The 70,075-nt window shown below is 40.0% G+C and overlaps 5 protein-coding genes across 9 annotated transcripts; 2 read left to right on the top strand and 3 right to left on the bottom strand.

Moving 5' to 3' along the window:
* Window positions 1–2,600: 2,600 nt before the first annotated feature.
* On the bottom strand, window positions 2,601–7,423 carry LOC114572726 (cytochrome P450 2K1). The gene is made up of 9 exons (XM_028604449.1): window positions 7,071–7,423; window positions 6,782–6,944; window positions 6,529–6,678; window positions 6,060–6,220; window positions 5,556–5,735; window positions 4,059–4,200; window positions 3,772–3,956; window positions 3,349–3,490; window positions 2,601–3,213 (listed from the first exon to the last, which is right to left on the bottom strand). Exons 1-9 carry the CDS (start codon window positions 7,275–7,277, stop codon window positions 3,026–3,028), a joined length of 1,518 nt encoding a protein of 505 aa, XP_028460250.1. The 5' UTR covers window positions 7,278–7,423; the 3' UTR covers window positions 2,601–3,025.
* A 14,005-nt stretch (window positions 7,424–21,428) lies between these two features.
* LOC114572727 (cytochrome P450 2K1) lies at window positions 21,429–28,675 on the bottom strand. 2 transcript variants are annotated; one of them, XM_028604451.1, is made up of 10 exons: window positions 28,619–28,675; window positions 24,448–24,556; window positions 24,157–24,319; window positions 23,904–24,053; window positions 23,652–23,812; window positions 23,356–23,535; window positions 22,362–22,503; window positions 22,061–22,245; window positions 21,800–21,941; window positions 21,429–21,699 (listed from the first exon to the last, which is right to left on the bottom strand). In XM_028604451.1, exons 1-10 carry the CDS (start codon window positions 28,648–28,650, stop codon window positions 21,512–21,514), a joined length of 1,452 nt encoding a protein of 483 aa, XP_028460252.1. In that variant the 5' UTR covers window positions 28,651–28,675; the 3' UTR covers window positions 21,429–21,511. The 2 variants fall into 2 exon arrangements, with proteins under 2 accessions (XP_028460252.1, XP_028460251.1); XM_028604450.1 differs by lacking the exon at window positions 28,619–28,675 and having other exon boundaries at window positions 24,448–24,897.
* A 1,447-nt stretch (window positions 28,676–30,122) lies between these two features.
* On the bottom strand, window positions 30,123–36,356 carry LOC114572872 (cytochrome P450 2K1). Its single transcript, XM_028604652.1, has 9 exons — window positions 36,150–36,356; window positions 35,842–36,004; window positions 35,593–35,742; window positions 35,355–35,515; window positions 34,931–35,110; window positions 34,028–34,169; window positions 31,238–31,422; window positions 30,941–31,082; window positions 30,123–30,334 (listed from the first exon to the last, which is right to left on the bottom strand). Exons 1-9 carry the CDS (start codon window positions 36,354–36,356, stop codon window positions 30,123–30,125), a joined length of 1,542 nt encoding a protein of 513 aa, XP_028460453.1.
* Window positions 36,357–42,146: 5,790 nt separating this feature from the next.
* LOC114573380 (uncharacterized) lies at window positions 42,147–49,572 on the top strand. 2 transcript variants are annotated; one of them, XM_028605554.1, is made up of 10 exons: window positions 42,147–42,246; window positions 42,893–43,216; window positions 43,348–43,635; window positions 43,731–43,796; window positions 43,954–44,040; window positions 44,139–44,167; window positions 47,398–48,255; window positions 48,521–48,841; window positions 49,161–49,448; window positions 49,561–49,572. In XM_028605554.1, exons 1-7 carry the CDS (start codon window positions 42,186–42,188, stop codon window positions 47,473–47,475), a joined length of 933 nt encoding a protein of 310 aa, XP_028461355.1. In that variant the 5' UTR covers window positions 42,147–42,185; the 3' UTR covers window positions 47,476–48,255; window positions 48,521–48,841; window positions 49,161–49,448; window positions 49,561–49,572. The 2 variants fall into 2 exon arrangements, with proteins under 2 accessions (XP_028461355.1, XP_028461356.1); XM_028605555.1 differs by lacking the exons at window positions 43,731–43,796; window positions 48,521–48,841; window positions 49,161–49,448; window positions 49,561–49,572 and having other exon boundaries at window positions 47,398–48,250.
* An 8,789-nt stretch (window positions 49,573–58,361) lies between these two features.
* LOC114573457 (uncharacterized) lies at window positions 58,362–64,663 on the top strand. Of its 3 annotated transcripts, none has more exons than XM_028605674.1 (9): window positions 58,362–59,032; window positions 59,303–59,620; window positions 59,939–60,226; window positions 60,349–60,429; window positions 60,650–60,736; window positions 60,830–60,858; window positions 62,048–62,104; window positions 62,323–62,391; window positions 64,044–64,663. In XM_028605674.1, the coding sequence occupies exons 1-9, from the start codon at window positions 58,975–58,977 to the stop codon at window positions 64,185–64,187; spliced, it is 1,131 nt and encodes a 376-aa protein (XP_028461475.1). In that variant the 5' UTR covers window positions 58,362–58,974; the 3' UTR covers window positions 64,188–64,663. The 3 variants fall into 3 exon arrangements, with proteins under 3 accessions (XP_028461475.1, XP_028461476.1, XP_028461474.1); XM_028605675.1 differs by having other exon boundaries at window positions 59,300–59,620; window positions 59,939–60,214; XM_028605673.1 differs by having other exon boundaries at window positions 59,300–59,620.
* The last annotated feature ends 5,412 nt before the right edge of the window (window positions 64,664–70,075 follow it).

Raw genomic sequence — 70,075 nt, 5'->3', positions numbered from 1 at the left:
CTGCATCCAGATTTTGTTACCATGTTGGCATTGCGACCGTGCAAGATGTAGTCACAAAACTTTACAGGTGAGTAGTTGAGATCAAAATAAAGGCCAAGTTTGAAAATGAGTGTGGTTTGGAGCAAGGGTATTGGAAGTACAGTTGAAACCAGATATTTACATACACTTCAGAAAAAAACACAAAAACATTTATTTCTTTACTGTCATACATTAAATCAGAGTAAACTTTCTCTGTTTTAGATCAATAAATATTAACATATTTTTTGCATTCGTTAAATGTCAGAATCGAGCGAGGGAGAATTTTTATGTATTTTTTTTTATCACTTTCATCAAAGTCAGAAGTATACATACACTTCCTTAGTATTTGGTAGAATTGCCCCGAAACTGTTTCACTTGGGCCAAATGTTTTGGGTATCCTTCCACAAGCTTTCTACAATTGTTTGCTGGAATTTTGGCCCACTCCTTTTGACAGAACTGGTGTAACTGGATCAGGTTTGTCGGCCTTCTTGCTCGCACATGCCTTTTCAGTGCCGCCCACAAATGTTCTATGGGATTGAGATCAGGGCTTTGTGATGGCCACTCCAATACCTTGACTTTGTTGTCCTTAAGCCACTTTGTAACTAATTTGGAGGTATGCTTGGGGTCATACTCCATTTGGAAGACCTATTTGCGCCCAAGCTTTAACTTCCTGGCTGATGTCTTCAGATGTTGCTTCAATATATCCCCAAAATTTTCTTTTCTCATGTTGCCATCTATTTTGTGAAGTGCACCAGTCCCTTATGCAGCACAGCAGCCCCAAAACATTATACTACCGCCCCCATACTTCACAGTTGGGATGGTGTTCTGAGGCTTCAAAGCTTTGCCCTTTTTTCTCCAAATATACCGTTTATCATTATGGCCAAATTTTTGTTTTTCGTCAGACCACAGGACTTGTCTCCAGAAATTAAGATTTTTGTCCCCATGTGCAGTTGCAAACTGTAGTCTGGCTTTTTATGGTGGTTTTGAAGTAATGGCTTTCTTCTCCCAGAGTAACCTTTTAGCTCATGGTGGTACAGGACTCGTTTTACTGTGGATAATCACACTGTCTTACCAGTTTCAGCTAGCATCTTCACAAGGTCTTTGGCTGTTGTCCTGGGATTAATTTGCAAATTTATTTGCACACAAAAAACATTCCTCCCTGGGACTCAGAATCCGTCTCCTTCCTGAGCGGTATGATGGTTGTACATTCCCATGTTTTTTATACTTGCGTATTATTGTCTGAACAGATGAACGTGAGACCTTCAGGCATCTGGAAATTGCACCTAAGGATGAGCCACACTTGTGGAGGTCCACAATTCTTTTCTTGATGTCTTGGTTGATTTTTCTTGATTTTCCCATGATGTCAAAGAAAGAGGCTCTGTGTTTGAGGTGTTCCTTTGTATGCATCCACAGTTCTGTCAAGAGGAGTGGGCCAAAATTCCAGCAAACTATTGTAGAAAGCTTGTGGAAGGGTACCCAAAACGTTTGGCCCAAGTGAAACAGTTTCGGGGCAATTCTACCAAATACTAAGCATGTGTATGTATACTTCTGACTTTGATGAAAGTGATAAAAAAAATACATAAAAATTCTCCCTCGCTCAATTTTGACATTTAACAAAGGCAAAAAATATGTTAATATGTATTGATCTAAAACAGAAAAAGTTTACTCTGGTTTAATGTATAACAGTAAAGAAATAAATGTTTTTGTGTTTTTTTCTGAAGTGTATGTAAATATCTGGTTTCAACTGTAGGGGTGTTGTGAAATGTTTGTTTATAGCACGTGAATAAGCAATTTGTGCTGTTTAAGTTAAAAACAGGAAAATGTTAAATTATAGTGTGGTGAAAAGTCACTATTTACAATATTTACAGTACTTGATGTACAGCTAATATGTGAAAAGGTACACAACCTTATTTGTTTAACAGTAATTCAGTTCTACTACGAACCGTTACAGGAAGTTAAACATTTCAGGCTGTAAGAGTTACTGCCACAAAGGTCAAAAATATTATGATCTTTATTGTGTACATGACGATATTAAATTTGTATTTAGCTAGTTACAAGAAAGCCATTTTTGTTATAAGTTTCAAGATGATTGTGCTCTGCAAAAATACTGCTTAGTATATAGGTAATGAGGAAAGTCCATTGCTGGAAAATGAGCACTTCTAAAGCAGACATTCAACAAACATTCTTTTTATTACATCAGTGGTGATGATCAGTTTTATTACTGTTAATACTTTTTTAAAACTTAAAGCCCTCATGTACGGGGGACAATACACACTTTATGAGGAAGTTGACGGTATTTTTACGATTTAAAAGACAGACTGCCAGGCCTGGTTTGATTGAACAATATTTTGGCTCAAATGTTGAATTCCAGTCTGCTGTCAAGCCAAATTCTTAGGTATTCATGTGGCTCAGCAAGAGTGATATGGATATCTGGTATATCACTCTGGCAGGATAGTCAGAGATGCCGATGGATGTAGAGAATACCATGTACTTGGTCTGATCTGCTTACCTTAAATGCAGCTGGATTGCCATATCAAGAGATCATGAGAATCGCAGGATCACATATCACAAGAATGTTAATCTTTTCAGGCTTCAAATAATGCGTTTGCATCTGAACTACCAGCTAACCTAACCAATCAGCATCCGGTGAGGAGCTACCAGCAGCTACCGGCATGGTTTAGGTGAGTGCAACTGCCATGACAGTTCATTCAATCACCTGCCAGATATTTTTTATAGTGCCTGTCCTATTCCAAACACGTTTGACAGCTTCTTGGATGGTTCTGTGTAACACATCATCTGGTGAATCATCAGGTTACTGATCTGCATTAAGTTACTTATCTGCAAATCTATGATGAAGTGAAAGTTCTGGTAATTGTATCATTGATATTGAACATTTTCAGTGATGTTGCACTACATAGAATATAATGCTGTACAAATTTGAATCTACTCTCTTGAAGTGAATTTAAGTCATAAAAGCAGGCCAAGCCGCATGTTCAAGCACTACTGCTCATATACAGGAAACAGCACACAGTTTATGGGGTGAAGGGTTGAGGGTGAAGCCAACACGTGGAGTCAGATCCAGTTCATCCTCTGAAACTCCAGGAGGAGGAGTGAAACGAAAGTGCTGCAGGAGGGTGGTGAAGAAGATGAAGAGCTCCATCCTGGCCAGACTCTCTCCGAGACAAATCCTGCGACCTGTGAGAGAGAGAGAGAGAGAGAGAGAGAGAGAGAGAGAGAGAGAGAGAGAGAACAAAGGAACATGTTCATCTTATCTGCAATTAAATGAACATCAAGAAGTGGTAAAAAAAGAAAAGTGCTAAATTCACCAACCTGCAGAAAAAGGCATGAAGGCGTCCCGCTTGACAAACTTCCCGTCTTTGTCCAGGAAGTGAGCAGGATAAAAGCTGTGTGGCCTCTCCCACTCACTCTCATCATACAGGACAGATGTCAAGAGAGGATATACCGTGGTCCCCTGTGGACAATACAGAAATTGAAAAGTTTTCTATATCTATACGTGGTGGTGATGGCGCAGTGAATATGATACATAATATCATACCTTTGACACTAACCCCTAGTTGCTCCAGAGGCGTGCCACCTCTGATATACAGCAATTGTAAGTTGCTTTGGATAAAAGCGTCAGCTAAATGACATGTAACAAAATTGACATGTATATGCTGAGCAAAAGAGAATTCATGAAGCAGTGTTTTATGAAGTTAATTTGAGATTAACACTAGGTGTTTTATTCAGTCTGACCTTCTTAATGAAGTGACCCTGGAAGGTGATGTCTTGGCTCGTTTTGTGAGGCACTGCCATTGGGGCGATGTTGGCCAGTCTCTGTGTCTCATGGATGACGGCGTCGGTGAAGGGCAGGTTCTTCCTGTCCTCAACCTGAACTTGACGACTTCCTATCTCCCTGCTCAGCTCCTCCTGGACCTGGTCTTTTCATAAGACGTTTTTTGTGTTGGTAAAGCAGATATACAGTATTGTAACTTGGAGTGTTGGTTGTTGTATGGAAATTATGGATACCCTAAATCCCTTACCTTGTATTTTGGGATTTTTGGCCATATACAGAAGTCCCCACCTCAGTGTAGTTGCTGTTGTGTCAGTGCCAGCAGCAAAGAGATTAAGAACTGTCTGCAGAAGGTTGCGGTCGTGGAAGTGACTGTTGGCAATCCCAGATACCTGCAGGTAAAAAATGATCACTGCTGTTATTCAAACATATCTGATCCAAAACTTTGGTACAGAAAATATGGACTGGGTCCTTGTCACTAATAACTCTACCGTTGGCCTGGGAAGGTTGGAGACAGACAGAGACATGACAGCTTTATCAACTAGTAGCAGTCACTGGATGAACTTACTTCCCACCCGGCCCCCAACGTGATGCAATTTTAGTGTACTGGCCACATTCAGAATAGAAGGTTGTGAGATGATCTTTAATTGTGTAAATTAAAAAAGATGTTGGATTACTTAATATTAAAGGGGAACTTTTATATAACATTTTCAAGAGCACCTGTCTTTTTAAGCCCCTCCTCCTGAAAATCCCAATCTGCTCCGATTGGCCAGCATGTTTCCTTAAATCTCTGCTGCGCTCCAGTTTTGTTTCACTAGTAGCAGCTGGAGCTACAGCAACGGAGAATAAAGCTGGACTTTGTACCGTGAAAAACCACAAGTAAGACTTCTAAACTAAATACTATAAAATTGGTCCTAGCAGTAATGTGACCTAAAATTGGGGAGAAAAGACCAGCGTTGCGTCCAAGATCACAGCTATCTTGCGTTAGCATCCAGCTACTTAATAGTTAGCAGTATGCTAGGGTTAGATTGTAACGCAGCACTTTCTACCATCACAAATTGCAGATAATTGCAGATAAAATACTACCCAATTGGACATGTTTCAGCAGTAATACGACCCGATATTGGAGAGAATTTAACAACATTGGCAGCCAAGATTACATATTTCACTGCCGTTAGCATGTAGCTACTATAGATAGCAGTAGACACTAATTGAGTATATCAGCACTTTTTACAGTCCGAAATCACAGATAAAAAGGCTTTTAAACCAAATACTACATAACCGAAAATGTTTCAGGAGTAATGTGACACGGAAATGGAGACAATTTAACCACATTGGCAGCCAAGATTACAACTTTTAATGCCGTTAGCATGTAGCTATATGCAACAATGTTATCACCGCAGTAGCTTAAAAAAAACAAAAAAAAACACTCCAGTCCTGCCTACCTGGAGCAGATTACCAATCATAGAAGGCCGGCTTGGCACACTTAGCCGAGAGTAGAAAAAACTGTTGAAACCGGAGCGTTCAGAACAGTTGGAAATCTGAACGTATTAGCTCATAGAGATTTTTCTAAAATACATTTACTCATTATTTTTGGTCAAGTTTAACATTACAATACGACATTATAACATTGTAGATATACGGAAAAACATAATATGTCCACTTTAAGCTGTACATCAAATCACATTCAAGAGTGACAAAAAACATAATTTGTAAAATCTTAATTCTTAATAGCAATGAGCCCAACCTCCAGATTTTGCTTTCGGACCAGAAAGGCATCCACAAATCCTCTGCACATCTGTGGATTGAGGGTCTCTTTCAAACGACTGAACAGCCGTAAGTTCTGTTTCTTGTTGGCAGCAAATGTTGCATCGATTTCCTTCTTCACAGTAACCCATTTACCAATCCATGGAAACATGTTACACACCTGTTAACAAGGAAATGTATACCAGTATGTACAAAAAGTCTTCAACAGAAAAGTGAGGAATTACATAATTTCCTCAGTTCAGTTCAGGGCTTTGACTTTTGCCAAAAAATCATATTCAAAGTTTTTTGTCTGAATTGAAAACAGCGTTTACAAGCAAACACAAAAAGAAATGCCCATAACAGGTTTGAATATTAAGGGCTGCCTAATGTCGTTCGAATATCATTATTTTTTTAAAGTCATTTATCATTTAAGTTCGGCGTCAAAGCCCTTGTTCAGTTGTAATATGTTTATTAAAATCCCAAGCTATGGTATATGGAAAGTCACCTGTACTGACGGGGAGCCCAGAAGTTGAATTATTCTGTTGGTTCGGTCTACCAGGGATGTAAACTCTGGATCTTCATATTCAAATCTGCTGCCATAAACAATGGAGCAGATAATATTAGAGACTGCATAGTTTATTGGTTGGGTTGAATCAAATGCTTCACCTGTAACAAGGAAAACAGGAAAAAAATCAAAATCAAGAGTGTTGTGTGTCAATCCACTGACTGTTTTAAAAAAGGCCTTAAGACATTTCTCTTTTGCAAAGCTTTTGGTCCCTTTTAGATGTTTTATTTTTATTTTTTATTCTTGTATTTTAAACTACTTATCTTTTTGTTTTTTTATTATTTTTATTTCTAACCTGTAGCACTTTGAGATCTCTGATGAAAAGCGCATTATAAATTAAATGTATTATTATTATTATTATTATGTTGTGAATATGTTACATGCTGGTTTGTTATTGTAAGACACATACCTTTAAATGTCTTAAACACTTCACTGAGGTGTTCACATTCCTCAATGATTTTGTCCTCACTCGCCTTCTTGCCCATCCCAAAGTCTCTCAGGTTAGTCAAAGCAAAGCGCCTCATCTCTTTCCATGAATCACCATTGGACCATACAACCCCTGAGGTGAAGTAGATCAGCAAAACATGTTAACAAATCAGCTGATTATGAGCAAAGGCTGCGAACATGAGGAGGATAAGTGTTTGCGAAAAGCCTTAACTTACCATGTCCTTTATTAAAGTCCTTCATAATTTGGATTTCACCTCGGTCTCCAAACTCTTCAGCATGATTTACAAGTGCCTCCTTCACCGTCTTGTATCCTGCCAGGACCACCACTTTTTGGGGCCCCAAATAGACAGTGAACACTGATCCGTATTTCTTGGAAAGCTGAGAACAGCAGCATCATGTCATGACATGTTTGGATATAAGACACACAGGAGAAAGAAAACAGGTTGAACTGCACAAAAGCACAAACTACCCGTCAAAAAAGCTACTCTTATAGCACTTTCTCACCTTCAGAAATGTGTTGTGGGGTCTCTTGAGGTCAAGCTGCAGCAGGTTCCCGAGTACTGGAAGCGGTCTTGGTCCTGGAGGTTCATTACCCTCCTTCTGGGAGCTGAAGCTGGAGGAGGAGACAAGGTAGACGAGCAGCAGGACCAGCAGAGCCCCCAACAGGGAGATAGAGCTGGAGGACTGGAGAAAGAGATCTAATATCCCCATGACTTTAAAAACGTGTCCTAAAATTCCTACTTCACAGACAAAATATGTTTCCTTCTGGAGCCTTTACTTCTGGGAGCGTTATCTAAGGAGGGATACCAAAACTAAGCATAAATAAAGCGCAGTAACCTCCCCACTCCCTGCTGTACTGTGATTGGTGCTTCCTTGTGGGAGTGAAAGTGAATAAGTAGAAAGAAATGCTGCTGCTTTTGCCTCTGTGAGTCCTCCTTTTGTAGGTGGAGGTAAGGGAAACAGCCCAGTCCAAAAGAAAGGGAAAAGTTCACAGACAGAAACTAGTAAACCACTGTCTTTATCAGCACCATTTTCAGGGTAGAGTACTTTGTTTGTTGTTTGAGATCAATGAGATAGGTTTGCTCTTTTGTTATCTTTACTGCCATATCTTAACGTTGACATGTGATCAGAAACGGTTGAGTAAGTCAGTCTGTACAGAGGTTGAAGGAACCAGTGAGGTAAAGTTTCACCCAGACAGGTCACTCTGACCCAGTTCAGTTTCTATGCACCACATCTGGAACAAACTCCCAGAAAGCTGCAGGTCTGCTGCCAGGCACGGCGTTATGGGTGGGCCTGACGGGCCTAGGCCCATCCACTTTTCAACAGGCCCACCCAAAACATTTCCTCAAAAAACATTAATTAATTAATATATTATAATTTGGTGAAGAATTATTAAAAATCGGCAAATAATCTCATAATTTGTGCTAAAATTGTCTAAATGTGTAGTTTTCAAAAACAATTTAAAAAAATGTCATGTCTATTTTTATGTTTCTGCGCAAGTTCAGCAGACAGTGAGGTTCGGATCGGATGTAGCTTGTAGGTATGCTAGGCTAGGCTAGGCTAGGCTAGCTCCCAGTGATCTGAGAGTGTGAAAATCATTTCCAGTAAAGGACAAGGTTGTAACAGCCGTTGTTTAGGTACCTTAAACGTGCACGAACGGTCTCAGAGTCATCGCTGCAACCGGGAGATGAAGGAGAGCTGAGATCCACAACGCCGAGCACATCTTTGTCTCGGACACCGCAGGATGCTAACGATGCTAGCGCGGTTAGGGCAGCCAGCGCGACCAGCGCCGGTGCTATAGCCTTTGCCTCTGCCTCGCGAGTGGATGATATAGCCCCTATGGATATAGCCCTGTGGATGTGGATCGGTCTTCCGTGGATGAGCCCGCAACTCAACCAGTGCTATAGTATCCGGTCACTTCTTCTGCTGAGTTTAATTGTGTAGGACCGCCAGAGGATAACAGTAAGGTATGTGAAGGCTACTCTGCCTGTATTGTATTATGTCGTTATATGAGATATATGGATTAAAATAATCAATTCATAACCCGCTACAGAAGCTGCAGGCGCAATTCTATTTATATAACAGCTTACTGTTGTCAAGTTGTTTTTCCCTCATGGTTTTCTCTTGTTATGGCCAATAATGCTTTAGGGCTATTAATAGTTATAGTAATAATTGTTAAACATGTTTTTAACATGAATCATCACACTAAAGTAAGGAAATAACTTGAGTCTTGTTTTACATGACAGATGATGTTGTCAATGAACATGTTCTGTGGCCGAGTATTGATTGAAACTGTCGGGCAGTGTTGTTGATCTGTATATTGTTGAAAACTTAAAACAGTTGAAAAGAATTGTGAAATATTCGGCCTCATGTTATACGAGCAGAACTACACTATGTTTTGGGGAAATATTAGATTCCTGACCACTTTTACAGTCTATAGGCCTTAGGTCAGGAGAGATGCGCTATAGCACAGCCAGGTATGGTGCGTAATGGAGAGTCCAAAGCGCTCTTCTTTTGGGCAGAACCAAGGCGAGCGATCGCGGATAAGTCCGTCCTTTGCACCGAAACGTTTTACAATGCAACAACATATAAATAGCATCAAGCTATTACAATCTTTATTATGTAAGCACATATAATATATATAATATAACAGTATATTAGCCAGTGTTAAGAATTTTCTAAAAGACGTGGTTGTTCTGATTTCTGGAGGAAGGAGGAGAGGCTGGGGTCGAATTGAAAGTTAAGCAAGAGGTTTAATAAAACAACACGGTGAAAACGATTGTCAAAACACTATCAAACCAGACCGGATGGGTGTGCTGCTTGCTCCAGCACCTGTAGGAAAAAGCCATCCTTAGCTTTTTGGTGTGTCAGCAGGGACTCCAGTCTCCCTGCTCTGTCAGGAAACCACCGCAGGAATTCAGCAGCAGTGATGCTCCATGCTTTCCGTCAGCATCTGGTCAGATGAACTGGGTTCCTGTAGGCACTCTGCTGGGCTTGAAGTTGAAGTGTGAACATGGATCCTTGTTAGAGGTCGACCGATATGGGGTTTCCCTGGGCGATGCTGATGCCGATCTGGACCTGGACCCCTTAAACAGATGAAGTCATCAGGCTGAATGACTTCATCAGCAGGAATCTGGAGGCTGCTTTCATCTGTGAATAAAATGGCTGTGACAAGCCGACACACTGCCTTGCGAAAAGTCATATTATTGTTTTCATTGCTGGGCAATATCTAGGTGTGAAAACAAGGAAGAAGAAAAAAATGTGATAGTTTGTCCTTGATTTGTCCATTAATTTCTCATGGAGGAGAAATTTCCTTTGTCATCTGTGTTTTCCAAAGTCCTTAAGACAATGGGCAAAAAGCTTCAGTCCATAACACAATAAATGATCCCAAAAAGTAATGAGTCCATTGTAAACATACAGTACAAATCATCAATTACAAAAACACAAAAAACAAAGAATAAAAACTCCACAATTTTCTTTCTCAATGGGGGAATATGGGCTGCGTGATTCATCTTTTACTATTACTTCAAACATTTTTGACAAACTTGATCAGCAATTTGCTATTTTTTGAGCAAATCAATTTCTATATAAGTCCCGTGTCATTCTTTTGTGCCACATTTAATACCCTGAGAAGAAGATTTGCATAGCACTCTGTGTGGCCAGCACAGGAGTTTCTACAAATCTTCAGATCTCCCCCCATTTTTTTATTTTTTAACAAAATATTTACAAAGTAGGGAATAATAAAAAAAAAAAAAAAAAAAAAAAATCAACAAACCATAAAGAAATATCAATGGAATTACTACTACCTTGACTCTCTCAACCCAATGATTTTTCAGAGACATCATCATAAACATGAAAAAGAATAAAAACCAACAAAACATTAATTTATCTCCATGTGCCTGTTATTTATCATTTTTAGTGAAAAACAAACCAATTTTGAGTCAAGATGCCCAAAATGCCAAATATGCTTTTACTAAATTATCCATTGAAATTTCTCCATACTGCTGAATTTATCGCCACCCCCCATTGGACCCCCCTCACAGGTAAGATGGCGGAGTCGCATCGGTGAGAGTGTAAATTCAAACAAAGGCACCTTTTGTCTTTGTTTCGTGTGACTTAAAAGAATGTGTGAAAAAATTCTAAGAGCTGCTGTTTTGACTTGCAATGGGCTTATCAATCACTCAGATGCAATTCTACTCAATGCAAAAACCAAAAATAATGTATAAAAAAAATTAAAGAAAATAACAAATGAAAAATAAAATGCACTTATCTTCAAAAAATAAATGCACTTATCTCAACTACCTGAAACACTGGAGCAACAAACATTAATTCACAAAAACTCTGAGCAGACATTTTGCTCCCATTTTCAACTGCTGCTCATTCATGCATTCACTGAGAAACTCCACTGAAACTTTAAAACATTTCCACATCTTTCATAGGTTCAGGGTCGGCGCCCCAACTCTTCCAAAGACATTCATACCAATTAATCCATTTCCACTATTTCATCCATTCTCACTGATCCACCCTTTTCCACAAAAATAAAACAGCCATCCAGTTAGCCTTTCAATCATAAAGCATTCACAATACAATTGCTTCAGAAATTTCATCTTCTCTAGTTTACTATATTTTTCTATAGTCCGACCCGTAGCTGGTTTTAGTAGACGCTCTGTTGTAATGATTTACCAACCAGATGGAGTCGCTGTTCGTTATACCACTCAGGAAATGGAATTTCCAATGCAAAACTCAACACAAACGAACATCCACAACCAAACTGCGTCTGTAACCTCAACATGTCCACAACCCCCACCGCTGAGCTGGTGCACGCTCTCAATTTAAACAAAACAATCTTACAATGAAGTTATAACCACACTGCGCTTTCAATTTCAACACATCTTATTTACAGTTTCACAAAACACCACGCAAGTCGCTGCCGCAGACTCAAATTCAAACACAATTCTATTTAAAAAAAATTATGGGACTTTCTAACACTATGGCCACACTTCTTGTGACCTCACAAAGAAAATGATTTTTCCTGTCGCCGGCACTATTCAGACTTTTTAACACTATGGCCACACTTCTTGTGACCTCACAAAGAAAATGATTTTTCCTGTTGCCGGCTCTATTCGGACTTTTTAACACTGGCCATCCTTCTTGTGACCTCACAAAGAAAAGGATTTTTCCTGTTGCCGGCTCTATTCGGTCTTTTTAACACTAAAATTTTACAGGATTCTAAACCTGGCCGCTTAAAAAAGTGGACTTCTAGTGCACTTAACCATGGACCCTCTTTGCAGGCTTTTAAGCTTACACAACCACATACAAACACACACTATCACATACAATAGGCCTACTTTTGTATTTATCATTACTTAAAATCACTTTAGATTTTAACAGACTTGCAGGGTGATGCTGCTGAATTTACACATCTAAAACGTTTCCTATATAAGCTCTGCAGCGTTTTGATAAAAACAGGTTTTCTGCTCACCTCTCAGTTGTCTGGGCCCATGTGAAAATTCAGCAAGTCACCATGATCCGTCCTTCAATTCACGTCGGGGTCACCTATTGTTAAGAATTTTCTAAAAGACGTGGTCGTTCTGATTTCTGGAGGAAGGAGGAGAGGCTGGGGTCAAATTGAAAGTTAAGCAAGAGGTTTAATAAAACAACACGGTGAAAACGACAGTCAAAACACAATCAAACATAAAACATAATACACTGCCAGCAGCAGACTGCAAAACATGCTTCCCCTGTCGGGTCACAGTTAGCAGTCATACGACATGACAAAACAATACACTGTAACCAGCGGACTACAGCAGCTTCCCCTTGCGGGGTCACAGGCTGTAGTGTCGAATCTTTCTCCTGCTCCCACATTTATTCCTGTCTCTCAGGATAAGGACCCACCTCTGAATTTCAAGTCATAGACTAAAGTTGTTTGTCATGGAAGGGTTGATTCTACAGTAATATGCATTTCCTTTGTTCCAATCACGTCTAGCTCAACAGGGGATGGCTCCCTAAAAAGAGACAACAGTCACCTTTCCTGTGGGGACAATGAGTCTCCCACAGTATGCTAAATAACAGCCATGACCTAATTAATTCTTCAGAAGCCGGGCTTTGGGTGAGGCAGCCAAATGCTGATTAGTGTAGTTACTTGATTAAATTTAGCTGCAGGCCCCATTAAACATTATTTTCCAAACATAGCCTGGCTTTAACTTTTTTAAACCTAACACCAGTCATTTGTATTAGGTTAAAAAGGGATTTGATAACGTTTTTAATTTAAGGCCCACCCACAATTGGTCTGGCCCATCCAAAACTGTAATCCTGGTGCCGTGCCTGTCTGCTGCAACACTCTGGTTTATAATAAAAAAAAGCAATAAAAAAAGCATTGGAAAGGATAGGGGGGGGGTGTCTCAGTTACAGACACTCACCCAGTGGGCAACTCTTTCAGACTTTCAAAATACAACAAAAACTGTCCCCACTTGAAGTAGAACCTTTCCACAGAAACTTTTCCTATCAATGTAAATTTTATCCTTACCTTTAGAAAAAAAAACATATCCCCCAGCCAAGCAGAAGGATTTCCAAACTAACAAAATTCTCCTACGGGCCAAAAGTGATTGCATGTGATGCATTTAAACTCAGAATTTCATCAGCCACACCAAATATTGCTATAAGTGGACAGGGTTCCAGCATCACTACAAGAACCTCGCTAAGTGTTTTAAAAACTATTGTCAAGTAGGGCTGTAGCGATACACTAATCTCACGATATGATACGATACACGATATTCAGCTCACGATACGATATATATCACGATATTCAGCCAATGATGCGATTCGATACAATTCGATACGATTCGATACGATTCGATACGATTCGATACGATTCGATATAATTCGCTTACATCATTTTCTGAAAGATTTAAAGGGGACCGAGTGATTTTGGTGACATCTTGTGAGTGTTCCATTTAGTTGGATTTAATTAATTGAACTGAAAACATAAATTACCCAATATATGTCTCTGACTGGACAGAGAGTCTACAGCAGGGATCATCAACTACATTTTTTTCAGAATTTTTCTAAGCACTCTGGCGGCCGGACTTTCAAATAAAGAAAATAAAATCAATTTATACCTAATACGCCTATTCTTTTTCGCTTTCTTACTGAATTAATGCTTTTTTTTTTTTTTACATGTATTAGTGTGAGCAAACTCCTAAAAAACATGAAAACTCCATAATGATAACTGGCTCTTTAACTAGAAAAAGATCTCAGACTAGGAGGCAGTTCACTGAGGAGTGATGGTTAAAGTCTGTGATTATGGAAACATTATTGTAGTATGCAGCATCCTGATTGGTGGAAAATGCTTGCGGAAAGAAAGGCTGTTGTCAGGTAAACATGTCACTGTCAAAGAGGTTGAAGGGAAAAGCTGACGTGGAAAAGCCAAAAGCCCAGCTTTAATGATGAATGTACTGATAAGCAGGCTATGCACTCGTCATGTATGCCTCATTTGCAATGAAACAATGTTGTTGCAAAATAATACAACCATCATCATCATCATCACTCGAACATAACGATCGCGTCATTCACTTGCATATTAAGTAGCTCCAGATTGTCCGCTCTAGCGGAGAGTTTGGTTTGTTCAGCCAGCAGTGAGGTTTACAAGAATTTGTCAAAATGTCCAGATTCCCGGCAACCTGAGATAAACAGTTAGACTACAAACCGACAGCTTTTGTTTTAGCTTGTTTGTAAAAATTCGCTATTTGCAGAGTAGAGCTGTGTTTGCGTAAAACAGCGCGGTGGACTGAGCAGACTGAAGTATTGCTTTCTACATGTTTATGCCGGTCTACACAGGTGAGTGCATTTATAAGTATTGACTTTTTACTCACGAAGGTTTAATGTAGCCTATTTACAAAAAAGAGACCAGCGTGAGTTCATCTGACAAATCTGTAGATACCTAATAAAATAAATAAATAAACTACAAGGAATGTTATATTGTCTACACAGATTATCAAAACTGTCAAATATGTTATCTGTATATAGATCTTAATTGTATATGAGACCATTCAAACTCCATTGTCTAAATGTTGAATCGAGTGTAGAAGGGGGGAAAAGATGGTTCTTATAAATAGGGCCCAGAACCGACGCCGTTATTGTTTTCACCTTGTGAGTCTGTGTGTCTCATCATGGAAAAATCTGGTCCTGGAGTCTTTTACTTTAGTGGGAATAACCACAAAGGCTTTTCTTTGTACTTTGCCAGATGTCTGCATCCAGATTTTGTTACCATGTTGGCATTGCAACCCTGCAAGATGTAGTCACGAAACTTTACAGGTGTGTAGTTGAGATCAAAATAAAGGCCAAGTTCATTTGGAAAATGAGTGTGGTTTGAAGCAAGGGTATTGAAAGTAGGGGTGTTGTGAACATAGCTGCCAACACTCCCATTTTTCCCGTGTTTCTCCTGTTTTTTAGCCCGGACCCCTCCCGGTTTGTTATTTCTCCCGAGAAACTCCCGTAATTTGCATGGCCCAAACTCCTTTTATAAATAATCAGACCAATATGTTTTTCTAATGATGACCAGTTGCCAGATCTTGTATGAAATGCATCCTATTCACACAATCCACACACCATATAAAATTTTCAACCCGTTTGTCACCTCAACCTGGCAACCTATAACCCAGTTGTCCAGCTGATCTCTGTTCAAGCTTCGCGGAAAGTTCAGACCTGAAAGCTAGCAGAAAAAAATGGCAGGTGAAGGTGGTGTTCCCGCAAAGAAATCGAAATATAGCTGTAAATGTCAACAGTGTTGGCCGCAACAATTTACATGCATCATACCTAGTCATATTGACAAACTCCGCGCTTTTTGTAAGGTGTGTCGCATTGATTTTAATGTAAATGTGGGGAAAATGACATTACCCAGCACATTAAAACACAGCAGCACCATCGTGCAGAAGAAGTATCAGAACCATTTCTTGTTGGTAACGGAGTTCATCAGGGTGGTATTTTGTCACCTTTCCTTTTTAATGTGTATATGGATGATTTGTCACAACAATTAAATAAATGCATTTGTCACAACAATTAAATAAATGCAATACATGATAGGCTATACTCTCATTAATCACCTTATGTATGCAGATGATTTGGTAGTCATTTGCCCACATAGTGCTGGGTTCCAACAACTTTTGAAGGTTTGTTCTTAGTACAGTGTGGATTTCGATATCAAATATATTGCAAAAAAGAGCAATATTATGATTGTTAGAAGTAAAGAAGACAGGAAATTAGTATTTCCTGATTTCTTATTATCTGGTACTGCCCTTAAAGTGTGTGATGAGATTTAATATGTTGGCCATCATATTGTTAATGATTTATCAGATGATGAGAACATCAACAGACAGTGTCGCAAGATATATGCTCAGGATAATGTGCTTGCACGTAAATTTGGCATGTGTTCTGCTAATGTTAAGGTAGCTTTATTCAAAGCATTCTGTTCACCACTATATACTGCCCACTTGTGGCGGTCTTACAGAAAAAAGAACATGCAGAGACTGAATGTAGCATATAATGATAGCATGAGACTGCTTCTAAAACAGCCAAGATGGTGTAGTGCTAGTCAAATGTTTGTTAGTGTTGGTGTGCCTACCTGTTCTGCCTTAATAAGAAATCTTACTTATCGATACATGTGTAGAATGTCTGTCTCAGAAAACAGAATTATACAAGCTTTAGCCCACATTGATTTTAGCTCTGTCAGGTATGCATCTAGATTGTGGAGACATTGGTGCTCCTGTTTGTATATTACAGGTGAAGGTTGTTGACCTTTTTATTAATTTATTTGAATTGTACTGTATATTTATTGCTATATGTTTGTAAATATTGTCCTTTTTAATGTACTATGGACCTTCCATTTGTGTCCTGAATAAAGTTCTTATTACTGTATTCTGTTAATTGCATCATTGATGTTGAACATTTTCAGTGCTGTTGCACTACATGGAATATAATGCTGTGCAAATGAGAATCTACTCTCTTGAAGTGAGTTGAAGTCATAATAGCGGGCCAAGCAGTATTTTCAAGCCCTACTGCTCACATACAGGAAACAGCACACAGTTTATGGGGTGAAGGGTTGAGGGTGAAGCCCACACGTGGAGTCAGATCCAGTTCATCCTCTGAAACTCCAGGAGCAGGATTGAACCGAAAGTGCTGCAGTAGGCTGGTGAAGAAGATGAAGAGCTCCATCCTGGCCAGACTCTCTCCGAGACAAATCCTGTGACCTGTGAGAGAGAGAGAACAAAGGAAAATATTTATCTGCAATTAAATGAACATCAATAAATGGTAAAGAAAGAAAAATGCTAAATTCACCAACCTGCAGAAAAAGGCATGAAGGCGTCCCGCTTGACAAACTTCCCGTCTTTGTCCAAAAAGTGAGCAGGATAAAAGCTGTGTGGTCTCTCCCACTCACTCTCATCATACAGGACAGATGTCAAGAGAGGATATACCGTGGTCCCCTGTGGACAATACAGAAATTGAAAAGTTTTCGATATGTATACGTGGTGGTGATGCCGCAGTGAATATAACACATGCCTTTGGTGTGGTAGATCTGGGTTCAATTCCCACTGCGATACATAAAACCAATGTGTCCCTGTGCAAGACACTTAACCCCTAGTTGCTCCATAGGCGTGCCACCTCTGATATATAGCAATTGTAAGTCGCTTTGGATAAAATCATCAGCTAAATGTAACAAAAATGACATGTATATGCTGAGTAAAAGAGAATTCATGAAGCAGTGTTTTAGGAAGTTAATTTGAGATTAACACTAGGTGTTTTATTCAGTCTTGCCTTCTTAATGAAGTGACCCTGGAAGGTGATGTCTTGGCTCGTTTTGTGAGGCAATGCCATTGGGACAATGTTGGCCAGTCTCTGTGTCTCATGGATGACGGCGTCGGTGAAGGGCAGGTTCTTCCTGTCCTCAACCTGCACTTGACGACTTCCTATCTCCCTGCTCAGCTCCTCTTGGACATGGTCTGGGAGAGGAAAGTTTTTTTTTTCATAAGATGTTTTTTGTGTTGGTAAAGCAGATATACAGTATTGTAACTTGGAGTGTTGGTTGTTGAATGAAAATTATGGATACCTTAAGTCCCTTACCTTGTATTTTGGGATTTTTGGCCATATACAGAAGTCCCCACCTCAGTGTAGTTGCTGTTGTGTCAGTGCCAGCAGCAAAAAGATTAAGAACTGTCTGCAGAAGGTTGCGGTCGTGGAAGTGACTGTTGGCAATCCCAGATACCTGCAGGTAAAAAATGATCAGTGCTGTGATTCAAACATATCTGATCCAAAACTTTGATACAGAAAATATGGGCTGGGTCCTAATAACTCTACTGTTGGCCTGGGATGGTTGGAGACAGACAGAGACATGACAGCTTGATCAACTAGTAGGAATCACTGGATGAACTAGCTTCCCACCAGGCCCCCAACACAACCTCTGGGCTGTGATGCAATTTTATTAATTAATTTAATTTTTGATTAAATGTACCCTATGCAGCACCTTAAACTGTATAAGCCCCAGTCTAACACATGAAGATTACGAATTGACTCTTTCCAGTGCCTTTGCCCAATATTCCTCATGCAGGTCTATACCAAGCTCATCCTCCCACTTACTTTTAAATTAGTTTAGGCTTTGATCTCCAAGAGACATCAGCTGAGAATATAGTAGAGAGATTAGTCCTTTATTCACAAAGGTGAGAGTGAGTTTGTCCAACACTGTGACGGCAGGGACATCAGGAAAAGAAACATGTTTACTCTTAAAGGGACGACTCTGTAGAAAAACTACGAGGAAGGTTTTATCATCTACACAGATTATCAAAACTGTCAATTATGTTATCTGTATATACAGTAGATCTGTAATGTAAATGAGACCATTCAAACTCCGCTGTCTAAATGTTGAATCGAATGTAGAAGGGGGGGAAAGATGGTTCTTATAAATAGGGCCCGGAACTGATGCCGTTATTGTTTTCACCTTGTGAGCCTGTGTGTGTCTCATCATGGAAAAATCTGGCCCTGGTCTTAACTTTAGTGGAAACAACCACAAAGGCTTTTTTATTTTTACTTGTCTGCATCCAGATTTTGTTACCATGTTGGCAATGCGACCGTGCAAGATGTAATCACGAAACATTACCGGGGTGTAGTTGAGATCAAAATAAAGGCCAAGTTTCAAAATGAGTGTGGTTTGGAGCAGGGGTATTGGAAGTAGGAGGGTGTGGTACTCTGTTGAATCATTTCAGGTTGTAAGAGTTACTGCCATAAAGGTCAGAAATATTGAGGTCTTTATTGTGTACATGGCAATATTAAATTTGTATTTCGCTAGTTACAAGAAAGCGATTGTCTGACCCGCTGGAGTTCTCTAAGTTATTTTCTTTATTCTTTTGCAAAAGAAGGAGACAGTTTAACAGACTGACAAGCAATCTGAGAAAGTATGTAAGTGAACAAAGAAACTTCAGGGTTTTTATAGCTGAGCATGAGATGGGAGGGACCGTTTTCCTTCTGACAAAGCTGGCAAAATAAACAGCATGGACAAATGAAGCTCAGCGCAAATTCTTTCAGGAAGACGTCATTAACCCAATCACTACTCTTTCTTCTTAAATCAAATCAGCTAGTTTAGAAGCAATGCTTTCAGTTAAACCAATCAGATTTGGCCACGAAATTCAAGGGCCAATCACAGCATTACAACTCTGCTTTAAATCTGTTCTCTCCCTGTGCTGTCAGCTGTCATTTCAGGCAAAGCGCTCAACCCTCCTCCTCCCCTGCCACCTCCGGTCATCGTGTATCTCCCGGCTGACCGATCCGTTGCCTCTTCGGTCTGGTCTCCGGTCTCCTTCTCTGCCGCCACCACTGTCTACACTCTGTCGGGGGTTATGTTCCTGTTCTCTACCCCTTTAAAAATATTATTCATTCGATGGAGTCTAATCACCAAAAGACTTTGTACATTTTATTGTACAGTTGTACAATAAATATTTTTGCATATCTGCAAACAAAGTCTCTCCTGATTGAATTGTAGACCTAGCTAGCATTGTATCTAAAGTCTTGGAGAGAATTCTTCTCAACAGGTTGAAACAGTTTATTCTTACCACTGTCAACCAATTTGATTTTAAATGTCAACACGGTACAGTCTAGACATATGTATATTTGCCTTAAAGTAAATTTTAGATCATTATAATAGCCAGAATTCAAAAAATGTTATGTGTTTCATAGATGCCTCTAAGGCATTTGATCGTGTAAACCATGAAAAATTATTTCTTACATTGGAACATAGAGGAGTCCTAAAAGTAATTATAAGAATTCTAGTTTTCTGGTATTCTCATCAGTCTATGCAGGTGAAATGGGGGGTTCTCTATCAGAACCATTTTTTGTTGATAATAAGAGTAATACTATGATTATTAGAAGTAAGTATCTTTTTATCTGGTTAAAGTGTGTGATGAGATTAAATATCCTGGCCATCATGTTGTTAATGTATTCATAAGAGATCTTTTATTCCCCATGCCATACAGGAACTTAACTTAAAATGTTAAATGTGTTAATTGAAGATCGAAACCTACCTTATCTTAACTGTTTGCACTGTTTTCCATTCCTGTTGTTGCATGTTGATGGTATTAGAGTTGTACTGTTAACTGTGTGTATTTTAATGTAATTCTATATTGATGTCGGAGAAGTCGAAGACAAATTTCCACTAAGGTGGACAATAAAGTCTAATCAATCAATCAATCAAATGATAAGGACATCAACAGACAGTGTCGCAAGATATACAGTATGCTCAGGCTAATGTGCTTGCACGTAAATTTGGCATGCATGTGTTCTGCTAATGTTAAGGTAGCTTTATTCAAAGCATTGTGTTCACCGCTATATACTGCCCACTTGTGGCGTTCTTACAGAAAAAAGAACATGCAGAGACTGAATGTAGCATATAATGATAGCATGAGACTGCTTCTAAAACAGCCAAGATGGTGTAGTGCTAGTCAAATGTTTGTTAGTGTTGGTGTGCCTACCTGTTCTGCCTTAATATTGTAAAATTGTAGGTAAAGAGAAGTACTTCCACTCTTGTTATGGGTTACAAGAGTACCAAATCACATGTTCCTGCAGGGCCCGTGGTGGATTAGATGGTAAAGAAATATGGTCCTATTCTCGTCTTTTATCTAGTGGTATTTTTGAACAGATAACAGAAATAGATTTTATGATAAAATCTAAAGGAAAACAGTTGGAACTCTTTGGGATTTTGCAAAGTTTGCCTTGATTAAACTAAGTCTTATAGCGACGGCTATATTGTAGGTAAAGAGAAGTACTTCCACTCTTGTTATGGGTAACAAGAGTACAAAGTCATGTTCCTGCTGGGCCCGTGGTGGATGAGATGGTAAAGAAATATGGTCCTGCCTGTTTTTGTTTTGTTTTTTTTAATTTATTTTATTGTTTTTAACTGCTCTTTAATGTTTTATGTAAAGCACTTTGAATTGCCCTGTTGCTGAAATGTGCTACACAAATAAAGCTGCCTTGCCTTGCCTTAATAAGAAATCTTATTTATCAATACATGTGTAGAATGTCTGTCTCAGAAAACAGAATTATACAACCTTTAGCCCACATTGATTTTAGCTCTGTCAGGTATGCATCTAGACTGTGGACACATTGGCGCTCCTGTTTGTATATTACAGGTGAAGGTTGTTGACCTTTTATTCATTTCTATGAATTGTACTGTATATTTATTGCTATATGTTTGTAAATATTGTCATTTTTAATGTACTATGGACCTTCCATTTGTGTCCTGAACACATTTATTATTATTGTATTCTGTTAATTGCATCATTGATATTGAACATTTTCAGTGGTGTTGCACTACATGGAAAATAAATGCTCTGCAAATGAGAATCTACTCTCTTGAAGTGAGTTGAAGTCATAAAAGCGAGCCAAGCAGCATTTTCAAGCCCTACTGCTCACATACAGGAAACAGCACACAGTTTATGGGGTGAAGGGTTGAGGGTGAAGCCCAAACGTGGAGTCAGATCCAGTTCATCCTCTGAAACTCCAGGAGGAGGAGTGAAACGAAAGTGCTGCAGCAGGGTGGTGAAGAAGATGAAGAGCTCCATCCTGGCCAGACTCTCTCCGAGACAAATCCTGCGACCTGTGAGAGAGAGAGAACAAAGGATAATGTGTATCTTATCTGCAATTAAATGAACATCAAGAAGTGGTAAAAAAAAAAAAAAAGGGCTAAATTCACCAACCTGCAGAAAAAGGCATGAAGGCGTCCCGCTTGACAAACTTCCCGTCTTTGTCCAAAAAGTGAGCAGGATAAAAGCTGTGTGGCCTCTCCCACTCACTCTCATCATACAGGACAGATGTCAAGAGAGGATATACCGTGGTCCCCTGTGGACAATACAGAAATTGAAAAGTTTTTTTCTATATGCTGAGCAAAAGAGAATTCATGAAGCAGTGTTTTATGAAGCTAATTTGAGATTAACACTAGGTGTTTTATTCAGTCTGACCTTCTTAATGAAGTGACCCTGGAAGGTGATGTCTTGGCTCGTTTTGTGAGGCAATGCCATTGGGACAATGTTGGCCAGTCTCTGTGTCTCATGGATGACGGCGTCGATGAAGGGCAGGTTCTTCCTGTCCTCAACCTGCACTTGACGACTTCCTATCTCCCTGCTCAGCTCCTCTTGGACCTGGTCTGAGGATACATTTTTGTTTTCATAAGACGTTTTTTGTGTTGGTAAAGCAGTTATAGTATTGTAACTTGGAGTGTTGGTTGTTGTATGGAAATTATGGATACCTTAAGTCCCTTACCTTGTATTTTGGGATTTTTGGCCATTAACAGAAGTCCCCACCTCAGTGTAGTTGCTGTTGTGTCAGTGCCAGCAGCAAAAAGATGAAGAACTGTGTGCAAAAGGTTGTGGTCGTGGAATTGACTGTTGGCAATCCCAGATACCTGCAGGTAAAAAATGATCAGTGCTGTGATTCAAACATATCTGATCCAAAACATTGATATAGAATATATGGACTGGGTCCTTGTCACTAATAACTCTACCGTTGGCCTGGGAAGAGACATGACAGCTTGATCGACTAGTAGGAGTCACTGGATGAACTTACTTCCCACCAGGCCCCCACAAGCTCTGGGCTGTGACAAAATTTTAGTGTAGTGGCCACATTCAGAATTGAAGGTTGTGTGATGATCTTTGATTGTGTCAACGGTGTCAGGTTCATACTTGATTTTTTGTTTGTACTAGGACATGTTTACATTCATTAATGCTCATAAACTCTTTATATTTCTCATACTGCCCATGCCTGCTGCACCTGTATTCACCCTCTTTATGAGACGCTCTGCTGAAGCACTTTTTAAGCCCCTCCTCCTGAAAATCCCAGTTTGCTCCGATTGGCCAGCATGTTTCCTTATATCTCCGCTGCGATCCAGTTTTGTTCCACTAGTAGCAGCTGGAGCTACAGAAACGGAGAATAAAGCTGGACTTTGTACTGTGAATAAATAAATTAAATAAATATTTCTCCCCAAAATTGGGGAGAAATGACCAGCTTTGCAGCCAAGATTACAGCTACCTGGCGTTAGCAAACAGCTACTTAAAAATTAGCAGTATGCTAGGGTTAGATTGTAACTCAGCACTGTCTTCCATCAAATTGCAGATAAAGATTCCTGAACCAAATACTACCCAATCGGACATGTTTCAGGGGTAATGTACATCTGATTACATTCAAGAGTGGGATTTAAAAGTGGAATTTGTCTGTTATTTTAAACATAATCTTAATTCTTAATAGCAATGAGCCCTACCTCCACATTTTGCTTTCGGACCAGAAAGGCATCCACAAAGCCTCTGCACATCTGTGGATTGAGGGTCTCTTTCAAACGACTGAACAGCTGTAAGTTCTGTTTCTTGTTGGCAGCACCTATTGCCTCGACTTCCTTCTTCACGGCAACCCATTTACCAATCCATGGAAACATGTTATACAACTGTTAACAAAAAAAAAAAACATTCTTCAACAGACAAGTGAGGAATTACATAATTTCTTCAATTCAGTTGTAATATGTATAGTATAATCCCAATGCTATAGTATATGGATTGTCACCTGTACTGATGGGGAGCCCACAAGTTGAATGTTTTTGTTGGTTCGATCTACAAGGGATGTAAACTCTGGATCATCATATTCAAATCTGCTGCCATAAACAATGGAGCAGATAATATTAGAGACTGCATAGTTTATTGGTTGGGTCGTATCAAAAGCTTTCCCTGCAACAAGGAAAACAGGAAAAACTATTAAATATCACGAGGATTGATAAAACTTTGCTCAACATGCAGTAGGTTATTATTAGACACTTACCTTTAAATTTCTTAAACACTTCAATGAGGTATTCACATTCCTCAATGATTTTGTCCTCACTCGCCTTCTTGCCCATCCCAAAGTCTCTCAGGTTAGTCAAAGCAAAGCGCCTCATCTCTTTCCATGAATCGCCATTGGACCATAAAACCCCTGAGGTGAAGTAGATCAGCAAAACATGTCAACAAATCAGCTGATTATGAGCAAAGGCTGCGAACATGAGGAGGATAAGTGTTTGCGAAAAGCCTTAACTTACCATGTCCTTTATTAAAGTCCTTCACAATTTGGAGTTCACCTCGGTCTCCAAACTCTTCAGCATGATTTACAAGTGCCTCCTTCACCGTCTTGTATCCTGCCAGGACCACCACTTTTTGGGGTCCCAAATAGACAGTGAACACTGATCCATATTTCTTGGAAAGCTGAAAACAGCAGCATCATGTCATGACATGTTTGGATATAAGACACACACAGGAGAAAGAAAACAGGTTGAACTGCACAAAAGCACAAACTACCCGTCAAAAAAGCTACTCTTACAGCACTTTCTCACCTTCAGTAATGTGAGGTAGGGTCTCTTGAGGTCAAGCTGCAGCAGGTTCCCGAGTACTGGAAGCGGTCTTGGTCCTGGAGGTTCATTACCCTCCTTCTGGGAGCTGAAGCTGGAGGAGAAGACGAGGTAGACGAGCAGCAGGACCAGCAGAGCCCCCAACAGGGAGATAGAGCTGGAAGACTGGAGAAAGAGATCCAATATCCCCATGACTATAAAAACGTTCCTAAAATTCCTACTTCACAGACAAAATACGTTTCCTTCTGGAGCCTTTACTTCTGGGAGCGTTCTGTAAAGAGCGATACCAAAACTAAGCCTAAGTAAACCGCAGTAATCTCCCCACTCCCTGCTGTACTGTGATTGGTGCTTCCTTGTGGGAGTGAAAGTGAAGAAGTAGAAAGAAAGCTGCTGCTTTTGCCTCTGAGTGTTTGAGTGTGAGTCCTCCTTTTGTAGGTGCAGGTAAGGGAAACAGCCCCGCCCAAAAGAAAGGGAAAAGTTCACCGACAGAAACTAGTAAACCACTGTTTTTATCAGCACCATTTTCAGGGTAGAGTGCTTTGTTTGTTGTTTGAGATTAATGAGATAGGCTTGCACTTTTGTTATCTTTACTGCCATATCTTAACGTAGGCATGTGATCAGAAAGGGTTGAGTAAGTCAGTCTGTACAGAGGTTGAAGGAACAAGTGAGGTAAAGTTTCACCCAGACAGGTCACTCTGACCCAGTTCAGTTTCTATGCACCACATCTGGAACAAACTCCCAGAAAGCTGCAGGTCTGCTGCAACTCTGTTCTTTTAAGTCAACGCTAGAGACTTTTATTTTTTAAATCAAAGTAATTACCAATTCTTCTTGCACTGTTACTTTTATTCTTATTTTATACCCGTTTTATTCTATATTAGCTAAATATTTTTCAGTGTTTTAACTGCTGTTGATTGTTTAACATAAAGCACCTCAGTGTTTCCCACATGTTGAGAATTTACTTGTGGTGGTGGGTGGCGAAGGATGTGAAGGCGCGGCACGTGATTACAGGTTTCAGTAATAAACTAGTCAAATGACGGTTTATGAACTATTTTTTTGAACAATGACTACATTACATTAACTGATAATTTGGAAAGAATAACTTTTTACATATTAAACAAATTAGACTTAATGATAATACAGAAAATTATTGGGACACTATTCTGCATCAGACACAATTTCGGGGTAGTTATCAGTGCTGCACGATATGAGGAAAATATGCGATATGCATATTACGTTGTTGGATTTCACGATATTACTTACAATAACAGATATTAAAATGTACTCAGTTCTGCCTTTCTGCTGCTTTCAGGATTCTGCTAAAAGACAATAAATTGCTTGTTGAATTTAAAACAAATGAAAGGAAAGTGTAGCAGATAAAATACCATTTTACCTGGAGCCCAAATGTTATATGTTTACTAGGGCTATCTAAAATAAATTCTTGTTCATTTTGTTTGTTAGGCCATCGTTCATTTTAATCTGTGTTTTGGGGATCCTAAACATGCTGTTCTGTACTATACATGTCCTGTTGCACTCATTAAGATATCATCTGAGCAGATTTCTGTAATTCTAACAAGTCTAAGTTGTAGTTTAAAACTTTTACAGCCAATTTAATAAAATTAAGGGTTTTATTTGGGCTTGAGTCCATAAATTCGGTTAATGGATATAGGCACGGAGAAATGAAGGCTCGGTTTGCAACGATTAGCTCCGTTAGCGGTTAACTCTGGTCAGCTCCGGTTAGCTCCATTATAAGATACGCTCGCGGACGATACTGCAGCGGAGAGGGGTAACGTTTACAACCAGACTCTGATAAATGACGTCCGAGGAGCTTTCACAGTGGTGTCGCTGCGGTGTTTCTACAGTTTTACTAGTACTCCAGCAGCATGCTACTACTAACGATAGGCTCTGCCTGAAGTGCAGCATTGACGCTGTCATGAGGGGGAGGGGCCGGAGGCCGCTGGTCTGTGTCTGCTGTAAAATATACACTGTTTAATTGGAATTGGATTTTATCTACCTGGGCGGGCCCCCAAGTAGAACCTATGTATGGGAAACACTGCATGTTGAATTGCTTTACTGCTTTTATAAATAAAGCTACCTTGTCTTGTCAGTCTGTTGGTTTTGGGTTTTTCAACATTTTCTGACAACTGTAGACTAGACTGCTGTGGAGGGTGGCTTGAAAAGAAAAGTCAAGTAAGAATTTAGAAAATAGATCTTTGCTGTTCCAGAACATTAACTGGTATTTTGAAGTCCCGCGTTTTCCATTGTAACTTGATGCAACTGAGTTCAGCCAGACACATCTGACATAAGCTAGTTTAGCAACCCATTGACTCTGTGTTGTGTTGGGTGGAAGGATGATGGAAAGCCAGCATCTATTTCTGCGCTGCCATTTATTGTCTGGACAGGAACTAAATATATGTAATACATATACCTTAGTGTGACGTTACAATCCAACATTTACAGTCCTCTTCGTTTATATTGCCCTTTGACTGGAGGGGGTGGTGCCCAAGTTGGGTCAAAATGCATGAGGCAAAAAAATGGAAAAAGTGGTTCCGAGTTGAGGTGTCATGTCGGCGGCCATCGGACTCTCAACGTTTAACGAATTCCCTTTTCTTCCACGTGTGTTAAGTTTTGTCGTTGTCTGTTTGAATGTAAAACTAAATGAACCCTTGCCAAGTGACAAGAAACTGAAGAGTGGGCTGTTCCAGAAAAGAGTGGCGAGCTGAGTTGGCAAATAGCAGAAGCCTTGTGAGCTGGCAGGCCATTTCATTCTCTCGTCAGTGGTCAATCATTTAGTTATACGTCAAAAGTGTATGATATAACCAGTCTTTGGTGGTAAAATCCTTGACAACGAGAATTAACAGAGTCACAGGGTTGGTTTTTAACGTCACATTAGACTCTAAGGCTTAGAGTAAGAAGGAGGTATTATGGTTATATTTGCTACTATGAGCGATAACATGATCAATGCTCTTGATCAAACAAAGGCATTTCAGCAGAACTAATGGACAGATAATAAAGACATGATGACTTTCAGAATCTGATATTGATTGAAACTTGAAATTGTGATTTGCAGCTGATACCAGATCTGGTAACACTCCATGCAACACTGCAATGCTGTGGAGTGAAGGTTAAACCTGAATGGCTTGATTTACATTGATGAGAAAACAGTGGCATGGTTCATTGGGTAATCTGCTCACCCTTGACCACTTTCAAGAAAGACTGAACATGAAATACTTCAAGAAGGCAGGACGTGTTGAAGAGCTGTTGTATAAGTTTTAGCTAGATGTACCTAATAAATTAGTCTATCAGATCAGCTGGTTGTCCCTGACCTTCAGCTTTCTTTGTCTTGGCATTCTAAACTCTAGTCGATTTATGAGGACTATGGTTAACTGCTTCTCAGATGTCTGCAGGGTAAATTCAGACAGCTAGCAAAATGCTACCTCAGTCCCCAGGAGGAAGATTGTGTCTTTCACACTTGAACTACTGTCTGTTGGAAATTAATGAAATGAAACACATCCATATGCATTACGTTTTTTTCGCTGTACCGAACTTACAGCGAGCAGTGACTCCTAAACCGGGGTATGAAGCGAACTGTGACTTTTGTGTATCATTACACAAATTTCCTTTTCATTTCTTACCTAAATTGAATAATTTCTTAAATGGAACTATATCTTAATGTTCAATCTGGGAACCTTATCACTCATTGCCACAATAGAAAGCTTTTAGCAACAGTTACCATCCTGCTTAATGCTAGTAAATACATAACCGAAACTAAGACAGTGACTTATGAAACAGTATCCACATATTGTATATGGGTTAAAAATATATGCACACACAGAAGCTCAGATGTATCTTTTACCTAGATATTGTAAAACCTGGTAAATTATCAACTTCACTGGATCAAATTTATAGCTTACCTTGAATTACATAACATAAATTGGTGGCAAAGATCATCATAATAAAACATTTCTACAAGGTTTTTACTTTGTTCTGTCACCTTTCATCCAGTCACATTATCTCAGAGTTTCCTTTCTACACAAAATAAGTTAATGCATTTCATGCATTTTGTCCAGACTATCAAAAACATTTTTGTATACAACTTTTAAAAAGTTTGTCATGTCTTTTGCTGCCAGTTGGTGAGCTTAGGCATCACTTCTTGTACCTTTTGCTTGCAGATGACCTGAAGCTTTTCATTTGTTCTTTCTCACAGGTCACAGGATTTGTCTCTAAGAAAGTTCGGCCAGGATATAGCTCTCCATTTTCTTTTACCACCCTCCTGCAGGCACGGTTTGTTTCAGATGGTTAACTGAGGCTAAAAACACAACAATTATTGAACTATGGCTGTAAATGTAATGAATACTGGAAAAACCAGGACTAAAACAGTTAATAGTAGACTTTGTATATGTGTTAATCACAACAAAGCTTTGGAAATGTAAGCACAATGTCGGTGTGTTCGGACTCAAGGTTGTTTATTGTCACAGATTAGTGAGTGATTTAAATTTGGTGCAGCCAAGTGTCAAGTTTGTTAACCTCAAGGTGTCTTCATTACCACATCACTAATCACTAATAGGCTGAAAGAGTCAGACTTGATCCTCATCATGTCCATCCATCATGATTCTGTTAAACATTCTGATCCTAAAGGTCATTACTCTCATACTGTATTGCCGCATGGTTAGTGGGGCAGCTGGGCGGCAATATTCAACACAATTGTGCATTTTGTAATAAAAGCAAAACATTTGGCACTGATATAGGTTTATGTTATGAAACGAAATTGACATTGGGGCGCTACAAATGTGGCCCCCTGCGTGCACATGATCCGCAGTAAAAATGTCTCTACACCGACTCTGCCATTGACGAAGCACCAGTCTACCCTTGACGTGGCGCACCGCTTAAAATTGCAGTTGCACTAAAAGTTCAAAATATTTCAACTTTGACCTTGTTGCGGCTGACCTTTCAAGGCTTTTTTAAAATATTTTATTTTAACTCGGTGAACTTTACAATGATGTAAATAAACAGTAATACTTGTTTTTTAACCAGATACAGAAAATATACCATACAATATAGCAAGGCGGAACCAAACCCAGAAGCAATGATGACGTATACCTGTGCTTTGCCTCTGGGGCTGCAAAACGCTCAGCGCTCTGCCTTGTGGTTTTGCCTCTGATCATAGGCAGCTTGAGGGCCATGGCAGCCTTTGGAAGAAGATAAAGGGCTCCATACTGGCCAGACTTTCTCTGAGACAATATGTTGAAAAGTATATTTTGGGTGAATATTTAACCAAAACCACATTTAGTATACATTTAATTTCTAGTAGATTTGCAACAAAACAATTTGCAACTTTGAGTTTGAAGCAGTTGGGAAGGGTGAACACCTCCAAGATTAATGCTGAGGTACTCTGTTAAACTTTAGGCTGACAGAGAATTACTGCCACAAAATTCATTCATTCATTCATTGTTTATTGTGTACATCAAAATGTTAAGTCGAGTTACAAGACAGCCTTTTTTGTAATAGTTGTTAGATGCTTGTGTTCTGCTGGCATACATAGTAAGCAGCTAATGAAGAAAATCCAATGCTGGGACATGAGCACTTCTGAAGCAAACATTCAACAAACATTTTCTTAATTATATCACTGGTGTTGAACATTTTCAGTACTTTTAAACTACTTTTTAAATGATCAAGCCCTCCTCTTCCTCATGTACAGGGGCAGCACACAATTTGTGAGGTAAGGGGTCGAGGGTGAAGCCCACATGTGGAGTCAGATCCAGTTCATCCTCTGAAACTCCAGGAGGAGGAGTGAAGTGAAAGTGCTGAAGGAGTGTGGTGAAGAAGATGAAGAGCTCCATCCTGGCCAGACTCTCTCCAGGACAAGCTCTATGACCTGCAAGAGAGCGTGATGGAAAAGCTTCCTGTCATCTGCCAGTAAAAAAAGGTCTTTTGTGTAGACTCCACGAAATATTGTCGGCCAAAGCGGTATTACAGACTGATCTCATGAAGTGGCGTATGTATGACACATCATTTCGTATGCCGTTTTTGCGTGTTATCAAGACGCATAATCGCTTTTTAGCGTGTTTATCAACGCCATTTGGCCTCCATTGACTTACATTACCTTGCAGTCGTTTGTGAATTTATGCCGTAGCGAGTAGTATGAAAGGGCGCAAATCCGCGTAGGGAGGTTGGTCGGGGGATGGATCAAACACAGGACTTTCACCCAGGATACCAGGGATCATGTCCCGCATGTCACGTTACCTAAACTCAACCGTCGCTGTCTTTTTTTACTAAATCAAACCCCGTTGTTCTTTTCCTAAACCCAACCCGTCCGCTGTATACGGCGCTCAAAATGAGTGCAGATAACAAGTCTTTTAGGAAAGCCGAGATGGAGGAGGCTTTTCTTGTTGCTGTGCCTAACCAGCAGGTATCGCATCGACTCGCGATGGTCCCTCGCCTGCATTCACGTATGTGTGACCGTGGTTTAAAGCTCACCAACCTGCAGAAAAAGGCATGAAGGCTTCTCGCTTGACAAACTTCCCGTCTTTGTCCAGGAAGTGAGCAGGATAAAAGCTGTGTGGCCTCTCCCACTCACTCTCATCATACAGGACAGATGTCAGAAGAGGAGTTACTGCGGTCCCCTGTGGACAATACCAGAATTTTAATGATTTTTTAATGATAGGTGATTTCAAAAGTCCTTAAAGTGTCTCACACCCAGAAAATACTTTGTACATTTAACAAATGTCACATTGAAAATGACTATGGAGGGCATATTAGGAGTTTTCTTCAGTCTGACCTTCTTAATGACGTAACCCTGAAAGGTGACATCTTGGGTAGTTTTGTGAGGAAGTGACATTGGGACAATGTTGGCCAGTCTCTGTGTCTCATGGATGACAGCGTTGGTGAAGTGCAGGTTCTTCCTGTCCTCGACATGCACTTGACGACTTCCTATCTCCCTGCTCACCTCTTCCTGGACCTGGTCTGGAAGATGAAAAGCTTCTGTTTTAATGAAAACAATTTACTCACATAGCTTGAGTTGGACTGAATTCTTTTCTGTGAAAGCTTTTATCTTGTATTTTTAGATACTTGGCAGTAAGCAGAAGTTAGCATTATCTTGTAAGAATTTAGGTGAAATCACTGATGTGCCGAAGTAAAGTCTCAGTGAACAACTAATGTAATTGTAGAGTTCTCAGTCGTTTTCATATGTGAACTCTGGACAGTGTCTCATGCAGAAGACAGGACAGGCAAGCCCGTAGGCAAAGGTCCATAATAGAATTACATTTTTTTGTGGGCAGTACGTTGACAGTATGAAGATTGCGGTGTTCAGAATTTTTCCTTACCTTCGGATGTTGTCTTTCAGTTTTGCTAGAGTCGACAGAAACGTCATCAAACACGCCCACCCACTTGCTGTGAGTCCTCACACCTTGAGCTCAATTGGCCATTACCCAGATGTTGTACTAGGGAGCTGGCTGGGTACAGACCGTTTGGTGTCCAGTCCAACATCACGTACAGCTCCGCTGGGTAACGTCTAGGTAATTTCAGGTTTGCATGTGTGAAAGGGGCTTCATAGTGTAACAATTGTGTATTTTGCGACAAAAGCAAAAATCTCAGCCAGGAAAAACCCTGGTCTTGTTGTTATGATGCCGATTTGTGTTGATGATGTGATGGTTGGGGTCAGCTGGGGTCCGTTTCAGGAAGGAGGTTTAACAAACTCTGAGTGTCTGAGTTGATTTACCCTGAGATGGTAAACTCTGAGTTTTCGGTTCCAGAACAACTGATTTGTGTTGGTTCAATCAACTTGGAATATGTTCACTCAGGGTTACGCGCGTGCACCAGCACTATAAAAAGGCAGCATGAATGGAGCCATGATTCTACGATTCACCATGGTAACAACCACAAACAAATGGGTCGGCAGAAATACTCATGCGCACAAACAGCGAGTTTGAACATGCAAAGCAAGACAGCTGCTGCAACAGAGAGAGAATTGGTGAGGGAGAAAATTGCTGCTCGAGTCAATGCGTACGCATTAACAGTGTATTAATTTCATATTTAATCACAGGTAACTTATAATATTACTGGTGAAAACTGGAATTGTATTACACCTATAATTTCATTTAGGTGCAATCCTGCGGGCAAAAAAGTAAGCTATAGCCTACTAATCCCATTCTGAGGCTGCAGCACCATGATCATTAACAGAACTATAATGTATAATCATTTATTTCTTTTTAATGGCTCTCACTGGTGTGTGTCCAGGGAACACTACAAAAACGTTTACAAAACGTTTCAGAGCGAGTCACACTTTTCTGACGGCTCTGCATACAGTGGCTTTACTATTACAGTATGATCCACTATCACTGTTATGAAGAAAACTGTAACGTAATGCGACACAAGAATCTGCTGGGATGTTAAAGTATGTCCACGATGGTGGATGTTAGTGATATGAGGACGGATAAGGTATCTAATGGACTGTGATAAAAAATACCTCAAATCGGTTATGTGGAAATGAAAATACATCTATAGTCGGGACATCATCTCCCAACGTAAACTCTCTGTGAAGTAATACAGCTTTTTCATCAACGGGATCGTCGACAAAAGGACATGACATGTTTGAGAATGCAGATAACAAACTGCATTAAAATGCGCCTGATACAGACTGAATGAATGAATGGAGGAAATGAGTGAGGAGAAACCTTGAGTTTCTTGAAGAAAACCTGCTCCCGACCAGGGGCCTCATTTATAAAACCTGTTACGCAAGAAAAAGTTGCGCGAAGCAGGGTGAAATTTGTCGTCGCAACATTCCTCGCAATAGTCATGATTCATAGAGAATTTCCATGCTTAAAAATTTTCCCAGTTTTAAGCAACCTTTTGACCACCCGTGTGATCGTGCATAATGCTCCCAAGCTTTTGTAGACTGCGTTTTAGTGAACTCCGATGGTATGCCCGTTTTCCGAACCTAACCCAGTTTTTGTTTTCCTGAAGCCAACAATCCCGTTCTTGCTAAACCAGCAACGGGGAGAGGCCGGGGATCCTCTCACGCCGTTTGCGCGTTTCCTCCGCTGCTCTCCCATGCCTCTCCCCGTGAAATGCGTTTGTTTGATGTGTGTGTGTGTGGACCGAAAACTCTGAGTTTCCCATCTCAGGGTAAATCAACTCAGACATCAGGGTTAGACTCAGAGTTTGTTTAACCTTCTACCTGGAACGGACCCCTGCTTTCTGAAACGGGCCCCTGGCTGTGAGTTTTTGTTTATTTTCTGTAGTTTTTTTCTGTTGGCCCTGTCTCTCTCCCTGTGTCTCTTTTGCTTTCCCTCCTCCCCTCCTGTCCACTGCCTGCCAGCTGACAACACACACCTGCTGTCAATCCACCATCACCGCTCTCCCGCCACGCACACCTACGCACACCAGCCATCTACAATCAAGCCCAGTACTCATTCGTTGTCTCAGCTTCACCGGTGACACTCGCTGCTAACTACCTGAAAAATCCTTTGCGGCTAGCTGTCCCTGTGTTTGAGTCCGCTCTGTCCATCGTACAATAGCTTGGCCTGAAGGTTTAATGTAAGCAGTGCACTTCTCCAGTATAACACCTTACCCTGTATTTTTGGATACTTGGCCATGAACAGAAGTCCCCATCTCAGTGTGGTTGCAGATGTGTCAGTGCCAGCAGAAAACAGATTCTGAACTGTTATCATAAGGTTTTCATCGTGGAAATGACTGTTGGTAATCCCAGATATCTGCAGGTAAAGATTTATCAGCACATTTATTCAAACAAATCTTGAACCTTAATACTTTTTTTGTTTTTGAAAAAGCCTCTTGGAAAAACATCCCAAACCCAACATGGCCATTTGTAATAAATTGTACATTTTCATCATTTCAAGATGTCGTACTTTACAAACTCCTCTTAGAAATGTAATCTGATCTAAACAGCTTAATGATTAAAAGTTATTAAAAGGTGAGTTTTCATCAAACAATGCGAGTTTGAAGAAGCTGCTGATGAAGGGAATCGTACTACTGCAAAGGATGTGGTTTGCATGGTTAAAAAAATAATGAATTGATATCTGGCTGAATGTAAGACTTCTGCCAACTTGGAACAAGCAGAACAATATGGTAATATGTAGAGTTTGTAAGAAAGCCATTGCTATGGGAGAAAAGTTGTGGGGTGCCTTACCATTTTTGGGGAATATTACACAAGTATTTAAACAATTAAAAAAAAAAGATATATATTTTTTTCTTTCTTTCTTTGAAGCAAGAAATGTACTTGTAAATGTATACAAATGCCTGTATTTATTGACCTGCATCTTTTCCTTAGTGACAACCAAGACATTTAGCCTATATTTATGCTTATTGCATTTGTACTCTTACTTAGAAATGTGGCTGCTAAAGAACACAATGCAACTGGATGCTGTTTACATTCAGCACAACATTTAGACAGATTCCCACTACCCCTCAGCTTCATAAACCAAAATATCAATATTGATAAATATGTTTTTCTAACCTCCAACTTTTGCTTTTGGACCAGAAAGGCATCCACAAAGCCTCTGCACATCTGTGGATTGAGGGTCTCTTTCAAACGTTTTAACAGCTGTAAGTTCTGTCTTATACTGTCAGCACCCAATCGGAGGAAGGACCTCCGGTTAGCAGTCCATTTGCAGAACCGTGGGAACATGTTGTACACCTGTCAAAATATAAATATAGCCTATATGTATCATTTTTCATAATCAAATTTAACATACAGTACGTTATAGAGACATTCCGCAATAACGACCCACATTTGATTTATAGGTGACTATGTCGTCGTATGGATTGGAGGACTTGTTGACATTTTATTAGGCAACATAAAAATGCAACAATTTCTTCAGGTGCAATAGTTATTTATGTTACTATACTGAAATTAGAAGTTTCACAAAAATATAAAATACCTGTATTGAAGGGGAACCCAAAAGATATACACGTGCGCTCATGCAATCTACGAGCGATGTAAACTCTGGATCATCATATTCAAATCTGCTGCCATAAACAATGGAGCAGATAATATTACAGACAGCATATTGTATTGGTAGGGTTGTATCAAAAGCTTCTCCTGTGACAAGGGAAACGGGAAAAAATTAAAATCCCTGCTCACGTAATTGGTTATAATACTAAAGTATTTAGACCGACCTTTGAATTTCTTGAACACTTCAATGAGGTATTCACATTCCTCAATGATTTTGTCCTCACTCGCCTTCTTGCCCATCCCAAAGTCTCTCAGGTTAGTCAGAGCAAAGCGCCTCATCTCTTTCCACGAATCACCATTGGACCATACAATGCCTGTATGGTTCAACAAAATGTTAAATACACAACTGAGGACTGAAGGCTAAACAAAATAAGACTGTTTATGGAAAATATATTTTCCTTTTCTTTCCTTACCATGTCCTTTATTATATTCATGCATAATTTGCATTGGATCTCTTTCTCCAAACTCTTCAGCATGATTGACAAGTGCCTCCTTCACCGTCTTGTACCCAGCCAGGACCACCACTTTCTTTGGTCCTAAATAAACGGTGAACACTGATCCATATTTTTTGGAAAGCTGAGAACAGCATCATAATGTCACGACACGTTCGGATATAAGACACACACAGGAGAAAGAAAACAAGATGAGAAAACTACCGGAGGAGCAGAAACAACAACTTACCTAACAAGAAAGCTAAGCTACTCTTACAGCACTTTCTCACCTTCAGTAATGTGAGGTAGGGTCTCTTGAGGTCAAGCTGCAGCAGGTTCCCGAGTACTGGAAGCGGTCTTGGTCCTGGAGGTTCCTTTCCCTCCTTCTGGGAGCTGAAGCTGGAGGAGGAGACAAGGTAGACGAGCAGCAGGACCAGCAGAGTCCCCAACAGGGAGATAGAGCTGGAGGACTGGAGAAAGAGATCTAATATCCCCATGACTTTAAAAACGTGTTCTAAAATTCCTACTTCACAGACAAAATACGTTTCCTTCTGGAGCCTTTACTTCTGAGAGCGTTCTGTAAAGAGGGATGACAAAACTAAGCCTAAGTAAACCGCAGTAATCTCCCCACTCCCTGCTGTACTGTGATTGGTGCTTCCTTGTGGGAGTGAAAGTAAATAATTAGAAAGAAAGCTGCTGCTTTTGCCTCTGAGTGTTTGAGTGTGAGTCCTCCTTTTGTAGGTGGAGGTAAGGGAAACAGCCCCGCCCAAAAGAAAGGGAAAAGTTCACCGACAGAAACTAGTAAACCACTGTCTTTATCAGCACCATTTTCAGGGTAGAGTGCTTTGTTTGTTGTTTGAGATCAATGAGATAGGTTTGCACTTTTGTTATCTTTACTGCCAACGTTGACTTGTGATCAGAAAGGGTTGAGTAAGTCAGTCTGTACAGAGGTTGAAGGAACAAGTGAGGTAAAGTTTCACCCAGACAGGTCACTCTGACCCAGTTCAGTTTCTATGCACCACATCTGGAACAAACTCCCAGAAAGCTGCAGGTCTGCTGCAACTCTGTTCTTTTAAGTCAACGCTAGAGACTTTTCTTTTTTAAATCAAGTAATTGCCAATTCCTCTTGCACTGTAACTTTTATTCTTATTTCATACCCGTCTTATACTATATTAGCTAAATGTTTTCAGTGTTTTAACTGCTGTTTATTGTTTAATAATAAAAAGCTTTTTTGTGGTTTGGGTCCTGGAGGTTCCTTCCTGTCCTCCTTGGAGCTGAAGTTGGAGTAGATGAGGTAGAAGAGTAATATCCCCATGACTTCCAAAAGGTGTCCTGAATTTGATACTGCACTAACAAAATAGTTGTTCTTCTAGAGCTTTTAACTGTGGAAGTATTAGAGTAAAGAGGGACCTCTCTGTGTGTGTGTGTGTGTGTGTGTGTGTGTGTGTGTGTGTGTGTGTGTGTGTGTGTGTGTGTGTGTGTGTGTGTGTGTGTGTGTGTGTGTGGGTGGGTGTGTGGGTGGGTGGGTTTAATGTTTTACCAGAAAGAAGGATTTTATATTGTGCTTGCTGTTCTTTCAATTGCACAATTGTTTCAGTGTTATTAGAAGTTACAAGAAGTTATTAAGAACTTAAAGTATTACCAAACCCCCTCTACTTTTCTCCCCTGCCTATCTCCATAGGACCGTTCACTCACAACTTTAAGGTTTATTCTAATTCGGGATGTAACGGTATGAACATTTTACATCACGGTTATAGTGACCAAAATTATCGCGGCATTTTTAAAAGTGTGTTCAATATCTTCAGAAAGCACTGATAGGCCTACACAAGTTGAAATACTTTCAAAAAGTAACAGTGTTTATTATATTACAAATTATAGGCAAAAGTGCAACTTTTAACTCCAAAGAAACAAGGGTTCAGCATGTAAACAGCTTATTTTTCAGGAACATTTCCAGTAGTGCAGGTTTAAATTATACAAATCCAAACATTCAAGCTAAGACATGAAGAACAATATGTAAACAAATCAAAGAAACACCACTAATTATATACTTGTTTTCTTCATCAAACTGTGCACATAAACACTTTAAAGTAAACCTTAAATAAATAAGACAAATGTGCATTATGCATTTAAAATAGATAGCCACTATAAACAAATTACAAAAATAACTACAACCATATGTAATCAAATCCAAATGTTCAAGTGTTGATGACATTAAAATAAAAAAATTAAATATATAAACAAATCAGTGGAACAGAACTGATTGTATAATTCTTTCCATCAGCAACAAATAAGATGCTGCTGATCTAGCATCATTTATGTATGCATCTCTATTCACATTCATGTAAAAATGTCAACATATTTACTTTGTTTGGTTTAAGTAGTGATCTAAGAGGGGAAATCAGGCACCCGCTGGCATTGAATAGTCTCTCAGATAGAACACTGGTTGCTGGGATACACAAAATCTTTCTTGCAATCCTGGCAAGATGAGGCAGCTCTGATGCACGGCCCCTCCACCACACCAGTGGATCATCCTCGGCTGGAATGGATGGCAGAAACATGTAGACCTTGATTTCCTCCTTCACTGTATTTTCTGGGGTGGCTGGAACTGAACCATCTTCAGATCTCTGCTGCCTTGTTGAAGTAACTTTTTTTTTTTTTAGCAACCCAGCCAAGCCTTTCCCTTCTGATGCTCCTGTGCAGGTACTGCTGGTGCTTTGTGGTTCCTGCCTGACTTGTGCAGGTGTCAGCTTCAAGGCCTCCTGGACACCGCTGTCAACTACAGCATTTGGAGGTTCATCTAAAAAGTTGGGGTCAATGAAACAAGCCATCTGCATGACATCCTTTGCCTTCTCTGTCTACCTCTTGATTATGTCTCCTCTCTTTACCTGTTTCATCTGCTTGGTCAGGGCTGGATCCTCATCATTTTCCTCCAGGACATCACCAGTGATGTGGTCAAGGACTGGCTTAATGGCCGATGAAGTTGCTCGTGTCTCTGAGCCAAGCGCATCCATAAACTTGCTCTGAGGTTCAAGGAGCTGGGGTCCGTTTCAGAAAGCAGGTTGAGTGAAAACTGATTTTGTTAACCCTGAGATGAGGGACACTCTGGGTTTTCTGTTTCAGAAAGAGAGGTTAATCAAACCTGAGAGAGAGAGGGGTAACTCCAGCCTGTTTCAGAAAGAGAGGGAACTTAACCTCAGAGTCAGTTACTATGGTAACTGAGCCTGGGAACCTAACCTGGTCGGGAGCAGGTTTTCTTCAAGAAACTTTGAGTTTCTCTCAGTCTCCTCTCTCTGACACAGCGCTCTTTCATTTCCTCAGTCATTCATTCAGTCTGTATCAGGCGCATTTTAGCGCAGTTTGTTATCTTCTTCAATAAAAAGTGATTATAAAACATTTTTTGTTCCGAACATGGCATTTCTTTGTGTCGACGATCCCGTTGATGAAGAATCTGTAGGCTATTACTTCGTTAGTTAAACATATGTCGGGAGATGATATTGAGGTCTCGACTATAGATGTATTTTCATTTCCAGATAACTACATATTTGAGCGGTATAGTTTTTCTTCCCAATCTATCAGTTATGTAGCCTACAGAACCTTATCCATCCTCATATCACTAACGCCACCCATCGTGGACATGCTCTACATCCCAGCACATTCTTTTTGTCGCATTATGTTTTTTTTTGCCAACGGCAGTTTTTCTTTACAACATAGGCTACAGTAAAGCCGCTCACACAGAGCCGTCAGAAGAGTGTGACTCGCTCTAAACGTGTTTTAAACGTTTTTGTAGCGTTCCCCGGACACAAACCAGTAAGAGCTAAAAAGAAATAAATGATTGTAAATCATATTTCTGTTAATGATGGGATTAGTAGTAGTTTACTTTTTCGCCCGCAGGATTGCACCTAAATTAAATTATAGGTGTAGCCTACTACCATTTTTCACCAGCAATATTATAGGTTAGTGTGATTAAATCTGAAATGAATACACTATATTAGAGCTTACGCATGGACTCGAGCAGCAATTTTCTCCCACACCAATTCTCGCTATTTTATTGCAGCCGCTGTGATGCTTTTTTTAAAATCTAAATACATGTTCAAACCATAGACTGTATATTATTAATACAGTCTATGGTTCAAACTCGCTGTATGTGGCCTTGAGTATTTCTGCCGACCAGTTTGTTTGTGGTTGTTGCCATGGTGAATCATAGTATTCATGCTGCCTTTTTATAGTGGTGGTGAACCTACTCCAAGTTGACTGAACCAACTCAAATCAGCTGTTCTGGAACCGAAAACTCTGAGTTTCCCATCTCAGGGTAAATCAACTCAGAGATCAGGGTTAGACTCAGAGTTTGTTAAACCTCCTTCCTGAAACGGACCCCTGGTAGAGTTGCTCCATAACAACTACGTCAGCATCCTTGGGCATCAAATGCCAAACTCCCCTTTCTGCAACTAGTGTCGCACAGACTGCCTGCTGCTGGCTGAGGAAACACTCAAGCATCTTGTATGTAGCTCCCCATTGCGTCACTACATCATGGATGAGAGCCTTCTGTGGCAAGTTGAGGGCAGCTTGCTTTTCTGTCAGTCCTCTCTTTCTCTTCCAGCTCCGTGAGAAGCCTTGGACCAGATCACGACAGGCCCTGACTGCTGTTTCAACTCTCTGAATTTTCAGAGCCTTTGAGGTGGCCAGGTTCAAATTGTGACCGAATCATCCAAGCCACAGATCTGGGAACTGTTCAAAGGCCTTGATCATGTTGGTTGCATTATCTGTGGTTATGGAGACCAGATCTGTCTTGTTTATCACCCACTCATCCAACATATTTTCAAAAAACTCTAATATTTTGAGCGGAGTGAAGCAGTATGATTCCAATTGCCAGTCTTGGGTGAGATAATGAATTGTAAAGATGATGTATTGTAGACCAGCCCCACTTTTACTGGTCCAGAGGTCAGTAGTTGCAGCAAAGAATTCACCCTGAGCCAAACCTCCTACCTTCCTAACATCAGCTTTGACTGCGTTGTACATATTTGGTATTTCAGTCTTTGAAAATAAAATGCGTTAAGGCACTTTGTAATGAGGCACGGCAACCTTCATCACCCTCAGGAAGCGAGGCCTTGCTACCATTTGGAAAGGCATCATGTCTTTTATGCAATAGGAGATTGCTGCATTTAGGTCTTGAGCAATTTTGGATGCAGGCGCATAAGCAGACTGTCTTTTGAATGCTTGCTCAAGTGTCTGTTACTGATGAACCAGTAGCAGTACTTGGTTGCCCCACTGCATGTCCTCTCCGTAAAAAAAAGAATAGCCTTATCATTATTGTTAGTCATTTTTATTATCATTAGGCTACCATTCATATCAATATTCATACGATTTTGCCTACAGCTGTTTTTGTTGCTAAATCAAAAGAAAACGATTGGCTAGAAATTAATTATCTTACGGGACAAATAATGTGTTGTGTTTTCTAACACGTGGCTCAAACTGTCACTGTGTGACTAAGTCATTTAAAGTTTTCCAACTCCACTAGAATTAAACAATTTACTGAACTTCGGACAAATATAAATTATGCATTCTTATAGAAATCAAGAAATGCATTCAATGAAATACTGTAGTCTACTACTGTTTAATAAACGCAACTCAAATGGGCATCCGTCTAGCTCTGAGGCTAAGGTTAAGAAAAAGTGTCCCGATTAGTTCCACATTTCACCACTGAACGAAAATGTGCATTTTAGGTAGATACTGCTTTTGGTAAGGCTTCTGTTTACATTATTTACAAGTTATTAATAAGTAAGACAGAGGGATCATTGCATTCTCCCTCAACCCGAAGTCCCCACACCATGCATTTGAGCTAAAACATTAACATTATCTTACTTTGCATTGGCTATAAAGTTATGGGTGATGCACACGGATATGAGTCAGGAGATTTGACATATTGCCGCCTTTTGCAGCAACTTTTTTCCTGCACATTCTGCAGATAGCATCACTATCTTTAATCAACTGTTTCTTCGGTATTCTTATAATAACCAAAATATGGCCGTGCTTCCGACGTAGTCCTCTTAGAGGGCTGATAAATGTCCTGAGTACTGTCATCTCCTCCTTCCGCCATGATTCCAACTTTACAAAATGCACGTTTTAGGCTACGCAGTGTGCCTGCATGGCAACTTCAGGAGACTCGGATGAAGCAACATAAACTTACCAACTTATGAAATTGTGAGTCACAAAGAGGAAGTGACACATTGCTCATCTCAGGAAGAAGATTCTTCTTTTCTCTTTAACACACATCAGTTCAGAGACTCTGACAGGGAAAAGCTGAGAAAGGACAGAGAAAAAGCCTCAAGATGGTTGAATTCAGATGGATTAAATTGTTTTTATTTCTAATAAAGATGCTTCAGTTTAAAGGTAAGAGTACATATAAAATATAGAAATACCAGAAACAAAAACTAACTTTACAAATGCTACAATTTTGCATACAGTGACTTTCTTCAAAATAAGGAGGAAATACATCCCACTGGAGCTTTTTTTGTCGTTGTATCAAAACATTATGGTTGCAATTTTAAAATACATCACTACTATTGTGAAACTGTCATAGTTTGGTTAGGTTTAGGCACAAAAACTACTTAGTTAAGTTAGTAAAAAGAGTGTGGTTTTGGTTCAAATCCGTACATTTGTTATGTTACTTCACTTACGGTTACGCGCCTGATGCAGAATGTGACGTAGTTTAGTTTTTCCTGTAAAGTAAAAATAAATCACCGTTTACGTTTCTTTTCAAACTGGACACCAATCCCGGTATCCTACCTCCTTACACGTAGTTTGGAGCTCTTCTTCATCAACTTACTTTCTTATTTGCTCCCGTCATCATGACTACAACCACTAGAGGGCGGTGTCAACAATACAACGTAAATATATGTTGTAAATGCTGCTTGAACAAACGACTTTCTGTGATGTTTTTCAGAGGACAGTCTCATCTACAACTATCCTCACACCAACTCTCAATGTAAAAGCATATTCGTATTTCAGTTTTTGATTTTCTATTTCATTTCAACAGCAGTGAATGGACAATCTTCCCCCAGCTTTGTTGTCAGAGTTGGAGATGAAGTCACTTTGCCTTGTGAAAATAGGAGACATGTTCAGGACAAATGTAACGGTACTTATTGGATCTTCAGTGATTCTGGAAGCACGTTATCGTTATTGCTGGTGGACCTTGGGAAGATTGTTGAAAACGCCAAAGCTAAATCAGACAGACTGAGTGTTACGGAGAACTGTTCTCTGGTTATAAAGAAGGTCACAGAGGAGGATGTCGGCCGTTACACCTGCAGACAGTTGGAATCAGAACGTGAAGATGCTCACGTTTTCCTGTCTGTTATCCACAGTGGGTATTTATATCATGATTTAACTGCTCAAACTGTCTGTTTAGAACAATATACTGAAACAATACGATAATTAGGAATGCAATGGTGAAGTTAATTTAACTTTCTCTCACAATATCTCCGTCTTCACCAGTGACTGAACAGAAGGACGCTGATGAGGTGACGTTACACTGCTCTGTGTCGACAGATGATCATTGTAGACACACGGTGGAGTGGCTGTATGAGGGGAAAGATGAAGACATAAGACACACAGATATGCAGAAATCCCACTCTGAGTGCTCAGTTAATTTGACATTTCTGACTACTCCTCTCAAACTGAAGCCAAAGTATCATGAGTTGTTCAAGTGTGAAGTGACAGATGCTGAGACTCAAAAAGTGCAGCGGTTTCCCTTCAGCCCTCAGTCCTTGGGTGCGAAACCAGGTGAGATTATAATCACTTTAATCTGACATAACTCACAATCTACAATCATATCTTCAAAGGTTAACCATGATCTCCTTTCCATTTACTTACTGCAGATGATGAACCTGAAATATTTTTTCTCACCACACAATTTGTTTGCTGTTGTCATTTCATTTGTCCAGGTGAGTGATACTTCAACAACAACACAAGGTAGCGACTCAAAATATTCTCCTTGTCTCGGGAAGTATGAATGTCAAACCAACACATGGCTTTAAATGGAGATGCTTGTGTAAGGAAAAGAACAGAAAGTATGAAATATATCTTTATTTTAATGTCCAGGTTGGTTGAGGTTCATCATTGTGTCTGTGGGTTTAACAGTACTCATAATAACTGTTGTGGCGGTCTATATATGGACAAGAGCCAAAGGTAAGAAGATTCACAGATTTCATTTTTATAAACAAGAACATTTTAAAACGTGGATTACAGTATGGAAACTAAAGTAGGCTCTTTTTTTGTCTTTTCAGGCAACAAAAGTCAGATGGATGGCAATGATGTGAGTTTTGAAACTGAATAATCAAACACTTGTGTTCAGGCTGTTCTCACGAACCATTCGTTCCTATAGATACAAAAAATAATGCACTGTAATTCGTATGTATGCCGCGTATCTTTTGCTTTAAGCTCCACATTGACTTCAGCTGTATAAGACTGTGCCGGTCCACGTGGGGAGGAGAGGGAGGAGATCAGGGTGGATGGCTGGGTCCGAAAACACAAGGAGTGTGTCTCAAATCGCGCGCTTCCCGTAGTGCACTAAGGGAAGTGCACTTCGTACACTATGTACTTACTTGCATAGTGCGTAAAATTTGACGGGGGAGTATTGTCTCAAATCGCGCACTGCCTTATGTACTTACCGGAAGTGACGATCAAAACATCTCAGTCCTCCTCCTTCTTCTTCTGTGAAATTGTGAATTATACCCAGGGCAGAGCATTCTCACCATACATTTCTGCCTTGTTCATCAAAATTAATGGGATTGTTTTTATTGTTGCCCTCTGTTTTATGCAACCGTAAACATCTAGGTATGATGATATTCATGCTTTTGCTCTTAATTCGTTGTAAAAAAAATAAATAATCAAAAATGGCCATTTTGAGTTATTTAGCAAAATTGGAGCAATTAAAATTGTGTCCAACTGACATATAACGTTAACATAGAAAATAGTCATATTATATGTTTACATAAAGGGTGTTTATTGCAATAGCTATTAATTACAGTGAAAATACAAGAGTGAAAGCAGAGGCAACACAATAGACATTTAAATAGATCCTATTGTTCTATTCATTGCTGGCCCTGTATTTTGATGGTGATTTGAGGGGGGACTTCAGACTCTACAGCAGGATCCTTTAACGGTACATCCTCGGTATGGCGTGGGACCCGTCATCGAGGCCCTTGTCTTCCTCTTTTGGCTCGCCAGCGGTACATCTGATCGTGGTTTAGCCAGAGCCTTTGCACCGTGCTGTCCACAAGACCAGCAGGGAAATCCTCTCTCTCCTCCCCCAGGTCGTTCTCCTTCCAGCAGGGGAGGACTTCCCTCAAGTTGGAGGCATTGTCCGTGTCCCTAACGATTATATAAGTCAGATCAGGACAGAAACTGCACTGTTAACATGATATAACATAGCATACATTAACGTACTGTAACATTAGTACTAACGTTGGCAGCTTAATGTGTATTTACCAGATCACACATCTAACGCTAAAATTGTCTGCAGTGATAGTTTAAAAACAACAACCGTATACCACAACACATGTAACGTTAGCTAGGTTATAACTGATTTGCCAGTGGTTAAACCAAAGAGCATAGCTAGAAGTATCGGTAACTTCGCCGCTGTTAGCTAGCTAAGGTTAGCTAAAGCTAGCTTAATAGCACGTCAAATTACGATGCAAATAAACGTTATAATTCGCGGTAAAAAAATCATCACTGACTGCAAAATTAACCACACATACATAAACAGGTTGCGTATATGTTAAAAAAGTATAGCAAAAAGACTAATGTTGAACTTACATTTGGGTGTCGCTGTCGCGTATTCGGCCGCCATTATCGAAAGTTTTTCACTTTTTGGTAGCTCCGCCCCTTCCGCTGCGTAGCCAAGATGGCGACAGTTGAGTGTGGAAAGTGTCCATCAATCCACACTCAACTTTTTCACCGTTATGAGTGCACCATCCGGGTACTTGTAGTGCACTGCATTTACCACACTTCGACGAGTAAAATTTTGAGTGCACTCAAATAGTTAGTATAAGTACAGAAGTGCGCGATTTGGGACACACCAAAGGCTTTCAAGTGGGGGAGTGGAGTTAAAGGGAAGCACAAGACTTTCACCCAGGAAATGGTTGTTCTTGTCTGAGAGTACTACTTAAGGGGGCCGGTGTTTTAATCCAAACCACAATCTTTTTTTCTAATCTTCACTAGTCATTTTGGTGCTTAACAGGCCGTCTACATTGCAAGTGTAACATATGCGGAGCGGATGTTAAAATCTATGCTTCCGCTAAATGAAACTGGCTACACTGGACATGAGAGCAGCATGTAAGTGATGTGTATGCTCTGCGGAGATCAGCCTTACAAGTGTAAAAACAGGAAAGTCTTCTATTTATATTTTTACGCAAGGTGTGTGCAGCCTTTTTACACAGAAATGGATCATAAAGTGTCCATATTTCTTTTAAATTAAACTACTCATGTACAGGAAACGACTTAATGACTGTCAATGAGCCTTTTTGTTTTGAGAGTCTCTGTTTTTATTTCTCGTTTCCTGTCACATGCGTCCTTTCAATAACAGCTGACAGTAGATTGAGGTTTCCCACCGCTGTGCTGGCTCCAAAAAACTGAAGAAACAACAACAATCCCAGAGGGAAAGCTCGCTGTGTCTCTTGTGAATCACACAATCCTACGGCGTGTGTGTGCTGCAGGTGTAGCCAGTTATAAAATACACTCTGCGGCAATCCCAATCCGCGAACTGTCCACAAACATTAAATGTAAACTACACTGTCTATCTCCGTGACGTTCCACTTCCAGGATTGTTCAGGAGCCGCCGGAAATTCCACCGGATGTCCGTTACCTTCCTCTTCCTTTGTGTTGGCGTTCTAACCTCCGGTGGATTTATGAGGACTATGGTTAACTGCTCCTCAGATCTCTGCAGGGTAAATCCAGACAGCTAGCTAGACTATCGGTTTTCTTTTGCACGACTAAAACAATTTTTGAACTTACACATGTTCCACCAAAACAAGTTCCTTCCAGAGGCCATTTTGCAAAGCCACCATTGCTTCCTCTGGTGTTTAGCGCCACCCAAGATGATTGTGATTTGTTTAAAGAAATGCCAATAATCCAGAGCATGTTTTCTCCCATTCCGGAATGCTGTGTGAACTCGCCAGACCTTCCTTTGCAGTGCTGTGGAGGAAGGTCTGGCAAAGCGAGACTATGGCCCACATGACGATCACATTTTTTGCCGGCTAAACTCAACCGCTACGGCCTCTGAAAAGACCAGTAGTCATGTGACCGGCTGGCGGTCACCGTACTTTCCTTGGATATCACACAAATTGTTGTGCATACCTTTTCGTGCAATATCAAACAAACCTGTTCATGAGAACCCGTTGTTGTATTTATGGTATTTCACTGTTTATTATAAGAATAATTAGTACTGACTGTATTGTTTTAAGTCTAAGTGGCTGCAGCAACAAAGGAGATTTATTTGTTCCATTTGATCTCAGAATCTCCAGTATGTTGTGTTGTTTTTCACAGGAGCATCATGATGAAGATGAAGGTACAGTGACCTATGAAAACGTTGGAGAACCTTCGGTTTCTATCAGACTCCACTGATCAACAACTTCAACATCAACTCACCAGAAAAATGAGTCCACTGCACTGAAACACCATCTCAAGATCATGTTGGGTTTTATATGGCTGAATGTTTTTTAAAACTGTAGATGTGAAAAGCATCTGTCAGAATGTTATTTGACATGTTTCTTATCATATTATCATTCATGTCGTAGCTTTTCCTAGTTTGCCTTAGTTGTATCAATGTTTGTACAGAAGAACTAATCTTTAAGTAACTTTTCATTTAGGGTTGATTTAAACATGTTTGGTGAAAGTCGAATATGTTTTTCTAGATTTTGTAGACTAAAGTTGAATAAGCTGAGAGTTTTAGTCAAGTCAGTAACTGTCTTCTCTTTATTGTCACTGATAATACAATGCAGTCCGTTAATAAATATGTTTTTGGTACCGCAAACAAGTTTCTACATAGACCTTCTGGCACAGACATAGTATAAATGTGAAGTTTTTTTTGTTAAACAGATTATGTTCTGTAAGATAGAAACTAACTGGGCCTCTCCTTAAGGTTCAGAAATTCAAGGAAATCAAAAGCTGAAAGAGAGATGGTGATATGCTCCTCCTACAAACATTCAGCAACTGTTAAAAGAGAGACTTTGAGGAAGTAACACGTCACTCATCACAGGAAGTAGATTCTTTATTTTTAACATGCATCAGTTCAGTGTCTCTGACAGTTGACAGCTGAGAAAGGGACAGAAAGAGAGAGAAGCACGATGGCTGAATTCAAATGGATTAAAATGTCTTTATTTGGGATGCTGCTTCAGTTTACAGGTAAGAATACATAATATACACAAATACCAGAAACATTACAAAATTCAACTATAAATATTAGAAATGGTAAGTTAGTATATGAAGTACATTTTATTTAACTAAGAAAGACAAGTCTACAGTTTGTTTTAAACATGAAATTTGGATACCGAATTAAACACATTTACAAACTTCCGATGTATCTAAAACTGTCCTCACACTAACCGTCAGCATGAGAGCATATTCATATTTCAGTTTACTTTTCATGTCTCTCTCATCTCTTTCACAGCAGTTACTGGACAACACCTCTCCACTGTCAGAGATGGCGATGATGTCACTTTGACTTGTGAAAATGTGGTAGATGGTCAAGTTAACTGTGACTGGACTACCTGGGTCTTCAGAGGTTCAAGAAGTGAGGACGTAGATCTGGTTACTGGTGGGAAGATTGTTGAAAGAGACAAAGCTAAATCAGCCAGACTGAGTGTTAGAGAGACATGCTCTTTGGTTATAAAGAAGGTCACAGTTCAGGATGTTGGTCTTTACCACTGTCGACAGCTCAAACCAGGACAAGAAGTTGCAGACACTCAGATTGAACTATCTGTTATTAACAGTGAGTATTTACATCATTATAATTTCAGATCAAACTGTCTTGCCTGGTTTGACTTCCAATCTCACAGTCAAATCATCACAGTGTCTGAAATGTGGAAATGAAACAAAGAATCATTCTAGTTGTTTTTTTTCCCCGATACATCATTACATATAGCCTATTTTCATACAAACAAATAATATTCAAATAGAAGTAAGTGTACTCATGGGGACAACAACCAGAAGTGCCGGTACTGGCCCATTTCAGACACTGCTTGTTAGAACAATGAACTGAAACATTATAATAATCGATGAAGTAATTTTGTCTTTATGTTCTTTATCAGTGGAGGAATATGAAGAAGTTGGGCGGGTGGAGCTGTCCTGCTCTGTGTCGACACGTGAAGTGTGTAGACACACAGTGAAGTGGCTGTATGAGGGGAAAGATGCAGATGGAGATATAAGATACACGGATATGCAGACTCCACAGTCTAAGTGCTCAGTTACTGTGACTTTTTTTATTTCTAATCTCAAGCAGAAGTATCAAGAGTTATTCAAGTGTGAACTGACAGATGGTTACACTGGAAAAGTGCAGCTGTTTCCCTTCATCCTTCAGTCTTCAGGTAAGAAACCAGGTGAGAATTGAATTTGAGAATTTGAATTGATGTGTGGCATTTTTGCAGATGTTAAATCATGAGGTATTTTATTGACATATAGTTTGTTTGTTGTGTTATTTCTTTTGTCCAGGGGAGGACTCAACAACATCAACCACGATGAGAACAATTGAAAGCGGCAGAAAATCCAGAATCACCTCAACAACACCTGCTGTCAGTGTTACTTCATCATCACCACAAGGTACTGACTCCAAAGTTTAGTTTATTATTCAGTCTTTCTCTCCGCTTTGGAAGCTAAAAGTATAAATGCTATTTAATTTGTCTGGGTGAGCACATAGCATCAACAACAACTTTATTGACAAGTGAAAGTAAGACCAACAAGACAGTACCTGTTATCGGTGATACTTTAAAGTGATGGTTCGGAGTAATTTAACCCTAGGGTCCTTTGCACCATGACCTCGAGCAAAACAACCCCCAGAAGCTTTTTTCACCTGGGTCGAACATTGGGAGAGTTAGTGTTATCAGCTGAATAGCTTAGCATAGGGGCTAATGGATCCAGGTTTGTATCTCGTAAGTTACCCCACTAATAATGCCAGAAATGATACCAAACTTCTACACTAGTACAAATAGGTTATGTACTCATGAAAAGATGGATTGGAAAGTTTGTAAGTACATCAGAAGTTTAAATAACACTTGCCTGCTGGCTTCTGCTCGTTGCTGCTGCTACTCTACGCTAACTCTCCCAATGTTCGACCCAGGTGAAAAAAAAGCTTCAGGGGTTTGTTTGGCTCGAGGTCATGGTGTAAAGGACCCTAGCGTGAAATTACTCCACACCAACACTTTAACAACACCAGGTAAGGTAGCACTCAAAATACTCGTGAAGTCTGAATGTCAGACCGACACATGGCTGCAAATGGAGATAATCACGTTGGAAAAAGCACGTTTATTCACTTTAACTACAGGATTTTTGAATCGAACAGAAAGCTGCAGCCAAAACATATTTCATGTTTTCATTCTAATCTTCAGGCTGGTGGAGGGTCATCGTGGTGTCTGTGGGTTTAGCAGCACTCGTAATAACTGTTGTGGCGGTCAACATATGGATGAGAACTAAAGGTGAGAACATTCACAGATTTAATTTTTATGAACAAGAACATTTTAAAACGTTGATTACGCTGTGGAAACTAAAGTCGGCTGTTTTTGTTTTCCAGGGACAAAAGCCAGATGGATGGCAATGCTGTGAGTTTTCAAACTGAATAATCAAATGCTTGTGTTCAGGCTGTTCTCACGAACCATTCGTGCATATAGCTACAAAAAGTAATGCACATATTTCTAGCTGTAAGCCCCACATTGACTTCAGTTGTATAAGACTGCTCCGGTGCATATAGCTACAAAAAGTAATGTACTGTAATTCGTATGTATTCCACATATTTCTAGCTGGAAGCTCCACATTGACTTCAGCTGTATAAGACTGCTCCGGTCTGCGTGGGGAAGAGGGAGGAGATCAGGGTGGAGGGCTGGGTCCTAAAACACAAAGTGGGGGAGTGGAGTTTAAGTTAAAGCAAAGCACAAGACTTTCACCCAGGAAACAGTTGTTTGTGTCCGAGAGTACTACTTAAGGGGCCAGCATTTTAATCCAAACCACAATCTTGTTTTTGTAATCTTAAAGTGATGGTTCAGTAATTTACCCTAGGGTCCATTGCACCATGACCTCGAGCCAAACACCCCCCCCCCGAAGCTTTTCACCTGGGTCTAACATTGGGCGAGGTTAGCGTGAGTAGCGTTAGCAGCTGAATAGCTTAAGCGCGGGGGCTGATGGACCCACGTTTGTATCTCTTAAATGATCCCACTAATAATGCCCGAAATGATACCAAACGTCTACAGTAGTACATATAGGTATATGTATTCATAAAACGATGGATTGGAAAGTTTGTAAGTACACCAGAAGTTTATGTAAATAACACTTGCCTGCTGGCTTCTGCTCTCTGCTGTTGTTGTTGCTGCTGTGAGACGAGTGCTTAGGGCCGTCTACAAATTACAACACCGAAAAGAGATGCAACAAAAATATTTTTTAATTTAACTTATTTTTTAAAGTAAGTGCTGTAATATAACTAGCAGGAGACAAGTAATAATTGAGGTAAGTTTGGAGACATTACCTTATTTAATCATTAAATTAATAAATATTTTTGTTGTATCTCTTTTCGGTGTAGTAATTTGTAGACAGCCCTAAGCACTCGTCTAACTGCAGGTAGCAGCAGCAGCAGCAACAGAGAGCAGAAGAGAGCAGACAAGTGTTCATAAACTTCTGGTGTACTTACAAACTTTCCAATCCATCGTTTTATGAGTGCATGTACTAGTGTAGACCTTTGGTATCATTTCGGGCATTATTAGTGGGGTAACTTACGAGATACAAATGTGGGTCCATTAGCCCCTGCGCTAAGCTATTCAGCGGCTAACGCTACTCTACGCTAACTCGCCCAATGTTAGACCCAGGTTAAAAAACTTCTGGGGGGGTGTTTGGCTCGAGGTCATGGTGCAGAGGACCCTAGGGTAAATTACTCTGAACCATCACTTTAACTTGTCGTTTTGGTGCATAACGGGCCTACATTTCAAGTGTAACGTATGCAGAGCAGATGTTCCAATCTACGCCTCCACTATAATCAATGAAATGGATCATAAAGTGTCCATATTTCTTTTAAATTAAACTACTGATGTACAGGAAACAACTTAATGACTGTCAATTAGCGTTTTCGTTTGAGAGTCTCTGTTTTTTATTTCAAGCTTTCCCTGTCCCCTGCATCCTTTAAATAACAGCTGACAGTAGATGGACATTTCTCCGCTGTGCGGCTCAAAAAACTGAAGAAACATCAAGAATCCCAGAGGAAAGCTCGCCGTGTCTCCTGTCAATCACGCAATCCTACGCCGTGTGTGCACTGCAGCTGTAGCTAGTTACAAAATACACTCTGCGGCAATTCCAATTTGCGATCTGTCCACAACATAACACGTTCAGTGTAGCCAAAATGTAAACTAAACTGTCTATCTCCACGACGTTTCGCTTCGGGATTGTTCCGGAGCCACCGAAAATCCACTGGATGTCCGTTACCTTCCTCTTTCTCTGTGTTGGCGTTCTAAACTCGGTGGATTTCTGAGGACTACGGCAACAAAGGAGATTTATTTGTTCCATTTGATCTCAGAATCTCCAGTGTGTTGTTGTTTTTTTCACAGGAGCATCATGATGAAGATGAAGGTACAGTGACCTATGAAAACGTTGGAGAACCTTCTGTTTCTATCAGACTCCACTGATCAACAACTTCAACATCAACTCACCAGAAAAAAATGTACATAATATCTGCTAGCTGCCTGTCCCCTGAACACACTGTAAAAAAAATCTCTGTAGACAGCTCAGGCTCCACAAACAGCAACAAAAACAAACTTTTAACAAACAGTGTTCCAGACAATAATGACAAGAAGGATTTGGGGGTGGGGGTTATTGCATGGAAGGGAGGGGAGGGGACGGGATGAGGAGGAGGGAGGGGCGAGCTAGCCTCATTTTGTTTGACAATACTTGAAATTCAACAAGAAGTTTGTCACCCAACATCGCTTAAACACCTTTATGTAACGTTTCATTTAGGGTTGATTTAAACATGTTTGCCAAAAGTCAAATATATTTTTCTAGATTTTGTAAACTAAAGTTGAATAAGCAGAGAGTTTTAATCGAAGTCAGTAACTGTCTTCTCTTTACTGTTACTGATGATACAATGCAGTATTTTAATAAATATGTTTTAAAACTGCATTCATTTTATGTTTTTGGTACTGAAAATAAGTTTCTACATAGACTTTCTGGCACAGACATAGTATAAATGTGAACCCTTTTTTGTAAAATAGATAATGTTCTGTCAGATAGAAACTAATAAGTGTTGGTTCTTGGGCCTCTTCTAAAGGTTCAGAAAGTCAAGGAAATCAAAAGCTGAAAGAGAGATGGTGATATGCTCCTCTTACAAACATTCAGCAACTTGCAAAAGAGAGACTTTGAGGAAGTAACACGTCTCTCATTACAGGAAGTAGATTCTTTATTTTTAACATGCATCAGTTCAGTGTCTCTGACAGTTGACAGCTGAGAAAGGGACAGAAAGAGAGAGAAGCACGATGGCTGAATTCAAATGGATTAAAATGTCTTTATTTGGGATGCTGCTTCAGTTTACAGGTAAGAATACATAATATACACAAATACCAGAAACATTACAAAATGCAACTATAAATATTAGAAATGGTAAGTTATTATATGAAGTACATTTTATTTAACTAAGAAAGACAAGTCTACAGTTTGTTTTAAACATGAAATTTGGATACCGAATTAAACACATTTACAAACTTCCGATGTATCTAAAACTGTCCTCACACTAACCGTCAGCATGAGAGCATATTCATATTTCAGTTTACTTTTCATGTCTCTCTCATCTCTTTCACAGCAGTTACTGGACAACACCTCTCCACTGTCAGAGATGGCGATGATGTCACTTTGACTTGTGAAAATGTGGTAGATGGTCAGGTTAACTGTGACTGGACTACCTGGGTCTTCAGAGGTTCAAGAAGTGAGGACGTAGATCTGGTTACTCGTGGGAAGATTGTTGAAAGAGACAAAGCTAAATCAGCCAGACTGAGTGTTAGAGAGACATGCTCTTTGGTTATAAAGAAGGTCACAGTTCAGGATGTTGGTCTTTACCACTGTCGACAGCTCAAACCAGGACAAGAAGTTGCAGACACTCAGATTGAACTATCTGTTATTAACAGTGAGTATTTACATCATTATAATTTCAGATCAAACTGTCTTGCCTGGTTTGACTTCCAATCTCACAGTCAAATCATCACAGTGTCTGAAATGTGGAAATGAAACAAAGAATCATTCTAGTTGTTTTTTTTCCCCGATACATCATTACATATAGCCTATTTTCATACAAACAAATAATATTCAAATAGAAGTAAGTGTACTCATGGGGACAACAACCAGAAGTGCCGGTACTGGCCCATTTCAGACACTGCTTGTTAGAACAATGAACTGAAACATTATAATAATCGATGAAGTAATTTTGTCTTTATGTTCTTTATCAGTGGAGGAATATGAAGAAGTTGGGCGGGTGGAGCTGTCCTGCTCTGTGTCGACACGTGAAGTGTGTAGACACACAGTGAAGTGGCTGTATGAGGGGAAAGATGCAGATGGAGATATAAGATACACGGATATGCAGACTCCACAGTCTAAGTGCTCAGTTACTGTGACTTTTTTATTTCTAATCTCAAGCAGAAGTATCAAGAGTTATTCAAGTGTGAACTGACAGATGGTTACACTGGAAAAGTGCAGCTGTTTCCCTTCATCCTTCAGTCTTCAGGTAAGAAACCAGGTGAGAATTGAATTTGAGAATTTGAATTGATGTGTGGCATTTTTGCAGATGTTAAATCATGAGGTATTTTATTGACATATAGTTTGTTTGTTGTGTTATTTCTTTTGTCCAGGGGAGGACTCAACAACATCAACCACGATGAGAACAATTGAAAGCGGCAGAAAATCCAGAATCACCTCAACAACACCTGCTGTCAGTGTTACTTCATCATCACCACAAGGTACTGACTCCAAAGTTTAGTTTATTATTCAGTCTTTCTCTCCGCTTTGGAAGCTAAAAGTATAAATGCTATTTAATTTGTCTGGGTGAGCACATAGCATCAACAACAACTTTATTGACAAGTGAAAGTAAGACCAACAAGACAGTACCTGTTATCGGTGATACTTTAAAGTGATGGTTCGGAGTAATTTAACCCTAGGGTCCTTTGCACCATGACCTCGAGCAAAACAACCCCCAGAAGCTTTTTTCACCTGGGTCGAACATTGGGAGAGTTAGTGTTATCAGCTGAATAGCTTAGCATAGGGGCTAATGGATCCAGGTTTGTATCTCGTAAGTTACCCCACTAATAATGCCAGAAATGATACCAAACTTCTACACTAGTACAAATAGGTTATGTACTCATGAAAAGATGGATTGGAAAGTTTGTAAGTACATCAGAAGTTTAAATAACACTTGCCTGCTGGCTTCTGCTCGTTGCTGCTGCTACTCTACGCTAACTCTCCCAATGTTCGACCCAGGTGAAAAAAGCTTCAGGGGGTTTGTTTGGCTCGAGGTCATGGTGTAAAGGACCCTAGCGTGAAATTACTCCACACCAACACTTTAACAACACCAGGTAAGGTAGCACTCAAAATACTCGTGAAGTCTGAATGTCAGACCGACACATGGCTGCAAATGGAGATAATCACGTTGGAAAAAGCACGTTTATTCACTTTAACTACAGGATTTTTGAATCGAACAGAAAGCTGCAGCCAAAACATATTTCATGTTTTCATTCTAATCTTCAGGCTGGTGGAGGGTCATCGTGGTGTCTGTGGGTTTAGCAGCACTCGTAATAACTGTTGTGGCGGTCAACATATGGATGAGAACTAAAGGTGAGAACATTCACAGATTTAATTTTTATGAACAAGAACATTTTAAAACGTTGATTACGCTGTGGAAACTAAAGTCGGCTGTTTTTTGTTTTCCAGGGAACAAAAGCCAGATGGATGGCAATGCTGTGAGTTTTCAAACTGAATAATCAAATGCTTGTGTTCAGGCTGTTCTCACGAACCATTCGTGCATATAGCTACAAAAAGTAATGCACATATTTCTAGCTGTAAGCCCCACATTGACTTCAGTTGTATAAGACTGCTCCGGTGCATATAGCTACAAAAAGTAATGTACTGTAATTCGTATGTATTCCACATATTTCTAGCTGGAAGCTCCACATTGACTTCAGCTGTATAAGACTGCTCCGGTCTGCGTGGGGAAGAGAGGGAGGAGATCAGGGTGGAGGGCTAGGTCCTAAAACACAAAGTGGGGGAGTGGAGTTTAAGTTAAAGCAAAGCACAAGACTTTCACCCAGGAAACAGTTGTTTGTGTCCGAGAGTACTACTTAAGGGGGCCAGCATTTTAATCCAAACCACAATCTTGTTTTTGTAATCTTAAAGTGATGGTTCGTAATTTACCCTAGGGTCCATTGCACCATGACCTCGAGCCAAACACCCCCCCAGAAGCTTTTTTCACCTGGGTCTAACATTGGGCGAGTTAGCGTAGAGTAGCGTTAGCCGCTGAATAGCTTAGCGCAGGGGCTGATGGACCCACGTTTGTATCTCTTAAATGATCCCACTAATAATGCCCGAAATGATACCAAACGTCTACAGTAGTACATATAGGTATATGTATTCATAAAACGATGGATTGGAAAGTTTGTAAGTACACCAGAAGTTTATGTAAATAACACTTGCCTGCTGGCTTCTGCTCTCTGCTGTTGTTGTTGCTGCTGTGAGACGAGTGCTTAGGGCCGTCTACAAATTACAACACCGAAAAGAGATGCAACAAAAATATTTTTTAATTTAACTTATTTTTTAAAGTAAGTGCTGTAATATAACTAGCAGGAGACAAGTAATAATTGAGGTAAGTTTGGAGACATTACCTTATTTAATCATTAAATTAATAAATATTTTTGTTGTATCTCTTTTCGTGTAGTAATTTGTAGACAGCCCTAAGCACTCGCCTAACTGCAGGTAGCAGCAGCAGCAGCAACAGAGAGCAGAAGAGAGCAGACAAGTGTTCATAAACTTCTGGTGTACTTACAAACTTTCCAATCCATCGTTTTATGAGTGCATGTACTAGTGTAGACCTTTGGTATCATTTCGGGCATTATTAGTGGGGTAACTTACGAGATACAAATGTGGGTCCATTAGCCCCTGCGCTAAGCTATTCAGCGGCTAACGCTACTCTACGCTAACTCGCCCAATGTTAGACCCAGGTTAAAAAACTTCTGGGGGGGTGTTTGGCTCGAGGTCATGGTGCAGAGGACCCTAGGGTAAATTACTCTGAACCATCACTTTAACTTGTCGTTTTGGTGCATAACGGGCCTACATTTCAAGTGTAACGTATGCAGAGCAGATGTTCCAATCTACGCCTCCACTATAATCAATGAAATGGATCATAAAGTGTCCATATTTCTTTTAAATTAAACTACTGATGTACAGGAAACAACTTAATGACTGTCAATTAGCGTTTTCGTTTTGAGAGTCTCTGTTTTTATTTCGCGTTTCCTGTCCCCTGCATCCTTTAAATAACAGCTGACAGTAGATGGACATTTCTCCGCGCTGTGCCGGCTCCAAAAAACTGAAGAAACATCAAGAATCCCAGAGGGAAAGCTCGCCGTGTCTCCTGTCAATCACGCAATCCTACGCCGTGTGTGCACTGCAGCTGTAGCTAGTTACAAAATACACTCTGCGGCAATTCCAATTTGCGATCTGTCCACAACATAACACGTTCAGTGTAGCCAAAATGTAAACTAAACTGTCTATCTCCACGACGTTTCGCTTCCGGGATTGTTCCGGAGCCACCGGAAATTCCACTGGATGTCCGTTACCTTCCTCTTTCTCTGTGTTGGCGTTCTAAACTCGGTGGATTTCTGAGGACTACGGCAACAAAGGAGATTTATTTGTTCCATTTGATCTCAGAATCTCCAGTGTGTTGTTGTTTTTTTCACAGGAGCATCATGATGAAGATGAAGGTACAGTGACCTATGAAAACGTTGGAGAACCTTCTGTTTCTATCAGACTCCACTGATCAACAACTTCAACATCAACTCACCAGAAAAAATGTACATAATATCTGCTAGCTGCCTGTCCCCTGAACACACTGTAAAAAAACGCAGTCTCTGTAGACAGCTCAGGCTCCACAAACAGCAACAAAAACAAACTGTGCCAACCTGCACCACCAAACATAACAAACAGTGTTCCAGACAATAATGACAAGAAGGATTTGGGGGTGGGGGTTAGTGCATGGAAGGGAGGGGGAGGGGACGGGATGAGGAGGAGGGAGGGGCGAGCTAGCCTCATTTTGTTTGACAATACTTCGAAATTCAACAAGAAGTGCTGTCACCCAACATCGCTTAGAACACCTTTATGTAACGTTTCATTTAGGGTTGATTTATACATGTTTGCCAAAAGTCAAATATATTTTTCTAGATTTTGTAAACTAAAGTTGAATAAGCAGAGAGTTTTAATCGAGTCAGTAACTGTCTTCTCTTTACTGTTACTGATGATACAATGCAGTATTTTAATAAATATGTTTTAAAACTGCATTCATTTTATGTTTTTGGTACTGAAAATAAGTTTCTACATAGACTTTCTGGCACAGACATAGTATAAATGTGAACCCTTTTTGTAAAATAGATAATGTTCTGTCAGATAGAAACTAATAAGTGTTGGTTCTTGGGCCTCTTCTAAAGGTTCAGAAAGTCAAGGAAATCAAAAGCTGAAAGAGAGATGGTGATATGCTCCTCTTACAAACATTCAGCAACTTGCAAAAGAGAGACTTTGAGGAAGTAACACGTCTCTCATTACAGGAAGTAGATTCTTTATTTTTAACATGCATCAGTTCAGTGTCTCTGACAGTTGACAGCTGAGAAAGGGACAGAAAGAGAGAGAAGCACGATGGCTGAATTCAAATGGATTAAAATGTCTTTATTTGGGATGCTGCTTCAGTTTACAGGTAAGAATACATAATATACACAAATACCAGAAACATTACAAAATGCAACTATAAATATTAGAAATGGTAAGTTATTATATGAAGTACATTTTATTTAACTAAGAAAGACAAGTCTACAGTTTGTTTTAAACATGAAATTTGGATACCGAATTAAACACACATTTACAAACTTCCGATGTATCTAAAACTGTCCTCACACTAACCGTCAGCATGAGAGCATATTCATATTTCAGTTTACTTTTCATGTCTCTCTCATCTCTTTCACAGCAGTTACTGGACAACACCTCTCCACTGTCAGAGATGGCGATGATGTCACTTTGACTTGTGAAAATGTGGTAGATGGTCAGGTTAACTGTGACTGGACTACCTGGGTCTTCAGAGGTTCAAGAAGTGAGGACGTAGATCTGGTTACTCGTGGGAAGATTGTTGAAAGAGACAAAGCTAAATCAGCCAGACTGAGTGTTAGAGAGACATGCTCTTTGGTTATAAAGAAGGTCACAGTTCAGGATGTTGGTCTTTACTACTGTCGACAGCTCAAACCAGGACAAGAAGTTGCAGACACTCAGATTGAACTATCTGTTATTAACAGTGAGTATTTACATCATTATAATTTCAGATCAAACTGTCTTGCCTGGTTTGACTTCCAATCTCACAGTCAAATCATCACAGTGTCTGAAATGTAGATATGAAACAAATAATCATTCTAGTTGTTTTTTTCCCTGATACATCATTACATATAGCCTATTTTCATACAAACAAATAATATACAAATAGAAGTAAGTGTACTCATGGGGACAACAACCAGAAGTGCCGGTACTGGCCCATTTCAGACACTGCTTGTTAGAACAATGAACTGAAACATTATAATAATCGATGAAGTAATTTTGTCTTTATGTTCTTTATCAGTGGAGGAATATGAAGAAGGTGGGCGGGTGGAGCTGTCCTGCTCTGTGTCGACACGTGAAGTGTGTAGACACACAGTGAAGTGGCTGTATGAGGGGAAAGATGCAGATGGAGATATAAGATACACGGATATGCAGACTCCACAGTCTAAGTGCTCAGTTACTGGGACTTTTTTTATTTCTAATCTCAAGCAGAAGTATCAAGAGTTATTCAAGTGTGAACTGACAGATGGTTACACTGGAAAAGTGCAGCTGTTTCCCTTCATCCCTCAGTCCTCAGGTAAGAAACCAGGTGAGAATATGATGAGCTGTTTAAAATCTTTTTGAATTGATGTGTGTCATTGATGCAGATGGTAAATCATGAGGTATTTTATTAACATACCGTTTGTTTGTTGTGTTATTTATTTTGTCCAGGGGAGGATGCAACAACACCAACCACGATCAGAATCCCCTCAACAACACCTGCTGTCAGTGTTACTTCATCACCACCACAAGGTACTGACTCCAAAGTTTAGGGTATTATTCAGTCTTTCTCTCCGCTTTGGAAGCTAAAAGTATAAATGTTGACCCACTCTTGCCTTTGGATGGAGATATTCTCATCTGTATTCTCTAAAAGTTATTTCTCCTCTCTTTTAGCTACGTGAGCTATGTTTTCAAAACTAACCGAAAACTGTAGCCAAAATTTTTTACATGTTTTCATTTGCTGTTGTTCCAGATTGGTGGCCGTACCTCATTGCGGTCATAGGTTTACTGGCTTTCGTAATCATCGCTGTGGCTGTCATCAGATGGAAGATGACTAAAGGTGACAACATTCACAGATTAAACTTTTAATAACAAGAAGTTTTGATGAAGCTGGGTGTTCAATGTGGAAGGTAAACCTGACTCTTGTTTTCAGGGGAGAAACGACAGACGGATGACAATGCGGTGAGTTTTAAAACTGAGGAATAAAATGTTTACACACATTTTTACTAGTCGCTCAGTACAACTTACTGTGGTTCTGTAGTTAACAGAGGACACTACGTTCTGATCGTGATGTGCTGAGGGTTTAGTTTTTGAGTGGATGTGGAAGGATCTGTTTAACCCTTGTGTTGTCTTCCAGTAGACCGTGAAGTTTAGTTTTTCTGGGTCAAACTTGAAACTTTTTTTCAACGTCTTGGACATCTTTTTCGACACTTGTGTTGCTTTTCCACCGATGTTTTTGTCACTTTTTCCCTGTCTTTGAAGCTTTTCCCGACATTTTTGTCACTTTTTTCACCATTCTTTTATAAAAAAAAAAATGCTATGAAATTGAATACAACTTGTGAAAAGCGTTGTAGGGAACCATTCACTATTTCAATTTCTTTCTAATATTAACCCTCTGAGGTCTAAGGGCAGTTTTACATTTCTTTTTAAATTCACCTTTTTTATTGTGTTTGTGTATTACTGATTTCATATCAAAATGTTCCAAACAAACTCAGCTTTTTTTAGGCCCAAATGTGTTCCAGAGCAATGTTTAGAGAGATAATTTGTCCCTGAAGCTGAAAAGTTGATTTTTGAAATTTCTCAAATCTCTTGAGAAAACATACCCACACTCAATTGTTTTAGTGCTTGAAATGAGTTTACAAAAGTCGTGGGTTCACTAAATGAGCTTAATATATTAACTAAATAGTAATTACATGTCTACAATGAAATTTTGTAATATTGCTTTTTGAATAGGAGTGTTATCAAACATCGCTTGGACTCGCCAGTGCATCTTTTGTCCTCAGAGGGTTAAAAACAACAAATCACAACCTGCGATCATGATACAGGAGCTAATAAGCTTAGCTTAGCATAAAGACTGGAAGCAAGGAGAAACAGCTAGCCTGGTTCGGTCCAATAGTTAACAAAAGCTCACTAATTAACATGTGGTATCTTGTTTGTTTAATCCATTTACAACAACTTCTTGATGAACACCAGTCTATTCATCTGCCCAGCATGTGAGCCTGGTGCAGTGATGACACGACTCCAGGAAGTTACTGCACCCGGCTGTTGTGGACCAAGAAATAGTTACAACATGTACTTCACTCTATAAAAGTACAACATTGTAGTTTTTATTTACAGAAATGTGAACTGTAACCAGACTGTGTTTGTCCAGGGACAGAGCTTAAACTTGGCGGTGACTCAGCCCGGTCCAGAAACCAGTCAGGACACGGTGAGATCACACGCACGACACACCCAGTACAAAGTTACACTCACTGCTGTGTGTCTTTGTTCTTTAAATACTGTGAGAGAGAAGAAAAGGGAAGGAAGAGGACGCAGCTTCATTTTACCAGAATAGAATAGAAAAAAAGAAGTGTGAAGCAAGAAGTAATGAGAAGTGTGGGGTGACATGAGGAGAAAAACTCACGCTGTCTTGTCTTCTCTGTCCAGGCTGATCCTGAAGATGGTGTTTCCTACGCCTCCATCAGCTACACCAAGAAGACCAAGAGCAAAGCCCAGGTCAGCTGTCTTTGGGTATACTCAGTAGGGCTGGGATGATTAGTCGACGTAGTAGACGTAATCGATTACGTAAATGCGTCAACACAAATAATTTGCGTCGATGCGTCACCCGTAGAAATCTAAAAATAACATGGCTGCCTCCAGCAACAGGGCAAGTATGGATTCCTCGCAAGTTCAACAACACGTTGAGAAAAAGGCTCGCACACGGTCTTCTAAAGTGTGGGAGTATTTTACTCTTAATGCCAACAACAACGTGGTAGTCTGTAGACTTTGTAAAACGCATCCCTGAGTCATGATAACAGCAGCAAAAACACCATAAGTTCTGCTCACCTTTTTGTCCCTTTCCCTCCCAAGTAGAGTTTAGATTCTCTGCCCGAGCCCGAACGTGAACCACGGGCCAGGTCGGGCCGATATGTCCCGCCACTATCCTCGGGCCGAGACGGGCCGGACCCTTGATCAAGCATTTGTGTTTTTTTAATCATTACTTTATTAGTCTAATGGGTTGGGGAGAAAGCTATGCCTCTCCAGCTTCTCCCATAGCTCTGGGTAGATGTCCTGCACTGACTTGAGTGGGAGGTAAACTGGGCTAAAATCGTGTCTCCCCCATCTGTAGCACTGTCTTCCATAATTACACAACCTGGCCAGATTGTTTCAGATATCTCACGAGTCCTTTATAAAATCAGTTATAACGGCCCACGTATTCAAAAATTGTCGGGTTTAAATCGGGCTCGGGCTCATGATTCCAGTTAATATGCCAGGCCGGGCTTGACCACAATGTGAACGGACGCGGGTAGGGTCAGGCTTGATTTTTTGGGGCTGATCTAAGCTTTACTCCCAAGCATGTACAATTATCACCATAGTGACACGGAATGTGTTCCCAGTAGTAGTCCCAATGGTATGTTAGTCTGTTGATTCGTTTTAATGCCCTGCTATGACTTAACATTAAGCATCATCAAACGCTGTCAGTCTGCAGTGTGATTTTTTTGGTTTACCATCATCATGAGTGACATCAATCGATTACAGACTCTTATATTAGACACTCTGCGACTTGCCTTATTTTGGATTTATTTGATACATCTGATTTCATATGTTGCTAAAATTGCACTTTGTTTACTGTAAGATTAAAGGGAGAAGAGCTTGGATGTTAAACAAGAGCTTATTTGTTAAAAAAAAGCAAAGACAGGCTACTCTTTTTGCACTTGCTCTGTTTACTTTAAGTTTTTATTTTTGTATTCCTCTGAAAGTGACTTTATTTTGTGGTTGGATTGATAGCCTACATCTGGCTTCAACAGATGGCAACGCAGACCACAAGGACTGTGATTGGTCAACTGGTCCTGTGTGTTGATAGTCAGTGTTTTAAGCAGCCTACTGTGGGGAGTAGCAACATGCTAGTTCACTGATATAAGCTTTGCAAATAAACTCAGACATATTTTGGTTACAATGACGGGGTTATCCGTTTGTAAACTGCTTGCTAACAACATAAACTGGCTGGCAGACACCTCGCAAAAGCCACACCCCCCCTAGAGTTATGGTGGTTAAATTCACCGCGATGCAAAGCAACCCCGACTGTGAAAGGGTCACGACGCCGTAGGAGCGACAGTGTAGCTACGTCGTGGAGTTGACGCAGAAGCATTTTCCTTCTTACTTCTCAGGTACGGGTTAGAAATGATGATGATGATGAGGATGATGAAGGTGATTCAGTGACCTACAGCTCTGTGAAAGCTTCCTCCTCTCCTGCCGGAGCCTCTGCTGATCCCAGCGACCTCTACACCGCCGTTAACAGAGCAAACACATAAGAGACCACAGCACCCGAGAGACATTTTATAGCTTTGGATATTCACTGGTGTGTTGGAGTAAATATTGGAATCTTCACCTGTCAGCTTAACTCATAATGAACAGATCTCTAAAACCTTCACCAACCAGGGAAATCCTCAAAGATCAGCAATCTCCAAAGTTCATTTTCATAAACCGATTTCTTTTCAGTAACAATCCTTTAAGCTGGAAGCTCTGACTGTTGACCACGATTAGAACTAAACTGTGATAGTTCTAACTGCTGAACATGATTCTGTTGTCCTCTGTTCTCTGTTGTGTTGTTGTTTTTAAATCATGCTTTGTATTTTCTGTGAAAATATTTTGTTAACAGAAGGTAATGCTTACACCAGAGGCCTGTACTACGAAGCAGGATTTAGCGTTACTTTATTTAGCGAGCTAACTTCAGGTTCAACCGAGGGTTTTCTGTATCACGAAGGTGGATCAGTTGTTATCGGGTTCAATCGCCGTGGTAACTCATGCTGAACACCTAACCTGGTCTGGAGCAGGTTAAATTGGAGATCAGAGATCAACCGGTGTAAAAGCACCGCCTACTGACCAATCAATAGGTCAGGCGGCGGTGCGCAAGAGAGAGAGAGAGAGAGAGAGAGAGAGAGAGAGATGCGCTCATAAAAATTAAAACATTTAGAGAGCAACAACCACGTTAACATTCCCTGATGAATATTTTTATGAAATATATATATATTTAAATGGGAGGGAATTACATATCGGCTTCTTGAGCCGTGTGTCGCCAATGCGCACATCGGTTTGAATTATGTTTTTATATTTTTTTTTTGCTCTCACGATCGCTTACCACTGCCCGGGTTGCAACTGAAATAATAGGCTAAAGCAACGACAGTTTATGGAAAGCCCAAGTGTAATTATGGTCAGATCTTGGTCCTGACTGATGGGGAAGTGATATTGGAGTTGTGATTTAAACATCTACAGCGTCGGCTATTTTTTTTTGTTGCCAGCTTTACTTCCTGTTTTAGGAAGCAGCGACTGTATTGCGTTTTCCATGTAAAACCTAGTCTGTGTTCTTCATATTTATGTAGAATTATAATTTGCTCTTTTTATATATAACATAAGTGGCTCGGGTAGATGTTTGCAATTGGTCGTGGTGCACAAACACCGCTGGATTGGGAAACCCTGAGTTGACTGGACTAGTTGATAACCAGCGTCGTAGTACAGGTTACGCGGGACTGCGGTTGGTAGGTTAGGTGAAGCTGGGTAACTAAAAGAGATCCAGGGCATGTTGATCTTGCTTGGTAATACAGGCCTCTGCTCACATTAGCAAATACACATTGAGCCAAACTGCCAAATCTCTCACTACAATTACGCAGATGCCCCAAATTCCATCCAGTTAAACACAACTAAAAGAGGGAATAATTGATTTGAAGTAAATTGTCACAGTTCGGCCAGAATCCCCTCTTCTGAGCCTGTGACCTGTCATGCCTCTGCTGTTCTTGGACTCCGATCCGGGTTTTCCCTCTATCCTCCCGGTTGACTACAAGGGAGTTGCCAATCATCAGCACGTGCACCACCACGCCACACCTGTTACAACTCTCCCACACCTGTTGCCACTGTCCCACACTTGTTGCCACTCTCCCACACTTGTTGCAACTCTCCTCGTCAGCCATAGTTGTTTTAAGCAGTGCCAGGAGGAACACTTTTTGCCAGATTGTCACGTCTTTCAGTGTGGATTCTAACGTTTGTTCTTGTTCTACTGGATTTACCAATTTTCCCTGCCTAGCTGTGTACTGAACTGTGCCTGTTTTTGCCACCTTTGTCATCTGACTTAACCCTGCCTAGTAGTACTGCCTGAGTTTTTCCTGACAACTGTACCTGTTTTTGCCAATGTGGATATTGGACTGAGCCCTGCCTGATATCTCTGCCATGATTTTTGACCTTTTGTGAGTATATGCTGCTTACCAAGTTGCTCTGCCTGGCTGCCTATTCCTGTGTTTTCTTAATTAAAACCTACATAATCTTGTCTCTGCCTCCCGAGTCTGCTTTTTGGTTCCACAATCTTGTACCTGGCATCAATGAAAAGTAGACAGCCAGTGCTCACATTTATTCTTTCTCTTAAAGGTAAAAAAACTTTGGTCAGTTCTTGAACTGTGGCCTAAATTCAAATTACAAAATAAGCCTACTGCCACCTTTTAAAATATAGTGACAGTTAAAACATTTCTCTCTGCCACCAATACAAATGGGTCCATACCTTCATGTTTAGGGAGGAGTACTGTAAAAGAGACAGATGCTTATCATCAGAGTAAAACCTGCCGAGCTCTGCTGCTGCTGTTACCTCACCAAACACTTCCCCCTTCAGTTCTCAGGAAACAACACTAAGCTGCATTATGAACCAACAAACCACTAACGTTACATAATTTTCCTTTGTATGGACATATTGCACCAGGTGTAAATGTCTGGTGTGCGAGCAGATTGACTAATTTCAGCATTTTAATTGATTCTATGAACATTCCTTCTGTGTGAGAAGTTTACGTTCTGACCTGAAGCTTCTCTTGTTGAACTTTGAATGAAAAGGGGTTTGGTCAAAAGACAGAGCCACAGGTTCTCTCCTCATCATCTGTGGGGCTGAGAACTCATCTGAAAACTCATCAGTGGCTCATGCACTTTATCTTCACACTGAACCACATCTGGCTTTTTGGCTGTTTAGATATCGTCAAGAAATTAAAAAGATGAAAAGTTGATCTGTGAATTCAGCAGCTGTAAGGAAGATAAAAAAAGATCCAGTCACTGTAAGGAAGTCACACTTTACTCAGTACAGGAAGTAAGCGCTGTATCTCTCCTCAAGAAGTCAGAAATGTTGACAGTCGAGGGCGAGAGAACAAGAGAGAGAGAGCGGAGAGGCACGATGGCTGAATTCAGACGGATTCAAATAACTTTATTTGTGATTCTGCTGCTTCTGTTTACAGGTAAGAACCCAAAACACATACATGACTAAAAGAAAAGTTAATGATAGTATTTAAGTGACTAACATTGATATAAATGAAACAGCCAAGTTTGCTGTTTGTTTTGAAAATGATGTGTCAAGTGGATTTTGATTAAGGCAAGTTTGCTGATCTCTTTGGTAATTAATGATCATCCTCTCACATAACCTAACTATACACATAAATGCCAAATTCTTATCTCCGTCATGTTTGTCTCATCTTCAACAGCAGTAGCTGGACAAAACCTCCTCTACATCACTGTCAGAGCTGGAGATGAAGTCACTCTGCCTTGTGAAAATGTGATAATTCAGGACAACTGTGACCAAACTGATTGGCTTTCTGGTCGTAATAGGAAAGCAGCAGTAGAGCTGGTTAGTCTTGGACGAATTAAAGATGGGATTCCCAAAGCTAAATCAGACAGACTGAGTGTTAAAGAGAAATGTTCTCTGGTTATAAAGAATGTCACACGTGATGATGTTAGTCGTTACACCTGCAGACAATTCAAGACATCAGGAGGACCACAACAAGGTCCAGATGCTGAGGTTTATCTGTCTGTTGTCAAGAGTGAGTATTTACATCATAATGTTATCAAACTATCTTGTTAGAATAATATACTGAAACATTACAGTAATTATGATTACAGCAATTAAGTTAATTTTAATCTTGTTGTCTTTCTTTCACAATATCTCCATCTTCACCAGTGGTAGAACAGAAGCTCACTGATACAGTAATCTTGTTCTGCTCTGTGTCTGGATATGATAAGTGTGAACACTCAGTGAAGTGGCTGTATGAGGGGAATGAGAATGTCGTGGAGATAACACCTTTTTCCTGTTCAGCCATTGTGACATTTCCTCCTCATCTTAATCAGAAGTTACTGAAGTGTAACGTGACAGATAAGAGGAATGGAAACACACTGCTCTGTAATGTCGGCCCCCAGTCATCTTGTAAGAAAAAAGAAACTCCATCAAAACAAGGTAGTCTCTCTCTCTCTCTCTCTCTCTCTCTCTCTCTCTCTCTCTCTCTCTCTCCTCTTATGAAGCCTAAAGTATGAATGTCAGACCGACACAAATGGAGATATTCACGTTGGAGAAAGCACGTTCTCTTTGAACTACAGGATTTTGAATAGAACAGAAAGCTGCAGCCCAAATATATATCATGTTTTTATTCTCTTCAGACTGGTGGAGGGTCATCATGGTGTCTGTGGGTTTAGCAGCACTCATAATAACTGTTGTGGCGGTCAACATATGGATGAGAACTAAAGGTGAGAACATTCCCAGATGTTATTTTTAGAAGATTTAATGAATGTCTAATGAACGAGAACAATTGATAAATGTAGATTTACAGCGTGGAAACTAAAGTCTGCTCTTTTTTTGTCTTTTCAGGAAACAGAACCCAGATGGACGGCACTGCTGTGAGTTTAAAAAATGAATAATCAAACACTTGTGTTTGTGATATTTCACTATTTACAATAAGAATAAACAGTGCTGACTGGATTGTTTTGAGTGTAATTGGCTGCAGCAACAAAGGAGATTTATTTGTTCCATTTGATCTCAGAATCTCCAGTGTGTTGTGTTGTTTTTCACAGGAGCATCATGATGAAGATGATGCGGAGCAGATGTTCCAATCTACGCCTCCACTATAATCAATGAAATGGATCATAAAGTGTCCATATTTCTTTTAAATTAAACTACCGATGTACAGGAAACAACTTAATGACTGTCAATGAGCGTTTTTGTTTTGAGAGTCTCTGTTTTTATTTCGCGTTTCCTGTCCCCTGCATCCTTTCAATAACAGCCGACAGTAGATGGACTGTCCCAGAGGGAAAGCTCGCCGTGTCTCCTGTCAATCACGCAATCCTACGCCGTGTGTGCACTGCAGCTGTAGCTAGTTACAAAATACACTCTGCGGCAATTCCAATATGCGATCTGTCCACAACATAACAAGTTCAGTGTAGCCAAAATGTAAACTAAACTGTCTATCTCCACGACGTTTCGCTTCCGGGATTGTTCCGGAGCCACCGGAAATTCCACTGGATGTCCGTTACCTTCCTCTTTCTCTGTGTTGGCGTTCTAAACTCGGTGGATTTCTGAGGACTACGGCAACAAAGGAGATTTATTTGTTCCATTTGATCTCAGAATCTCCAGTGTGTTGTTGTTTTTTTCACAGGAGCATCATGATGAAGATGAAGGTACAGTGACCTATGAAAACGTTGGAGAACCTTCTGTTTCTATCAGACTCCACTGATCAACAACTTCAACATCAACTCACCAGAAAAATGAGTCCACTGCACTGAAACACCATCTCAAGATGATGTTGGGTTTTGTTGGGTTTTATATGGCTGAATTCTTTTTAAAAGATTTGAAAGGCATCCGTCAAAATGTTATTTGACATGTTTCTTATCATATTTCATGTACAGAAGAATTAATCTTTAAGGACATTTTCATTTAAGGTTGATTTAAAAATGTTTGCTAAAAGTCAAATATAGTTTTCTAGATTTTGTAGACTAAACTTGAATAAGTTCAGAGTTTTAATCAAGTCAGTAACTGTCTTCTTTTTATTATTACTGATAATACAATGAGGTCTGGTAATAAATATATTTTAAATCTGCATTAATTGTATGTTTTTGGTACCAAAAACAAATTTCTACATAGACTTTCTGGCACAGATGTACTATAAATGTGAAGCCTTTTTGTAAAATAGATTAGGTTCTGTCAGATATAAATTCAAGGAAATCAAAAGTAACTCGTCACTCATCACAGGAAGTAGATTCTTTATTTTGAACATGCATCAGTTCAGTTTGTCTGACAGTTGACAGCTGAGTGTTGAACGAGGGTATTTGAAAATCCAAAAAACAGCTAAAACTATACTCCTGCTTTTTGAAATGTATTTGTATTAATCCAAAAAAACGCCAAAACTATACTTCT

This window comes from Perca flavescens, chromosome 18 (genome assembly GCF_004354835.1).
Source record: "Perca flavescens isolate YP-PL-M2 chromosome 18, PFLA_1.0, whole genome shotgun sequence".
NCBI lineage: Eukaryota > Metazoa > Chordata > Actinopteri > Perciformes > Percidae > Perca > Perca flavescens.
The sequence above is the reverse complement of the archived record's forward strand: the minus strand, read 5'-3'. Positions and strand labels throughout refer to the sequence as shown.

Coding starts and splice junctions, on each gene's coding strand:
- LOC114573380 (XM_028605554.1), top strand. CDS start 42,186: ATGGTTGAATTCAGATGGATTAAATTGTTTTTATTTCTAATAAAGATG. Junction 43,636..43,730: donor GTCCTTGGGTGCGAAACCAG/GTGAGATTATAA, acceptor TACTTACTGCAG/ATGATGAACCTGAAATATTT. Junction 44,168..47,397: donor GTCAGATGGATGGCAATGAT/GTGAGTTTTGAA, acceptor TGTTTTTCACAG/GAGCATCATGATGAAGATGA.
- LOC114572727 (XM_028604450.1), bottom strand. CDS start 24,654: ATGGGGATATTGGATCTCTTTCTCCAGTCTTCCAGCTCTATCTCCCTG. Junction 23,536..23,651: donor TGGGCTCCCCATCAGTACAG/GTGACAATCCAT, acceptor TTTTGTTAACAG/TTGTATAACATGTTTCCATG. Junction 22,246..22,361: donor CAAAAATCCCAAAATACAAG/GTAAGGGACTTA, acceptor ATGTATCCTCAG/ACCAGGTCCAAGAGGAGCTG.
- LOC114573457 (XM_028605673.1), top strand. CDS start 58,975: ATGGCTGAATTCAAATGGATTAAAATGTCTTTATTTGGGATGCTGCTT. Junction 59,033..59,299: donor GATGCTGCTTCAGTTTACAG/GTAAGAATACAT, acceptor TCTCTTTCACAG/CAGTTACTGGACAACACCTC. Junction 60,859..62,047: donor GACAGACGGATGACAATGCG/GTGAGTTTTAAA, acceptor GTGTTTGTCCAG/GGACAGAGCTTAAACTTGGC.
- LOC114572872 (XM_028604652.1), bottom strand. CDS start 36,356: ATGGGGATATTAGATCTCTTTCTCCAGTCCTCCAGCTCTATCTCCCTG. Junction 36,005..36,149: donor CCTACCTCACATTACTGAAG/GTGAGAAAGTGC, acceptor TGCTGTTCTCAG/CTTTCCAAAAAATATGGATC. Junction 35,111..35,354: donor TGGGTTCCCCTTCAATACAG/GTATTTTATATT, acceptor ATATTTTGACAG/GTGTACAACATGTTCCCACG.
- LOC114572726 (XM_028604449.1), bottom strand. CDS start 7,277: ATGGGGATATTAGATCTCTTTCTCCAGTCCTCCAGCTCTATCTCCCTG. Junction 6,221..6,528: donor AGTGTTTAAGACATTTAAAG/GTATGTGTCTTA, acceptor TCCTTGTTACAG/GTGAAGCATTTGATTCAACC. Junction 5,736..6,059: donor TGGGCTCCCCGTCAGTACAG/GTGACTTTCCAT, acceptor CCTTGTTAACAG/GTGTGTAACATGTTTCCATG.